General features: G+C 49.1%; 1 protein-coding gene across 2 annotated transcripts; it reads right to left on the bottom strand.

The window, feature by feature from the left end:
* Window positions 1-20,804: 20,804 nt before the first annotated feature.
* On the bottom strand, window positions 20,805-55,467 carry EPHA2 (EPH receptor A2). Of its 2 annotated transcripts, XM_081923125.1 has the most exons (17): window positions 55,281-55,467; window positions 43,717-43,784; window positions 42,029-42,689; window positions 31,615-31,770; window positions 30,838-31,170; window positions 29,671-29,795; window positions 29,382-29,541; window positions 29,078-29,180; window positions 28,034-28,089; window positions 27,003-27,128; window positions 26,649-26,831; window positions 26,413-26,474; window positions 25,308-25,517; window positions 24,570-24,719; window positions 23,082-23,275; window positions 22,696-22,851; window positions 20,805-21,975 (listed from the first exon to the last, which is right to left on the bottom strand). In XM_081923125.1, exons 1-17 carry the CDS (start codon window positions 55,369-55,371, stop codon window positions 21,870-21,872), a joined length of 2,940 nt encoding a protein of 979 aa, XP_081779251.1. In that variant the 5' UTR covers window positions 55,372-55,467; the 3' UTR covers window positions 20,805-21,869. The 2 variants fall into 2 exon arrangements, with proteins under 2 accessions (XP_081779251.1, XP_081779252.1); XM_081923126.1 differs by lacking the exon at window positions 22,696-22,851.
* Window positions 55,468-60,948: the final 5,481 nt, after the last annotated feature.

Below are 60,948 nucleotides of genomic sequence, written 5' to 3'. Positions count from 1 at the left end.
TGTATTTTCTTTCCCCCTTTTTCCATTTGCAGAAATATGAAATCTGTGAATTTCAGTAGCACAACCAGTTTGGTGATCCCCATGATTTCATCCCCAGACATGCAGCAGCCTCTACTCATCCACATCAGATTGTTAACTTCCCCTAAAAATGCACCTTGAGTGGTGCAGACACAAGGCTGTTCTGCAGTCAACTTGAGTTAATGGCTCTTCTGGACACATTGGCAAACAGACCATGTTGTAGCTTCAGACAGACTTCTTGTAGGAAAAACCTCTGGATCTGGGCACAAAATAACTTGGATGCAAGACAGACCAGCTCAGCTTATTGTAGGGTTGTGCACCATGGAATCTGCAAATCTTAAAATCCATAGCAATGTGGGCAAAAACAGGACATAATTAACAGCTAGCATAATGCCAAAAGGGCCCTGCTTGCATTCCTTGTGTTTTCAGTTGGACAGTCTTCTTCCTGTCCTAGGTTGTACTGCAAAAAAACAAAACACACAAAACCCTCCTAATCCTTCCTACCATGTTCATCATTAACTAGAAATTAGTTTGGCCAACAATGTCAAGATCAGCATGTTCTGAAACCTCTTGAGTTGCTAGAAGCTGGGAGAGACAAACAATGACGCCCCACTTCCCAGATCATTCTGAGGTTTTATTTAAAGCACTTCTGAATGAGCTGCTCTATCATGCAGCTGAGAGGGGCCTTGTCATCCAGGCTCCTTCTCATAAGAACTACATGGCTGTTGCTGGGACTCACTGGTGGGGAGAACACTGCTGTTGCACCCCAGTACTGCTTGCGGGTTTCCCACAGGTATGAGGTAGGTCATTGTAAAGACAGGATGCTGAACTAGGTAGGCCACTGGCCAGCAGGCCCTTACCTGAACCAATTCCTATTTGTCAGCAACCTTCTTGAGTGTGTGGTCCCGTCTGTCCCCCAGTACCGGGCTCGGCACTCCAGATGAGCCTGACTACTGCAGAACAAAGTAATTTATTGTGACTTGGAAACTATTAATGCAGTCTAAAAATCATATTAGCCTTTTTTGCTGCCACATTACGCAGCTAACTCATGTTCAGCTTATGATCAGCCGGGATCCTTCTCACATGTTCTATTGCCAAACCAGGTTTCCCTCATCCTGTACCCATGTATTTGGGTTTTTGTGTGTACCTAAGATGCAGAAGTTTATATTTGTTTCTGCTGAATTTCATTTTGTTTGTTTCTAACCAGTTTTCCATTAGGAACCTAAGAAGCTGCCTTATACTGAGCTAGCTGAATTCACTGAATGGCAGCAGCTTGCACGTGTGTTTTTATGTTGTAAACCGCCCTGTGATCCTTGGATGAAAGCTGGCTTAGAAATTTAATAAATAATAAAAATAGTAATAAGGACATGAAAAAGGCCCTGCCAGCATCCTGTTCCCACAGTGGCTCACTAGATGTGCATAGGAAGCTGTCAAGCAGGGTATGAATCCAACAACCCACCCTCCTTCCCACTTGTGTTTCTTGTAGCCTTTGGCTAGCAGCTCTGTGTTTGAGCTCGGGGCCCTTGCCACTTGCTGTGAACTTAAGGTTAGCAGGCATGGCCCTTTGAGCATTTTTGGGTTGTCAGAATTGGTTTCTATGATCCATTTTAGGCGATGGTAGTGTTGGGATACTGCCGGGGAGATGGAGGCATCAAGCAGGCCCCCAGCTTGCTCCAGCCACCGGCCGGCAACTGGGCAATCTCCTGTTCCCGGAGCAGCATCAATCAGCGACACGAGCCTCCGAAACCTTTAGAAGCTGTGCATGCTCTTATCAGCAGAGTGAATAAATCCTCACAACGGAAGTGGCGGACAGAGACATGTGTAAGTGTTATTTACAGCAATTTATTCAGCATAGTTCAGGAACAAAGGAAAAACATGTCTGCTTCCCTTTGTCTCCAGCAAAACAGCAAAAGCAATATACAAAGGGAAGTTCCCAGCAGACTTGTGCTGGAAGTAAACAGGCATGTGACACACAAAAGTCATGCCTATTCCTTTTAAGGTGGAATGGAACTATATCCTAACAAGTAGTACATGGGTGTGCATTAAGTGTTTATAATGTATGTTTATAGGGCATTTTGAAAAGGGGCAGATAGCATGAAGGTCCTGGGAGTAGAAAGCAAAAAAAAAAAAATTCCAATTCAGGCCTAGACGAGTTCCCTCTGTTGTTTTCTGGCAATGAAAACAAAAGAAGAGGTCTGCTGGATCTGACCCATTGCTCTGTTTCTCCACAATGACGATCCAGCTCCCGCTAGGAAGCTCACAAGCAGGGCTTGAACACAGTAGTCTTTGCTCATGCTCTTGCAACTGGTTTTCAGTGTAACACAACTTCTTAAGATGGAGTCTCCATTTCACCATCATTCCTTATAACCACTTAATAGCTATGTTGACTATATGGGGGTGTGGGGGGAGCTGAGAGGGGAAAGGGAAAGGCCAACCACTGTCAAGGTAGGAACATAAATCAGGAAAGGCCAAAAATTACTGCTAAGAGAAGAAAACAGAAAAGCAAAGGGAGGGAACAATGGGAGGCCCATGTCTATAGCTGGTTGAAGAACAGCCTGAAACTCTGGTTATAGAAACCCTGTGTCATCACCTACAGGAACCTGATGTCTCACTAAGGGATTATTTCAAAATCTCCTGAACAAACTTTAGAGATAGCAATGTCCGACTGTGGCAGATTTACAGCATGGATTTTTATAGCTGCTGACCACAGGCTCTCAGTGTAGATTATGGCTGTCTGCTAGCCTGGGAGAAGTGTGTTTCAGCTGAAGAGGTGAATAATACTGGGGAGCTTGGGGAGGTGTTTCACAGCTGCCTGGTTTCTGTAGTGTGTTTTTTTTTAGAGAAGACTGTGAGAATCAAGGCAGAGGGGAAAAAATGATACAAGAGTTTGCAGGAGTCTATGGCTGTGAATCTACACTAATCCTTAACATGGGATCTAGCATGCCCTCTTTGTCTCCCTCAGGTCTCTTCAAGTTACCCCCTTGTTCACATGTCACATGAGGGGTTTTTTTTGTTTCACTTTTTGGTTGCCCTCAGTGAATTAAAATTCTGCTCTCTACCCACCTCTTGAGCAGCCTAACAATTGTGCATTAAATGATGATGAATTCAGTTGCTCACGGTGCTTACATATTTTTTATTTATTTAAGCACCTTTATCATCACAGTGCTGTGCTCTGTATTTAGGTAATCTGGACAAAGCACAAAGCTCCGATCACTGGGCACAATCTCTAATGTAGTTTGGAATCCACATAAGCATGTTTTGTGATGGTGGATAAAGCCCCACACACAGCTGAAGCAGGTGCCCCTGGGGTTTTAGTACCTCCAACAGTTGCCTAGTTTGCAACCTTGCCTCTTCGTTTGAGCCAGCCTTAGCTATATCTCCTTTGCTGGGTTTACAGGACTGCCTCAAAGACCCATCAGAAACTCAGGCCCTCAACCCCAACAGTGCAAAAAGGAGAACTGGGGCACTTGGACCCCAAAGAGAACATGCATGTGTGGACAAGCTTTGAAGAAGACCCACCCAAGGGTGGACAGAGAGACAGAAAGGCGAAAGCCAGGACCCCACCTCCGCAATCTCAAGACTGCAGAAAAGAGGAGAATGGGGTGGAGCACCCCAGAGAGACCCCACATGACAAGAGAAGCTCCAAATTGACCTGAGAGGTGCTGCGTGGACAACAGCTGACCACAAGGTTTTTGCGCCCTCACCAGCTTTGTGCCAGTGCTTTCCTGTGTGCTGCACCAACAACATCCATGAGGGAGAGAATGCGGCAAATGTTGGCATCCCTTGCTGGTCCAACTCATATTTGGACAAAGACTCTTTCTTCCCTCCTCCTCCTGCTTTGTTCCCCTTTTGGGTAGAGCCAGGAAGAAGGGAATGTGCCTTCGCGGTGTTATTAGGTGTCATTTGGCTGGATGGGTTTCCAAACCAGCAAGCGGTCACCAGAGAAGACAGTAGCTCCTATTCCCTGAGTTTAATGGTTTGAAATGAAGCACAGCTGTTGAGATGGAGTGGCTTTGAGTAACTCGGCCACACCTAGGGGCCGCAGTGCAGAATGGTTTCTGTGCCTTTTAATGAAAGAGGCAGATCACATAGTTTTCCTGCTCTAAAGCCACAGCACAGCTGGAGGACAACAGTGCCGGATGAGTTGTTCTGGCAGATTAGGGTAAACAGAGAAGAACCTTTTAATGCTTCCCTGGGTGTGTGGGTTGCAGCTTCAGCTTGGCTTCACTACATCCCATTCTGTTTATTTATCTACCTGTATAATGTGTGTACATTTATCTCTCACGCAGTATACCTGTGACTCTGGGTGAATCACAATGACTTCTATTATTTTTTGCTTTAAAGAGAGGGGCGGGGGAGGAAGGAAGTGTTCCAGAGTCTACATCTGTATACAAATATTTAAAATGTACAAACTTAAAGAAGCTCCCACGTCACTTCGAGAACAGCGCCACCCCAAATGCCATATTTTAACTGTATAAAATATGCATAACTCTAGATAGATTAACATTCATAATTGGTGTAGCAGCTGAAGATGGGGAGCACCTATTTCCTATTCCAAAACACTAGCGACAATCGGTAGCTGTGCTGGGAGTCATCAAGAGGCAACCTTGGGCACTTGTCTCCTGACTGTTTGGGGGTGGGGAGTGGCGCTGGTCTAATAGCTGCTTATTCTGTTGGTCATATGCCAGTTGCTTTGATCTTTCTAGCTATCACAATTGCTCTGCCCTCAGCTAATCTCACTGAGGCCTTTTTATTATAGTAATGCCTCTTATCAGATCTGGAACCTCTTGGGCCTCCTGCCAACTGGAAGGGGCATCCCCTCACCTACTGGAGGAGATGGGTGTGTATGAGGAAACCTACGGTGCCACCTCAGACTTCCTTCCGTTCTCTTTCTACCTTATCAAAGAACTCCCTGGAATTGGCGGGGCGGTGGCCGGACAAGAATGCAGTCAAAAGCTCCCCACCCACCTCTGTGCAAATACGCTTCAACCTGATACGGCCAACAAGGTGACTCACCTGGGGCTGAAACGAACCTCCTGTCCTTGTGCTGTGGTCAGATGGAGCTGCACTATTATCTTTCTGTTTCATTTTGTAGGGCTGGCACCATCTTAATGGGTTCGTAATTGAGAGCAATATGCCGTGACCCAGACCAGGCAGTGCAACTTTCTTCCCTGCCCTATTACAGGGCAGGTCACAATCAAACCCTATCTTGATTTTCACAAGTGCTTTGTGGGAGCAGGATAGAGTGTCCAAGGCCAACCTTACAAATTGAATGATATTGAGCTGAAAGCCAAATTAATTGTGATGCCATCTGACACCTTTCCCCCTAGCATTAGATCTTCAAAGTCACCAGCCTGGTGTCATAAATACCCTCCTCTAAACCACCCTGCACCCGTTCTTGCAGTTGTGCGAGTTTGCCAGATTAAACAGACCATAGCTATCCAGCAGCCAAGATGCAAGGAAGCTGCTTGCTTTTGTTTGAAAATAAGCTGAAGGGCTTTGAGAGGAGGTGAACTGCATTCTTGAAAGTGTCTTGCTATAGTTTCTCTCAAGCCATACAGGAGGTGCCCGGATGAGAATTTACTAACAGGGTGGAATAAATTAGTTTATACATTTAACCTCTTTATTTAGAACAGCTGAATTATTATTATTATTTTAAAAAAATAATAATCTTGATTTTTGAAATAAATCACTTGGTGGGCAAAGTAGGGGGACGGGTTACGGTCTTTCAAAAGTTGGCAGGCAGGTGTTAGTGAGCACCTTGAAGGAACTCCTTCACGCAGACACAAATGTGTCCCTGCTTCCCCCGCAGTGCGGTTGGCATTCTCAGATGACACCCATCACTCGAACACCCATCACTCCCCCTGACAAGCCAGGCGCCTGGCTGCCTCCTCCTTTGTGGGCACAAGCTCTGGCGTGTGTGGCTGCTCCTCAGAAACAGGGTGAGGGTTGGTAGGGGAAGGGCAGGGCAGGGCAGGGAGCCAGCGGGGGAGCTGGTGGGTGGCAAGGTACCGCAAAACAACAAGGAACAATTTTGGCACCGGCTCCATCCTGGGCGGAGAATGTGGCTGCATGAGTAAATGATTGGCAAGTATAGAGAACTATTAAAAAGAAGGGGGAAGTTCATGCAATGTTTTTGGAAGATCAGACTGGATAAGATGAATATAAATTGATCTGACCCCTTCTTCCTGCCAAGTCAGAGAGTGAGATGTATGTATACCTGGAGCTGCAACAGGGTTAACTTGAGCCAGGGCCAAGGACGGCTCCTCCTTGGGACTAGGCTAGAATTCCAGAACACATCCCTGGAAAACCTGAATTGTTAATGGTGCAAGCTTGTAAACAGCCACCCTCCTGATCCCATCCGGCGGCCGCACAGCGCCTCTTAGCAACCACATAAGGTAAAGGTAAAGGTACCCCTGCCCGTACGGGCCAGTCTTGACAGACTCTAGGGTTGTGCGCTCATCTCACTCTAGAGGCCGGGAGCCAGCGCTGTCCGCAGACACTTCCGGGTCACGTGGCCAGCGTGACAAGCTGCATCTGCCAAACCAGAGCAGCGCACGGAAACGCCGTTTACCTTCCCGCTAGTAAGCGGTCCCTATTTATCTACTTGCACCCGAGGGTGCTTTCGAACTGCTAGGTTGGCAGGCGCTGGGACCGAGCGACTGGAGCTCACCCCGCCGCAGGGATTCGAACCGCCGACCTTTTGATCAGCAAGTCCTAAGCGCTGAGGCTTTAACCCACAGCGCCACCCGCGTCCCATAGCAACCACATAGAAATGCATTATTAAATGGGATGGGAGCTGGCTCTTCTTTTTCTTGCAATCTGCCTTGCCTCACAAATAGGGAACAGGGGCCAGGTGTCGGAGTCCAGTTGTGGAACTGTGAAGGATTTATGTACAAGGCTGTATGCCTCTGAGCATGTGTAGAATGCCTTGTAGCAGAGTTTGTGAAAGTTTGCACCTCTTAGATATTAGATGCAATCTAAGGGCATTTCCAGCAGCACTGGGTTGTGAGCAGGGATCCATTGTTCATCCCATAATATTCTGCAAGTGACAGCAGAATGTGACAAATACTCCTGACCTCCAGATATGCTGTGACTTGCTGACATCAGATTACTCTATCAACTGCACAGAGCCTTCGTAGTTAGGCTGGTGTTGGATGGTAAAACTAGACCGTCTAGCATTCAAAACAGGAAAATAGTTACGTTCTGTGTCAAGTAAAACTGGGTATATTGATATTGTAGATGAGTAATCTAGATTACTAACAACTGAGGAAACATGTTTTGATTATGGTTGACTAGACCAGCCTATTTCTTCCCCAGATTCCACATAGGATCAAGTTGTTGGCCTGAAAACAGCCACCAACAAGTTGAAATCTTGATGCCCAGATGAGTGAAAATGGGACTTGAGCAAAAGGGGCACTTGAGATCCTGCTGTTCAGCTGCAGAGCTGCTGCAATGGCGGCCACTGAGAGGGAGTTCACTACCAGAGAAACATAGAACAGGTTCAGTAGGGCTGGGGCAGTCAAGACTACCCTTTCCAAGGCAAATCCCAGAGTGAACAGGAAGCCTCAGTAGCTCTTCTTCCTGGGCTGAGCCACTACAGTGCCCTGGGAGTATGTCTGTGCCCTGGAGAGATGTGCCAACCTGCTTCCCCAATTGCTGCCTCATAACACTTGACAGCCAGAGAGCCTCAGGCTTGGCAAATGGAAAGAGAAGTGCCTGTCTTGGTTTTGGTTCTCTATCTATCCCATGTATTCTTCCTTATCTCCCTCTCTTTTCTCTTTCTCTGCATTTAAGGAATTTCTTGTAGTAGTTCTGTTCTGAAGGCAGCTGAACTGCCTCACCATCTCTCGGTAACATCTGCTCGGTAACATCTGGGACACTGCACTCGGACACATCTGCTGGGGCTTCAGGTAGCAAAAAATGACAGGCTTTGCACTGTAGCTTCTCCTGTTGTTTTCTCTGGGTCTCCGTTGCATAGCCTTCGCCTTGTGAGCTCTCCAGATTCAGCTTTGGCTCATCAGCTCCCGTTGAGATGCCCAGTGGCTGACACACAAAATGAGGCCCTGCAATCCTGCCTATAAAATCAGTGGCGTAGCATGGGGGGTGCAGGGGGGGCTGGGCGCAACATATGGGGGTTAGGGGGCGCAAATCCACGGGTTAGGGGGCGCAAATTACTTGCCTTGCCCCGGGTGCTGACAACCCACGCTACGCCACTGTATAAAATGGAATGTCTGGATATAGAGGCATCTGAAAGAGACAACCCAGCACCATGGCAGCTTTTGGGGTGTGTGGTGGGAAAAAGCCTGTTGGCCAAACTAGACACATGAGCCTCTGCACTGGCCCTTTGCCCACCTTCTTGACTTAAAGACAGGAAACATGCTACTGCTGTAATTAATGAGGCAACCTGGGAATCGTTCTGTCTCCCACTGCAATCAGCTTGAAGCCTGGTGCTCCCCCTGCCCGAGAGAAACATAAAACATCTGAACCACTTCCTCCCTCCCCCCGCCCCCCAGTTTCCAGTACTTTGAAAGAGTTGTGTTGTGCATTTAGAGACACTTTGTTCAACAGGCAGGGTTGACCAGAGCTAGTCCAAGTTACCGAGCCCTAGAATAGCAGATCTCATGCTAAATCTCCAGAGCCCTCTTCTAAAGATGGCATATTGGGCTTTGCGCAGGGAGACCTCGACTGCAGACTGCTGATGGTGCAGGAAGGTACATTTTTGCTAACTATGAAGAACCACTTTGCCATGGGTAGGCAAACTAAGGCCCAGGGGCCGGATCTGGCCCAATCGCCTTCTAAATCCGACCCACAGACGGACCAGGAATCAGCATGTTTTTACATGAGTAGAAGGTGTGCTTTTATTTAAAATGCATCTCTGGGTTATTTGTGGGGCATAGGAATTCGTTCATTTTTTTTCTTTTCAAAATATAGTCCAGCCCCCCACAGGGTCCGAGGGACAGTGGACCGGCCCCCTGCTGAAAAAGTTTGCTGACCCCAGCACTTGACTAACAGAGCAACCCACCTGGGAGACTACTGGATCTCCTTACAGGGAGAACTTTAAGGAAAGGATGTTCAGGTCTACATGCCAGAGATGGAGTTAGGTGGTATAGTAATTGGTCATGGGGACATAGGGAGGGTCTCTTGTGAAGGGAGGGGAAGCAGCCCAGTTGGAAGAAACAGAGTTTGTTGTGAGCAGGACAGCAGTGGCATCATACCCTATTGTAAGGAGGAAACAGGGGCCCTCTCTGTGGGGATGTCTGGGAGGGGGAAGGCGCTTTTGTGTGCCTCTTGTCTCCATTTTCCCCAAAGACTGCGGCCCTCTGTGAATCCTCAGCAGGAAGAGGCCCCCTTGTAAATCTCTCTTGTAAATGGAATTCTGCTGACACATTCCTGAAGGCCAGGCAGCTGCCAGGGCCATAAGCCCTGTGGCTAGCAGAGCAGGGCTGAGTCAGGCAAAGGTCAAAGGATGGAAGCAGCGATGGGGGAGCAGTGGGATGCTCTGTTCTAGATGCAGGAGACAAATGGACAAGGCCCGTGCTTGGAAGAAACAAGGAGGCAGCCTGAGCCATTGGTGTCCAAGTGTAGTCCCAAGTCAGGTGCTGCTGCAGTAAAGGCCAGGATTTGCTGGCTGCTTTGGTGTCAAGATACTTTGCTTGTGCCGTTTTGTGGCTTTGTGGGTGTGGAGGTCTGTGTGGCAGAGATACCTGCCCTTGAATAGAGCAAATATGCATGTGATAAGGATGGGGAACTCTATAGAGAGCGTGCACACCTTGAGGAACTGGAGCATGTGCTTTGCATACAGAAAACCCCTGGTTCAGCCAACAACAGCCTCCCTGTGACGGGGCCTTCTCAGTGGCAGTTCCCTCCTTGTGAAATGCCCTCCTTAGTGAGGTGTGTCTGTCTCATCACTGAGTTTCAGGGAAATTTTTTAAAAACTCCCAGGCAATTTGATGAATTTTTAAAACATTCCCAGGCATGTTCCTGGTGACCTGGAGATCACTGGTTGAGAATGTTTTTTGAAATGTATTTAAACAATATTTAGTTGTTGTTTTTAAAAATTATTTTATTGTTGTATCTGCCACAAGTAACAACAACAACAACAGAGACAAAAGCAGCTTCAAATCCACATTAAACTGCAGTGTGGATGAGCCAGCTGTGTTTGCCTTTGTGTGAATGCAGTTTCAGTGTGAAAAGAGAAAACCAGTCCTTGCTTCAGAACTCTGACTGGTCCCATGAGCTGGTTGTGGTTTTCTCCCCACCAGTACACCCGTTTTCAAGGTATTTAGGATTGCTAATGTGAACATAGTATGGAATACGCATGGCTTCTTTATCCACCCACTCTCAAAAAAGAAAGCACGTTTCCTTCACAGGCTCACACTTTTGCAAAACCTTTTCAGGGAGCATCTCCTCTTTCTGAGGACAGTTTTATGACGGCTTTATTCCATGGGATGTGCCCTCACACCAGGCCCACTCAGTGGGCAAACAAGGTGCCACAATCCCCAAGGCTCTCTCCAACCCCCAGAAGAATGGAAAGCCAGGGAAATAAAAAGGGACAAATTGCACCAGCAAGGCGCCAGCCTCCAGGGAGCACGAGCCATGGGGATGAGTCACAGGAACATGGATAGGTGCCAAGCTGGGAAGGTGAATGAACAAAAGGAGGTTGCGGCAGTGTGCATTGTTCAAGGCTTGAACCCTCTACGTGCCAGCTAGCGTTGTCCATTTATAGGTGCTCAACCTTGACTTTGCAGCTCCGCGAGAGATTGTTTCACTGTCCTTTGTGCTTTGATTCCCGGGACAACGGTTTCCCCCTGGTGATCAAGCTGGCCTTTGCTATAACCTCCCTCCTCCCCACACTGGGAAATGACCCAAATCAAACAGTTCCTTTGCCATAGTCACTTGCACAGATCCCCCCTCCACCCAGTCTGCCCATTCCCAGGGGGACGGCTGCTCTGCTTCCTTTTTCTCCCTTCTTCAAGAAAAGGAAGCTTTCCTTCATGCTTCAATCCCTGCAGAAACTCCCAATTACAGAGAGCAGCGTGCTTCAATTTAAATTAGATTTGGAGAAAGCAATTTACTGCTAATCTGCATTTGCTCCCGGGGGGCATCATGGGACTAATCGATTAATGAGACTGATTACAGTAGGTTATCTGGGTCACTGTCATGAAGCAAGTGATCACTCAAGATGCATTTGGCTCCAGTAATAACATTCCCCACCCCTGAAAGAAACCTGTTATACAAACGACAGGTGAGGCCTGTGGAAGAAGATGTTTCTGTCTTAGCTGTGCAATGCTGGAAGCTGAGGCTTGGGAGAAGTGTGTACAGTGGTTCTTAGCCCCACCCAACAAGAGTGAACCTGAGACCTTTGAGATGCAAAGCACATCCGTTCTGCTACTGAACTATGGCACCTCCTCATATGTTCAGATACTGATGGTGACCTGACAAGCTGCAGAACTGAGTCTTTGCCCCAGAACTTGATTAAAGAGTACTATGCCCTCGCTCAAGTTATCTCTGGCACCCACTGCAATCTTCAAAGAAAGACTAGGGCTGCATATGCACCATACATCTAAAGCACATGGCTTTACCCAACAAATCCAGGGAGTTGTGGTTTACCCCTTCCAGGGTTATAATTCTCAGCACCCTTAACAAACTACAATTCTCAGGAGTCTTTTGGAGAAGTCCAGCAGTTTCTAAATAAACTGTTCCATGGATACCTTTTCTACTGTGTTGGGGGAGAAGAACAATCTCATAACCACGGTCTAATGAAGGAATTTCCCCCTTCGTAGCCTAGAGCTGAAGAGATTGCAAAGCTGGAAGAGGGTTTTCTCAGCCTGGACCTCAGAGGGCTATTACTTCTCAGAATGGACAAGGCTGGGGTAAATGGGCCAATAATATAAGGCAGGTCTTTGTGTTCATAACAATGATGTCAGATAGGGTGATACGTGAGATTGAATTTTATGGTTTGAATCCCCTCTCCCTGGACCTGCTCTGTGCAACACCAGCCATTTTGCATCCCTGCCCGTCTCTTGTGCCACCGCCTTCTTGATGTTCTAAGCTCTGGAATTCCAATTGTGGTGCCCTTGCCAGCACAGTTAATTGCGAATGATGGAAACATATATCTGTGCAAAGTTTTTAATCCCAGTTACTGGAGGCACTTTACAGACAGTTTAGAAAGGAGATGGTGCGGTTGGATTAGACCCATTTTACCCAAGGGTATACATGACTCAGCCAGAAGGGAAGCGAGCATGACTCCCAACAAGGTCAGTGGCAAAGCTGAGAGAGAGAGAAAAAGGAATGGAATCCATGAAGACTCGCAGGCCCTGGGGAGACTCATAAAAGCTGCTGCTTCCAGCGTGTCATTTGCTGACCGCGGAAACGAAGAACCACATCTGATCTGCGTGGCACCCATCTTTGCAGCTGGTGCAACTGCAGAAAGCTGCTCCCATGCCTTTGCATCATGGTTCACATGTCTGTAGCAATCACAGATCTATAAAGGCTGCAGGACAAATGGAGAAAGGGCCTGCTAATGGGGCCTCCTGCTGCTGCCGCGCCACCAGAGCACGATTTCAGTTCTCATCCTGAAGCAATGTTCTTAACCCGAGGTAATATTTCTGGATAACCTGAAGTGTATGTAGCCCGAAGTACCACTGTATATCCTGCCTTTTTTCGATGATGGAATGCAAGGCAGTGTGTATGTTGCCCGGGTAGTCTCCCACCCAGACAATGACCACTCCCAGACCTGCTTGGCTTTCGCAAATGTGGCTGCATCTTTCGCCTTAAATAAAATCCCTTGAGACTCAGCTGGCTGCTCCCGATGTAAACTTCATGGTACGTACAGTACTGTCAGCAACTGTGGCCTGACTTACCTTAAAATAAGAATGATTCATTCACTTTTACCTAGAGAGGAAGGTATGGGGAAAAGTACAGCTTAAAAGGAGATGGAGATGCAGACCAGGACAGGACATGATGCCGGTCCTACAGTTTGTTAGCCGAATTTGCTAGGTGATATAGTGTGCAGAATCATTGGTTGCAAGTGACAATTTTCAATCTCATTGGCCTTAGTGCCGCCACATGCACATTCAAGTGTGTACTTCCTATGTTGTTTTGCCAGTCCGATTCGTCACAATAACCACACAGATATCACAACTGCTTGATGCAGGATCAGACCATTAATTGCTCCCACTCTCAGCTAAAACAAGGCCCTTTTGCCAATCTATGGCATCTAGAAGCTCAGTGGCTGAGCACCCAGAGCCTGCTGTGCCACATGCCAAGGGAATGGCGGCGTATTGTTTGGCCTCCTTTTCAGCCAAGCTGAACGTGCTCTCATGCTGCTTTTTCTCAGCTTGAAAGGGTCACTGCGCTTCCAAGCTGCTTTTTTTGTGCCAAGTGACCCGTGCAGGTCTCTGGGTCTCTTCCCTTTCCCTTTTGGAGAGGATGGGAAGGGAAATGAAGCGAGTTCTGGAAGTTTTGCCGTGTCCCAACTCGGTACATCAAAAATAGCAACAATAACGAAGGACTGAGAGTTGACCAATTGTGACAGGCAATTTAAACAAAAAAAACCAAAACATTTTACTGTAGAAACCCAGAGCTCTAGAAGTGCCCAAAGCCACACAATGGAATCTGAGGCATTCTGTGTGTATGGCTGCCAAAGGACTTTAGAAGACTCTTGCACCAAGGCAAGTTTTCAGGAAGAAGCAGACAGAACACAGAAAGCTGCCTAACATCACGTTAGACCATTGGTTTCTTAGTATTGTCTGCACTGACTGCCAGCAGCTCTCCAGGGTTTCAAGCAGGATTCTTCCCCAGCCTTGCCTGGAGACCCTACCAGGGACTGAACCTGGGACCTTTGGAATGCAAAAATGCCCATTTCCACAGCCACCCTTTCCCGTATAGAGCAGGACTTGTCTAGGATTTGAACTTGGGACTTGTCACATCATAAGCAGCCTACAGAACATTGGTCTATCTCGCTCAGTATTGTTTACACTGGCTGGCAGCAACTCCCCAGGGTTTCAGATTGGGGACATTCACAGCCTTACCTGTCAGTAATGGAACCTGGAGCTTTCTGCTTGCAAAGCATGTGCTCTTGTCACAGAGCCACAGCCTCCCCACCCGCTGTTCCATAATACTAGACATTGGGCTTACCCAGTTAAATTGGTAATAGAGTCAAGGCAGACAAAGGAACATACTTCTTCATCCAACATATAATTTATTGAATTCAGTGCCACAGGATGTGGTGATGGCCTGTGACTGCCTTATTCATTATGGTACAAATAATGAATTAATGGAGGAGGCCGAAGTGGAATCTCTAGTTTCAGAGACAATACGCCACTGAGTACTATTTGTGATGGGCAGTAGTGTGTGTGTGTGTGTGTGTATAGGGGGCAAGAAGACTGTCGCCTCCATGTGTTGCCTGTGGGCTTCCTGGAAACACTGTGGGACATGGGTGGCGCTGTGGGTTAAACCACAGAGCCTAGGACTTGCCAATCAGAAGGTTGGCGGTTCGAATCCCCGCGATGGGTGAGCTCCTGTTGCTCAGTCCCTGCTCCTGCCAACCTAGCAGTTCGAAAGCACGTCAAAGTGCAAGTAGATAAATAGGTACTGCTCCGGCGGGAAGGTAAACAGTGTTTCCGTGCACTGCTCTGGTTTGCCAGAAGCGGCTTAGTCATGCTGGCCACATGACCCAGAAACTGTATGCTGGCTCCCTCGGCCAATAAAGCGAGATGAGCGCCTCAACTGCAGAGTCGGTCACGACTGGACCTAATGGTCAGGGGTCCCTTTACCTTTATCCGGAATACTGCAGTCAGCAGCACTGCTCAATAACTTATTTTTTTTGTTTTGTTTAGCAATTTTGCCCAAAAACAACTTTGGGCAAAACTTTGCCAAAAAAAGCTCTGGATTCTCACAGTTTGAAATATGGCAACCCTACATTCTGGAGTGGTAGTACAAGTTGGATGGCACCTAGCTGGGTGGCAACTGCGTCCCACTGTCCTTTGTACAGAAAGGAGAAGCCTTTTTCCTGGCAACATTGCAGGTATTTCAGGTTGTGCCCTCCGTGGTGCCAAAGGCATGTGGGAGGGAGCGTAGCCAGGTGCACTGCTGGATGCGACTCCGAAAGCCATAACATGATGCTTAGTAAGAAAGGTGAGCTCCAATCATCAAAACAAGCTGATTACATGGATGTCCTCCTGGATCAGGTCTAGGGGCTCATCCAACCTCCTCCCCCTGCACTCAAGTAAACTTGGACCCTAAAAGTAGGGTGCCTTTCTCCATGACCACGGTGGGGAGCACCAAGGACTGGTCATGTTGTGCAGATGCCTGATTATCATCTTCCAAAGCAACTACTCTATTCCGAACTTAAGAATGGAAAGCGTAATGCTGGTGGTCAACAAAAGAGGTTTAAAGACTGTCTCAAGGCAAATCTAAAAAAATGTAGGATAAACACTGACAACTGGGAAACACTGGCTCGAGAGTGCTCCAGTTGGAGAACAGCCTTTACCAAAGGTGTCATGGGCTTGGAAGACACTCGAACTCAGGACACAAGGGAGAAACGTGCTAGGAGGAAGGCATGCTTGGCAAATCCACACCGTGATTAACTCCTGCCTGGGAACCTATGTCCCCACTGTGGAAGGACGTGTGGGTCCAGAATTGGCCTCCACAGTCACTTACGGACTCATTGTTAAAACTGTGTTTGTGGAAGACAATCTTACTCAGCTACGAGTGGTTGCCAAAGAAGAAGAAGAAGAGGAGGAGGAAGAGGAGATGGTTCTATTGATATTCCTACCCTGGTCTTTGTTGGGTTCAATATATTCTGAAGCACCTTGTACATTCCCGCAAATGGGACTGCAAATGTTGATTTTGATTCCCATAAGTAAAGGTTTGTGGTCAAGCCCATCTTTTTATGATGAGGCTACATCCAGGTCTACCTCAACGGCAAGAAGAAACCAGCCACGCAGTGATGGAATCAGCACTGAAAGACAATTAAGACTGGGGTGGCTGTTCCATCTTTCATGGGACACGGCATGTTTAAATGTTGGGCAGAATAAAACACACTCCTGCCTGCTCACCAATACAAATTGATTTGTTTTCAGCCTGCCAGTCGATTATTTTTCATTGGGAGCCTTGCCTGTGTTTCCTTCCCTGTGTTTCAAAATAACCCTCCTCCCTCTGTCTCTTAGATCTTTGTTACCAGGATCTGTAATTGCTAGTGGCTGCATGCTCCCTTGGAAGCAGGCATTAAAATGCAAAGGAGCTGGTTGCCTAGAGGAAGGGGGACAAAGGAGGGTCTGGAGAAAATGGGCTGCTGGATCTTGAGAGAGAGGGGGGGGAGCAAGAGCAGCGCGGCATCCTTTTTGCTGGGATCACAAGACAGTTTAGGAGAACAATGAAAAGGGGGTGGGAGAGGGGAAGGGGCATTGGGTTGCTGACCGGTAGGGGGTAGGGAGAAGATTAAGGGAGCAGAGGGGAGGGGGCGCTTTGAATTAAGACATTAACCCCTATGGTCAGAGAGGAACCCACAAACCTATAAAGGAAAAAGGTCATGGGATGCCTTCACGCAATTGTGTGTAGCTGTTCTAGCAGGCCTCACTCAAGGCCTCGGAGTCAAAAATGCATATAAAACTAGTTCTTTGTAGGCAATCGCTGAGCCTGTCCAGCAGCAACCCACACTAGCCTGCTAGGTCTCTGCTGCTTCTTTCTGTGTACCCATTGCTGTGGGTTAAACCAGAGCCTAGGACTTGCCGATCAGAAGGTCGGCGGTTCGATTCCCTGCGACGGGGTGAGTTCCCATTGCTCGGTCCCTGCTCCTGCCAACCTAGCAGTTCGAAAGCATGTCAAAGTGCAAGTAGATAAATAGGTACCACTCCGGCGGGAAGGTAAACGGCGTTTCCGTGCGCTGCTCTGGTTCGCCAGAAGCGGCTTAGTCATGCTGGCCACATGACCCGGAAGCTGTATGCCGGCTCCCTCGGCCAGTAAAGCGAGATGAGTGCTGCAACCCAAGTCAGCCATGACTGGACCTAATGGTCAGGGGTCCCTTTACCTTTACCCACTTTCTTAGGGGCCTAAATGATGGGAAGCGTACAGGGAGTGTGTGTGTGTGTGTGTGTGTGTGTGTGTGTGTACACACACACACACACACACACACGGATTCAGGTTCAATCCCCCTGGCATCTCTAGTTAAAAGGAGCAGGTGACAAGTGATGGCAAATACCATTCCCTGCTTGAGACTCTTAAGAGCCACTGCAGGAAAGAGTGTAAGTAGACAGTTTTAATTTAGAAAGGCAAACAACCTGACCTGCTTGCTCTAGGGCAGGGGTGGCCAACTCCCAAGAGACTGAGATCTACTCGCAAAGACTGGCAGTGATCTACCCCCTTGTCAAAGTTGTTTTTTTTGTGAGGAGGAAAGCCCTGTTTTTTAGGGGTTCAGGTCCAAGTTGTTTAGCTTTTTTTAGGGAAGAGGAAGGCCTGGTTTTTGGGGGGCAAAAATTTTGAGCTTTGGGGGGAGCCAGTGATCTACCACAGACATCCAGTGATCTACTGGTAGATCATGATCTACCTGTTGGACCTTGCTGTTTTGTTTGTGTTTAGATTTCTTACCCAAACCTAGGATGGGTTACAAAAAAGCAAAATGCAACATTAAGAACAATTTTAAAACAAGTCACGATCACAACTAGAGTGGGCCCTGAAATTTTCCCCTCATGTGTCAAAAGGCCAGTGTGGAGATCTTTAGCATATGGAAAAGCTGGATGGTGAAGGTACCAGACACCTCTGCAGGCAGTTTCACAACTTAGGGACTGCAACAGAGAACACCCTCTCTCAGGCCACCTCACAACTTCTGAGGGTGGTGGAACAACAAACAGAGGCCCCTCTGCTGATGTTCACACCTGAGACGGTCTGCAGGGAAGATGGCGGCCTTTCAGATATTTGGGACCAAAGTCGCTAAGCACGAGCACCTTTAATTGAGCCTGGAGATAAATTGGCAACCAATGCAGCTGTTTTAGGACAGGGGTTCTAGGAGACACAAATGGAACCCCAGTCAGTAATCTGGCCAATGCATTTTGGACCAGTTGGAAGTTTCTGAGTTGTCTCCCGCAGGGTTATGACACTCCAGTCTTGGCTGCCTGCATTTCCTTGTGCCAAGTGGCCTTACTTGCCCCAACCAAGCCCAGAGGCTTGAGCAAGTTGTAAACAGGAGCTTTCGTTTCCTAGCATTTTGCAATCCCCAAAAATGTGATGCGCCACCATCCTGGTTGGATCAACCACCTCTTGGAAATTCCAGTGAACAAGGCAAGAACCAGTTTGGCAGCCTTGGCTAAGCATAGGCTTGATTGCACTTGGCAGCCAAGTCAAGGGACACAGCTTGACAGAGTTTTCAGGGCTGCTATGTACCTCTCACTAGAAAGATTTGGAACTAATTTGTAGCTTGGCATCCTGAGAGGTCTCCTGTCTCTCTCATGCTTGCCATCTTTTCCCTTCTGGGGTTGGCATCCACCATGGAATTAAAACATTACAGTTGTTTTGCAACCCTTTGCAGACAGGTATTGTCATGAAATGAAGGGTTACAATTGTAGCATGACTAACAGGTATTGTAGGGAGTGACACAGACTTAGCACGCAAGGCGTGCAGTCCACATTGACTTGTATACACAAGTCAGTAGGGGAATGGTGAAGAGAGGGATTGTAGCAGGGGGAGCGGAGGAGAGAAACCAGGCAGAGCTCAGCTATTCTCATGTCAAAGCCTAATATGTCAGAGAGAAGCTCCTAACCATGCCAGCTTTTGCATGCGTATGTTCTTTTTAAAACTATTTTGTTTCCCACACCCAGCTGCAGACCCAGGAGGTGCTATCCCACTCTGGGCATGGACATTTGTTCCTGGACAGCAGTAGCTCAGCAGCAGAGGATCTTATCTGCTTTGCATGCAGAAGACCACAGGCTCAGTCCCCAGCGAAGCCTAGTGGAGACTCCTGTCTGAAATGCTGGAAAACAGCTGCTGGTTAGCAGAAGGCAGATTCCAGAGTATGACTCTTGGGCAAGAGAGTTAAGAGGGCTGCTTTACTCAGAGGAAGGCTGCCTGTGAACACAAACCTTTGTTCATTGTTGCCAATAGCCATAAAGGTAAAGGTAAAAGGACCCCTGACCATTAGGTCCAGTCGTGACCAACTCTGCAGTTGAGGCGCTCATCTCGCTTTACTGGCCAAGGGAGCCGGCGTACAGCTTCCAGGTCATGTGGCCAGCATGACTAAGCCACTTCTGGCAAACCAGAGCAGCGCACGGAAACGCCGTTTACCTTCCTGCCAGAGCGGTACCTATTTATCTACTTGCACTTTGACGTGCTTTTGAACTGCTAGGTTGGCAGGAGCAGAGACCGAGCAACGGAAGCTCACCCAGTCACGGGGATTTGAACCGCTGACCTTCTGATCGGCAAGTCCTAGGCTCTGTGGTTTAACCCACAGTGCCACCCGTGTCCCTCGCTAATAGCCATAGGCAGACCCTTTTCTTTCTCCTCCCTGCGTTTTTCCTAAGGGAGTGACTGCAGCCACCTCTTATGACAGCAAATTCCAATAAAGTTAATTTTGCATCATTGGAAGAAGTCCTTTTTTTGGCTTTGCGTGGCTCTACTGCCACTCATTTTCACTGGATGGTCATCAATGCAGGGCGTGCGAGAGAGAGAGAGACGCCTCTTCCTACCCGCTTTCCACAGCAAGAGGGAAATTATTACCATGATGACTCTACTCCCAACCCCTTGCCAACCCCTCACCCCCAAAAACCTGTCTGCTCTTGCAGTTTGACATATAGGGTGACCCAGTGTTAGAAACAGATAGGGAAGCCAGGAGCTAAATGGTACCTTAAGCCTAGATTATGGGCGCAACAACAGAATGTCTAGGCACTCTTTTTGAATAACAAGAATACAAAGCTGAAAATGAGTGAACTGCAGCTAAAATCTTTAGTCCATTTTCCACATGGTCTGGTCCTCATCAGAAGTCTGCAAAAAACAAAAGCCGTGCTTCCCCTGCCCACCCCCCTAATACAGTGGTACCTCGGGTTAAGTACTTAATTCGTTCCGGAGGTCTGTACTTAACCTGATACTGTTCTTAACCTGAAGCACCACTTTAGCTAATGGGGCCTCCTGCTGCCACTGCGCCAACGGAACACAATTTCTGTTCTCATCCTGAAGCAAAGTTCTTAACCCAAGGTACTATTTCTGCGTTAGCGGAGTCTGTAACCTGAAGTGTATGTAACCCGAGGTACCACTGTATTCTTAAGAGGGTCTCTTCTCCAGTCTTCAGAGAGTAGCTGGAAGTGGGGAGGCAGAAAAAGATCCTCCTTTCCTTCTACTCTGCTGTTTTAATCTGAAATCCTAGGTGCAACACTGTGCCCAGAGCTCAGAAACTGCTCGCGCTAATGAAATTCCCTGTCGCAAAATGCGCCTTGAACAATGGGAGTTTCAAACGCTGGGGAGACCAGCTGGTGGCAGATTATGGGGTTAACCATGTGTGACCATCATCTTCGGCAAGAAAGGTTTATTAAATTTCCACATCACTTAAATGGACTTGAGAAAGAACCTCAACCCAAGAGGTGGACCTATAACATTCTAGAAGCTGATCGTGAGCCCTAACAGTGAAACTGGCTCTTACATCAGGCCGAAATCCCATCTAGTCAAGCATCTCATTCTCACAATGGCCAACTAGATGCCTTTGGGAAGCCTGTTAGTAACGGTGGCCAACAGCCAGCTCCTTCAAGGTAGTTATGTGCTCACATTTCATTCCATACAGTGCAGTATACACAACAAAACAAGAATAAAAACATTTTATTAAAGCTAGAAATATTCCTGCACACAAGGTAAACATTTTTGTTCAAGTTGTGCATGATTACCCTTAACAGCAAAGTCTTGCTTTTTAAAAAAAAAAATCAATAAATATATAAAAATAAATTAAAAATTGAAGTAATATGGAAGGAGAACAATTGTCAATAAGTCAAGAGTGCATTATAGGAATGGGGAGAAGGGGCAGCAGTTGGAAAAGATGAATAAATAGAGAGCAGGAAACACTGAGATGACTCTGTGGAGAGTCATTTTCGGTCATCGTTGGCACAACCACTTCAAAGCTGAAACTCGCAAATGCCAGGGGGGACTCTGCACAAGCATTACTCTTGATCCAACCACGTTTGGCTTCTTAAAAAGGAAGAACAAAGGAACAGCCCATCTGTGACTGAACAGAGCAACTGTTCAGCGTCCAAAAACGTTCAACAATGTTGCTGTGGCATGAGAAAACTCTCCCACTTCCACAAAGTCTTAACCAGTTGAGGTTTGGCTTCCAAACAGGTAAATAAATACGGCATTGGGCCTGCAGGTTTCTCGGAGGCAAGATGGCAGAACTGGCAATGGGGTGGACGGCCCTAGGGATGCTTTGGTCTTCTGTGTTGCAGGGCTGCAAAAAGAAGGGAGCCAGATGGCAGGAAGGATGGAACCAGGCATCCAGTAGTCCCAGGATCTGTCCAAGCCAGGAAAGGAATGAAATGTGGCTTTTGGCAGATCTGCTTGGCGACACACAGTCAGCGTGCGGCACAGCCCAATGCCTCGTCTGAAAACTTCCAGCACCGCAGCGTTACTATTTCCAGCAGACAAGAGCAGTCACAAGGCCAGGCAATAAAACGCAGAGCTATGCTGAGGAAGCACAGTGGAAAAGCAGGCACCCGACTCCTTCTTTGGCAGCCGGCATCCTTGGTGAGAGAGGTCTCCTGAATTCTCCACTTCAAGTATGTATCAGGAAGTACAACGGCCCATTGGTTCTTGGCCCGGCCACTGGGTAGCTGAAGTTAGGCAAGGAAGCTACCAATAGAGAGCAAGATCCGTCCCCCTTAGATCGGAATGCCAATGGTGCTGACCTGTTCCTTCAGGCCCATGAGGCTGTAGGCAATGCGCTTTTGGTGTCCTGGCAGACGTACCCCAATTCTCTTGATATCCCTGGGAACGGGAAGAAAACAGATGTGACCCGGTTAGTGGGAAATATTGTGAAATCTGGAGTGTATTCCTTTAACTCCCACCAGCATAACTTGACACTCAGTATCTCCATCTTTCTTGCAGAGGTATCATTAAAAAAGAAACCGAGGTTGATATTGAAGCCACAGCTTCAATATCACACAAAGGTTCCCTGCAATCCCCGTGCTGAGAAGGTGTGGACTCCCTTTGCCATGATCCAAGGAGGCTGGGCACCCGTCTGCTTTTAACGAGCCACTCCTCGTTTTCCTGGCCTCATAAAGTGGCTTAATTATAGGGTGCAGGCTTGAATCAGCCTCTCCCAAGAGAGAGGGGAGAACAACAAGAGGCAGCAACAACAAGATGTGTAAGCCCCCGCCCCGACACAGTGGAAAGGTGAATTTACGAATCCTACAGGATTCTAACAGTGAAGTCATGTGACAAAAGAAGGGAGATCTCTCCTCTCTGGAAGTCAAAGCAGAAAACAGCCTCATTCTCCGCTGTGAACTGGGAAGGGGTCAAACGGGCCATGATATTCACAGCCAGCTGAGTTGGCTTTTCACAGAGGACCCTGAACTCCAGCTACCTCCTCTCTCAGGAGGGGAACAAAGGCTTCAGAAGAAAGACCATGAGGAAAAAACAGGAGAAGCATTCTCAGCAGGCATGGGGGTGAAAAAATGGAGGAAGAGTGTAAGTTGCCACACTCACTCATTGGTCATCTGAACCACCTTCTCAATGACATTGTACCCAGCAGCCACGAAGTGCTCTGTATATTGGTGCATTTTGATGGATTCCAGCCACTCGGCCACAGTTCGGAAAGGGATCCCTTCTGAGCCACTGGTGCTGGGTAGGCGAATGGAGATCCTTCAAAGACAAAAAAAGGGGCTCTTTAAAGTTCGGTCTAAGGGAGCCCAGGTGGATGGGGAGAATTCTTGGGAGGCTTATGGGCTGGGAATTTCCCCCCCTTCCTGGCACTGTTCTTACATGCTTCCGTCTCAGAGGACTGGAGAGGGGAAGGGGATGTTCGGAGACAACAGTTCCCAAACCGTATCTAGGGATTCTGAGAGCAGGAGGCCCAGAAGAGAGGCACGTACCGAGGGTCAAACTCAGCCAAAGTCTTGAGTGACTCAGGAGCACGGATGAGCTTGTCCAAGATGCTAACGATATCATTGAATTTGGGTCTGTGGCTCCTCTCCTGTTGCCAGCACCTCATCATTAGCTGGTAGATGGCAGAAGGACAGTCCATGGGTGCTGGGAGCCGAAAGCCTTCATTAATTGCTTTCATCACCTGTTTGGGAAGGGAAAATGAACAACAGTGAAGGGGATTCAGCTTGGAAAGACCGCCCCTTTGGTCTTACCATCCTAGCATAAAAACCAGCATCCAAGTCAGGCAGGATTGCAAGTCCACCCCTAGCCTTGCAGACATAAACTTTGAGGAACCCAAGCAATAAGCACCTTTTTATGTAACTTCAGTCAGAACGGATGGATAGATTCACAGGTGACTGGGCAAAACATATGATGCAATTTACATCATAAGACTGAGCTCATGCTGGGGACAAAGACATTTCCACGCACAGCTAGGGTGGGCTGGGGGAGGCGTGTGCCTCATAACATTGCTTCCTTAAAAAAAATGGACCTCAAGACAAAACTCCAATTGCATTCTGGAACTGGGGCTGTATCTCCTAGATTCAGGTAGGTAGCCATGTTGGTCTGATGCAGTCAAAATATATAAGAAAATAAAAATATTGTCCAGTAGCACCTTAGAGACCAACTGGACACTGGTACCAGAGCCTGCAATAAACCCAGATGCCAACTTTGCTACCACATACACCCAGACAACACCACAACTGGACCCAACAACATCAAACATAGCACCTCAGGCCTATTTAATTACTCATCTTCTAACATTGTGTATGCCATCAAATGCCAGCAGTGACCTTCGGCTCTCTATGTTGGACAAACAGGCCAAACCCTACGCCAAAGGATAAATGGACATAAATCTGACATCAGGAATCACAAGACAGAGAAGCCAGTAGGAGAACTCTTCAGTCTCCCAGGACATTCAATACAGGATCTCAAAGCAGCTGCCTTATTACAAAAGAATTTCAGAAACAGACTTGAAAGAGAAGTTGCTGAATTACAACTTATCACTAAACTGAAAACTATGGACAGACCTGGTCTTAATAGAGATATTGGATTCCTGTCTCATTACATATGCTAATCACCTGAATACTATCCCTTGCTTTTTCCTGTGGGACTAATTGTAGTCATTAACAGTAGTCAACAAAAAACCCCACCCTCCCACTATATATAAGGGCCTGGTGACTTCTGTTTCAGTGTATCTGAAGAAGTGTGCATGCATACAAAAACTTATACCAAGAACAAACTTAAGTTGGTCTCCAAGGTGCTACTGGACAATTTTTAAATTTTTATATATATTTCGACTGTATCTCCTAGAATTAGCTTTCTTCTCCATTAGCCAGAAAACTCCAAACACAAGGGATCCAACAGCAATCTGGTCACCAGCAGGGGCATCACTTGCCCCATAGTTCACACTCACACAAGGACATCCAGTCGCTTACCTCGTGGTTGGAGAGCTCCCAGTAAGGCCGTTCACCATAGGACATCACCTCCCACATCACTATTCCGTAGCTCCAGACATCACTAGCCGAGGTGAACTTGCGATGAGAGATAGCCTCCGGTGCCGTCCACCGGATCGGGATTTTCCCACCCTGCAAGGGACAAGCACACCAAAACCCTCAGAACCTCCGTCTCCCAAGGCACTCACTGATTTGGGGGAGAAAACACTTTCTAATTCCCAGGCTCTCTAAATATGTGCTTTCCTCCGTTCAGGCAACTTCTGAAGTTCCTGATAGAAAAGAAAGGTCTCATGTTTTAGCCAAGTGGCAGATGTTGATGACTAGAAGTCAAATCCTTCCGGAACAAGGGCAGAGACCTTAGCCAGCAGCCATCTTAAGAGTCATGGGAAACAAGCCTTCCTTCCTTCCTTCCTCTTCTTTCTTCAGGTGTTCCTAGATCCTGGATTAATTCCCACTGGCTCCCTATTTTACTGAGCACTAAAGCAGACTTCCTGCTACTGGTCACACACATTCCATTGATCATCCGCTGCCAGCAAGTTAGAAGTTCCTTCCTCCCATTTGGACCCCCTTTCTGGCTTCTCTATTTCTTCCTCCTATACCATGGGCAGCTCCTCCAGATGCCAGCCCTGGCTCTCATATTGCACCCCCTTTCCCATCCATTGCAGCTTCCTTGGCAAAACCGTAACTTAACATGACAGGACAGTAGCCATTATCACTCACACTTGTAGTGTAGGTGGCGTCAGGGTCATCCTCCAGGACGCGGGAGAGACCAAAGTCGGAGACTTTGCAGACGAGCTGGCTGTCGACAAGGATGTTGCGGGCAGCCAAATCCCGGTGGACATAATTCATGCTGGCCAAGTACTTCATACCAGAGGCAATACCCCTCAACATGCCCACCAGCTGAATAACACAGAATTCCCCATCTTTTTCCTGTTGAGACAAAAAGGGAAGGATTTAGGACCTGCTATGCAAGCTAAGACGCCTGCTTCTTGGGAGAAAAACAATGACAAACCTAGACAGCATCTTAAAAAGCAGAGACATCACCTTGCCAACAAAGGTCCATATAGTTAAAGCTATGGTTTTCCCAGTAGTGATGTATGGAAGTGAGAGCTGGACCATAAAGAAGGCTGATTGCCAAAGAATTGATGCTTTTGAAATATGGTGCTGGAGGACTCTTGAGAGTCCCATGGACTGCAAGAAGATCAAACTGATCCATTCTGAAGGAAATCAGCCCTGAGTGCTCACTGGAAGGACAGATCCTGAAGCTGAGGCTCTAATACTTTGGCCACCTCATGAGTAGAGAAGACTCCCTGATGTTGGGAAAGATTGAGGGCACAAGGAGAAGGGGATGACAGAGGAAGAGATGGTTGGATGGTCTTCTCGAAGCTACCAGCATGAGTTTGACCAAACTGCGGGAGGCAGTGGAAGACAGGAGTGCCTGGCGTGCTCTGGTCCATGGGGGCATGAAGAGATGGACACGACTAAACAACAACAACAATGCAAGCTAAATGCTAGCTTCTTAAACAAAAGCTTTATTCCTATTGACTTAAAATATGTACATGCTGCCTTTAAGAATAAAGGCTCTTTCAGTCCATAAAAACCCATTATGTTGGAGGCAGCATGCTTCAGAGCGTCAGACAGTGCAGGAGGGGCGAGCGCTATTGCTCTCAGGCTCTGCTTTAGTGCTTCCAATGATGGCCATAATATGGCTGGCCACACTGCAAACAGGATGCTGACTAGATGGACCACTGGCCTGATCCAACAGGCTCTTCTCACTCACAGTATACATGAGAAGGAGGCCAGCGATGAACAGAATACTACTTACCCGCAGGAATTTATCAAGGGCGCCATTCTCCATGTATTCTGTGATGATCATGAACGGCTTATCTGGAAAGAGAAACAGAGAGAGGATTGGCCTATGAGATCCAAGTAGATTCCAAACTCTGATGCAGTTGCCCAGGAGTTTGGTATCTTGGAACTGGCCCAGCAGAAAGAGGTAGCTTGGAACAGGAAACCAGTAACAGCCACCAAGGTCCTTAAATCCTATCTAGGGGTTCTTACATTTGGAGACAACTCCCTCTAGGCGGATGATGTTGTGGTGGTTAAACTGGCCCATGATGCTGGCCTCGCTCAGGAAGTCGATGCGTTGCTTTTCCGTGTAGCCAGATTTCAACGTCTTGATGGCCACCGGGATCTCCTTCTTGCTGTTCTTCAGCGTTCCCTTGTAGACTTCCCCAAACTCACCTGGCAAAAAAGAAACAAGTAGAAGTGTTTAATACTATTTTCAAATAAAGTCAGCATTACTATTTTCCTTTCCGAAAGCTCCTTCTGAAACCAGCTTTGACTACATGGGAGAAGAGACATGCTCTCCACCTCCTACTGCATTGTGCAAGGGTAGATTGGAAGGCACCCTACCTGCCCCTATGACTTTCTGCCGGGAGATGCAGGAAGGATGAATCTCAGTTGTGAACTTCAGGACTGCCTGATTGGGGTCTTCATAGGTGTGTGGATCCACATACGTCTTCAGGGGCTTGAGCTGGTCTGTGGGACGAAGAGTAACAACACAGTTAAGGGGAGCTCTTGGCAGAGGCTGTTATAAAGCAGTTCCATGCCTAAACTCTCTGCTTTTCAAACATCGCCCACTGCCAAGTTAGTCTATGATCTGGCAATGGAGTAGAAAAAGACGGCCAGTTCAGTCACAGCCTGCTAGGATGATTTTCAGTTGAACACTTAATTTGCAAGATGGGCGAGGTGAGAAGCAGGCAGGAAATTATGGGTTAAATTCAAAAGCACAATGAAACTAGCTACTCATCTCAAACCCCACCACCAATAGTCTTCTTCCCGCTCCCTCCATTTCTTAACTTACTATCAGTTTGAGTCCGCTTTTGCAAATAGGCAGGGATTCTTCCACTCTTTAGATTAAGGTGTATGGTAGGATTTGCTCCCTACTTAAATATTTAAATTTTTCTGCCTAAAACAGAAAAACTTTATTACACTGTGTGTAATAAAGTAAGCCGCGTTTGCTGATGTGCCTCTCAAGAATCTTAATGTAAAAAATCGTTTATTTGCCTCTAAAAATTACTGGGTTGCCTGTCTGGCATTTAAGAGGTCTTTTAGGATTGCCAGCCAAGAATAAAATTCAGTATCGGGTGCCAGGAGTTTTCTTTAGGCAGGAATAGAGGCAAACGTGTATTCCTAAATGTACGCATGTTATAACTCTAGCAAAAGACCTCAAACCTCTTGTTGGTTTGTGTGTGTGCGAATACATGTGAGTACTGGACATGCATGTGGGTTCAGACACAGTAAATGCACCCCTTTAACAATAAATGCTCACTCTCAAGGTCTAAACAGCTTGCAATTTTTTTTGCCCTTTTCTCTTCTGTATGATGTTTCAGATCCAGCAAATCCCACCTCACGCACTGATGTGGCCAGTGACCATTACTCACCAGACTTGGAGAAATAAACATCCTCTGGTGTCTGTCGGGCCCTTGAGTTCTTTTTCCTAAACGACAACAATAAGGGTTTTCTTGAGTGATCCTGTGAGGCAATCCTATCTGCACCTTCTCCCACAGAATACCTTATCCACTAGACACAAACCTCCTTGCATCAAACTCTGTAACCTCTGCCCCATTCCTTCTCAAAGGCCTTTTAACTTATTAAAAGTATTTTTGTGTCAAGACACCAATGCACCTTTGCCAGTCCTTTCCAATGATTTCTGGGAAATATGCTTTCTCAAGTCAGGTTCTCACCCCCTAAGGTTCTGCCCTCCCAAATTTTGGCACGTTGCACCAATGTAATGGACGTGCAAGCAGGCCTGCAAATGCAAAAGTGCAAATTCATGGCTTAAAAATTCAAATCCCAGAGGAGAGAGCACATGGGGCTGGTGTAAGAACACCATGACTCAGCAGCATGTTTCACTCCCTCTTTCACTTTTGATGGTTTATCTTAAAGAGTTTAAAAACGCAAACAGAAATAAACCAGGAGGGGAATCTCCAAAGCCTAGCATGTTCAGCCTGGGTTGACTGTGACATCAGATGGATGCTGATGTTGCTAGACATGGAGTGCTGTATTTGCATGTACTAATGGAAGAGCCATTGGACCCCCCTGCAACAGGTTTTTTTAACTGCTTCTGAAAAAGGAGACCCCCAAAAAAGGAAAAGGCCAGACAGTTTGCCATCTGGCAAAAATGCTCACTTGCTGCAAACCATTTCTCTGAAAACTGAAGGCACTTGGGAGAAGTGTACACTCATTCCACTTTTTGCCTCTGGAAAAATAGATTATGGCATCATTTAAAAAAACAACAACAAAACCAACCCTGCAAAGCCTGCTAGACTGGAGGTAACAGGTTGCCGTAAGTTGCCTGTTTGCGCGCTGTGGGAAACAAAGGAACAGCCGGCATCCAGTTCTCCTAAATGCCATTGTTGCCCCGCTGCCTTAAACAAACAGAATAATAATAATAATAATAATAATAATAATAATAAAGCACATGCCTTCGGCGAATGAGCACGACAATCAGCGCCACCACCGCGACCGTGACAACAAAGCCAGCAATAGAACCCCCAATAACTGCAGCGGTGTTTGTGCCGTCAGAGCCTGTGGGGTGCAGAGAAGAAAAAGGTGGAGGTTAGGAAAACATTGCTATCCGAAAACAGATTGCCTGTGTGTGTGTGTGTGTGTGTGTGTGTGTGTGTTCGTTCTCTTCTGGTGACTTTGCTCCAGTCCCCCCCCCCGCCCCCGAATTTACTTTCCCTGCTTCGGCATTAACTAGAGGAGCTTTGCCTCCCCAAAACTCACGTTCATCAAGCGTCTCGAACTCGTGCTCCATGCTGTTGGTTCCCTGACCCTCCTGGGTCAGCGCTTGGACGCTCACCAAGTACTTGGTCCCAGGGGTGAGCTTCGGGAGGGTCACAGAGCTCCCTTCGCAGCGCAGTACAGAGTAGCTGTTCTCATCCTTCTGCAAGGAAAGGAACACACAAAAACTCGCATGGCTCAGTTTCTCCCCGTGAAATGGGCTGGGGAATTGGGGGAAGGGGGAGCATTGCTCAAGGTTAAGAGCAGAGAAGTGCCAAGGAGAGACAGATACCTTCTTCTTGTAGGTGACCTGGTACTTCCAGACATGGCTTTGCTGCCGGGGTGGGACAGTCCAGGATAGACTTAGGCTGGTTGTGGTGCGGCCATCCATGGTCACTGAGGTCACTCGGGGAGGTTCTGAGCATGGAGAAGGAGGAGAGTGAGTCTGGCATGCTGCAGTGGATTGCACCCTCACCAGCCAAAACCATTTGCCCCAGTCACCAGCCAGCCAGTAGCTCCAGATCCATACAGAATTTGCAAACTCTTAAAGCCTCATCTGGAATGAGGCATCTTGCGACTTCAGAGTTTGTTCAAATTGCATTCGCAGAACTGATGAATGCCCAGGTCCAAAATAAAGTCCAACAGACAAACCACAAGATCCCACTCTGCACAGCTGCCTTCATAACAAGGGTGTGGCCAAGTACTTAAGGCAAATGACACAAATTAGCATGAGATTAGCATATGCTAATCTATACAGTTTCAAATTTAGACAGGCTGTTGTGTGTGTGTTTAGCTTTTACTAACAGGGCTTAAGCTCTGAGCTAAAACTATTTTCTGGATCCAGTAGACTCTATGGACTGGGCCCTCTGCCCTGCTTGCAACCTCTGGGCTGCTTTATGCACATATTAAAACTAAAACTAAACTTGCTCAACAACTGAACACTGCTACCTTTATCTAAAACACACACAGCTGTCTCCTCCTCTTTTCCCATCCAGCTATCCGAAGAGTCTCTGGGCAAATTTGGGATGGTGCATTGGGCTCTGCAGGATCCTGTAAGGAGGTGTGGGGTTTTGTTTTTTGTTTTTTGTAAAAAAAAAGCTTTAAAAGGCAGTGGTGGTTGGCAAACCTAACACAAAACACCCAGGGCTCAGCTCTTCCGGGCAATCCCTAGTCCCATCCTTAGCAGCCAAGAAGTTTTTTTGCTGTGGCTGCTGTATGAGAAAAAGGCCAACACGTTCAAGAACCAGGGAATGCCCCTTGCGCAGTGGCATGGATCGCAAGAGCGGCCATCTTGGATCAGACCACATTTTGCCCCAACAGCACCTGCCCTACGCTTCTGGAAAGCAGGGTCGGAAGGCAATAGCTCTCAGGATGATACTTGTGCGGGCCAATGGCACCTCACACCATAGAGTGCACATTTGCATCGTTTTCACTTGGTTGTGACGTTGCGCCCTCTTACCTGTCTGGTTGACGCTGATGCTGGTGACGCCATAGCTGCGCCGTGGGCTGAAGGAGGACACTCCATTCTGGGCCTCTACTGTGAAGGTGTAGTTAACGTGTGGCTCCAAATCGCTGACGGTCAGGGAAGTGCCGGCCACGTTGTGAGGGTTTTCCGAATACCGGAGTGTAGCGTCGCAGGGCCGGCACTCTCCCGACTCCGGCCAGCACTGCTCACATGACACGCTGTAGGTGATGTCCTTGCGGCCACCCGTGTCCCGGGGTGAGGACCAGCGCAGTTGAACCTTGGCGCCCAAGCCTATGGCTGTGACAGCATGGGGAGCAGAAGGGGGTCCTGTGAATGGAGAAAAAAAGGGCCTAATGAAAAAAATGAACAGGTCTCTTTGATGCAAGGCAGCAGACCACTCCCCAGTTAGCCCAGCAACTCAGGAATCCTAAGCCTTCACTTCCAACTTTTGACTCTTTCTCTGGAACTATCCTCCACCCCTCTCTCCTCGCTCTGGCCTTCTCTCCATCTCAGCTATCTATCCCACCCCTCACCAAATATTGTCCACAAGGACTCTCGCATTGCTGCTTTTGTCGCTTCCTGCCTTCCCTCCTGTGACTGACACAAACTGAATAAAACAGCAGTAGCTTATCCGAGGTTGCTTGGTTTCATTAAAGACTTGCAAACTGCCTCTGGACATTGATGCATCTCCAAGCGGATAGCCATCAACATAGCAAGCCTTTATCATTTCCTGGACACGGGGCAATCGTACCGCTTAGATTTCCCACTTACTTGTGCATGGCAGGGAAACAGGATCAGTCAAAGCCCGAAAATAGCCTTCCTCGCAAGGGCACGAGGTGGAACCTTCGGAAGACGGCAGAGTGTGCAAGGGACATTTTGAGCAGGCGTTGTTGGAGATGTCCTCTTTGAAGAACCCAGGTGAGCAAGCTGCAAAGAAAAGAAGGGTTGGGTTAGTTCTCCTGGGGATCCTAACCATGGCCGACAACACAGACCGGTGTATGGAGAGATGACTTTTATCGGAAAGACCCGAGTTCAAATCAAACCACAAAGTCATTGTTCGATCTTAGTTCCCCATGTGTTCAATGGGAATGATAGTTCCACAAGAACTTAAGAAAAAGGTAAATGCAAAGATCATTAAGCACTTTAGTTTTCAAAGAATACTTGGCAAGGGAGGAGAGGCACACTCAGGTCCTTTTAATCTGTTCACTGGAAATGAAAACACACTCCAAGCTGATGTGAGCATCAATTGGGGCACCTCTACTGCTGCTGCTGCTTCTTCAGGTTTCCAGTGTGCCTCGTGACTGTGCATGCATCATGGTGAATACACATTACAGGCGAGGGTGGAAGGACGTGCAAAGGAAAGCCCCAGCCTACCTATGCCACTGCCTGAGACGAGCAACTCTTACTTATTTCCTGCATGAGTAAACTCTTCCATAGGAACTCAGTTTGCTCCTCAAAATCCCCCTGGAATCGCATCACTTCCTTGAGGGACCTACAAAGGAAGAGCTCTTTGGAAGCCTCCGGTTCCCGTTTGGAAAGCATTCAATGCAGCCCGACTTACAGCTTTGCCTTAAGTCAGTAACTGGCATGAGGACTCCTTTCTTGCAACAGCCCCCTATGGGCACTGCTACCAGGATCACACCAATCCAGTGGCCCCCAGGCAGAGACTCCATTCCATTCAATGCAGAGAAACTATTTTTCAAAACACCGCCTACTCAAAAACCTTCCTGTGAACTAGACAGTGGTAGAAGCATCTTTGTGCCTGGAGAAAATGCCATGGTCTTCCCCATGGAACTCTGTGCCATCCTGTCTGGTCACAGCAGCCCCTGATGCCAAAAGGTAATGTCCCAGGCTGGGCTGGAGTGGGGAATATCCTTTCCCGAATCTGATGGGCCATAACTGAGGCTGCAGAATAGAAGCCACAAAAAACCATTTTCTTAACAGTCCCCCTGAACATAGCAAATCTTAGCTATTTGAAAAGCTTTCCCGCATTTTCAAACTTCTGCCCCAGATGGAAATTTACTTACACTCAAGAGATTGCTGTGTGTTTTTTTTAAAAAAAGAAACACACACGGACGTACACCCCCCCCAGGTTGTTAAATGGAAAAGAGGGTCTGGTTCTTGAAAGCTGCCTCTCCAGAAACAGCATCCCCAGTCTTAACCTCTTTCAATATCTTGTGTGTGTGGTCTGCGATCTCTCAGTTTGCTTAGAAACAAAAGTGCTGGCTGTAAAACTGTCATGCTACCAAAGGGAGGTGGTGGGGTGTGTGTGTGTGTGTGTGTGTGTGTGTGTGTGTGTGTGTGTGTAGAAAAGGGTGCTTAGGCGATTATGGTGGGGAATTCTGCTCCCTCCAGAAAAAGGATCTCTTTCGGCTTCTGCCTTCTGGCAGAAGGTAAAGGTACCCCTGCCCGTACGGGCCAGTCTTGCCAGACTCTAGGGTTGTGCACTCATCTCACTCTAGAGGCCGGGAGCCAGCGCTGTCCGCAGACACTTCCGGGTCACGTGGCCAGTGTGACAAGCTGCATCTGGCGAGCCAGCGCAGCACACGGAACGCTGTTTACCTTCCCGCTGGTAAGCGGTCCCTATTTATCTACTTGCACCCAAAGGTGCTTTCGAACTGCTAGGTTGGCAGGCGCTGGGACCGAACGACGGGAGCGCACCCTGCTGCAGGGATTCGAACCGCCGACCATGCGATTGGCAAGTCCTAGGCGCTGAGGTTTTACCCACAGCGCCACCCGCGTCCCTTCTGGAAGAAGGTACAGGGTTATAAAGACTAGGACTAGCTGTCTGAGAAACCATTTCTATCCAAATGCGATTTTGGTTTTAAACACAGTGTAAGGAGTCTCCAGGGGAGTGTATTGTATTTTAAAAATGGGGTATCAGAGTTTTTAGGGGGCTAACCACGCTGGGATAGCTGGCTTGTTGGTTTTGAATGTTATGTAGATTTTTTTCCTTTTTCAATTTCGTTGTTCTGTATGGTACGGCAATAAAGATTATCGTATCGTATCGATTTCCAATAAGACAGTGTCAAACACCATAGATCTGCATACGGCCTCTTCTTTCCTCATAGAGGAGCTGTTCAGCCCTCTTATAATTTTGGCTGATCTTTCCTAAGCCTTTCCCAGCTCTACAATATTCTTTTTCAGGTATGATTATCAGAACTGCAAGTGCTATCACACCACCGATTTGAATAACGGTATTATGTTGGCACTTTTATTTTTGATCGTTTTCCTAATGAATCCCAACATGAAAGTCACTTTTTTCACTACCTCTTTCCTGACCATTCACTCCTAGTTGAGACCCTATTAGTGTGTGTGTGAAATGGGGATCTCTTTTGCCTCAATGCTTACATTGAATTGTATTTCATAGAATCATAGAACTGCAGTTGGAAGGGACCCTAAGGGTCATCTAGTCCAACCCCCTGCAATGCAGGAATCTCAACCAAAGCAGCCATGGCAGATGGCCATCCAACCTCTGCTTAAGAGTCTCCAAGGTAGGAGAGGCCACCACCTCTTGTGGGAGTCTGTTCCACTACCAAACAGCTCTTAACTGCCAGAAGCACTTCCTGGTGTTTAGTCAGAATCTCTGTTCTTGTAACTTGAAGCCCTGGGTTCGAGTCCTACCCTCCAGAGCAGAAGAAAACAAGCTTGCTCCATCTTCCATGTGACAGCCCCTTAGATATTTGAAGATGGCTCTCCTATCTCTTCCCAGTCTCCTCTTTTACAGGAGAAAAAGCTCCTTCAGCCGTTCCTCATAAGGCTTGGTTTCCAGACCCTTGATCATCCTTGCTTGGCCTCCTCTGCGCACCTTCCAGCTTGTCAATTATGATCCGTAAATTGTGGGGCTCAAAACTGGACACAAAACTCCAGGTGTGGCCTGACCAATGCATAGAACTCTAACCCAATGGTTGCCATCCATTTGATTTTGAATTGATTTTAGAATGAATTGATTTTAGAATGCATTTCAATTAACTGATTGTGATTTTATGTAAACTGTGTTACTTTTATTGTTGTTAGCCGCTCTGAGCCCGGCTTCAGCTGGGGAGGGCGGGATATAAATAACATTTTATTTTAATAATAATAATAATAATAATAATTTATTATTTATACCCCGCCCATCTGGCTGGGTTTCCTGAGCCACTCTGGGCAGCTTCCAACTGAATATTGAAAACAATACAGCATCAGACATTAAAAACTTCCCTGCTTTCAGTTGCCTTTCAAAAGTAAAATAATTGTTTATTGCCTTGACAGAATAGAGCGGGATTATGACTTCCCTTGATCAAAACAGTAGCTTTATTTTGGGGGGGGGGAGTCAAACTGTAAGAGGCATATTTCCTATAAGACCCACCAGGGTCCAAGATGACCCACAGACAGGATGCCCTGACACAGCCTCCCACACTCCTCTTTGCACACCAGGGTGCAATTGGGGGTGCAGAGAGAGGGGGGGGAGGGAGGCAAGTTGTTCCTTCCCCTCCATTTTGAATATGGCAGCTGGCACCATTTTAAACCTGAATGCTGGGGGTTTTGGTCCTCTCGCAGAGGAGAAAGAGAGAAGATTTACTTAAGCGATATTTAAAAGGTGTGCAGTTAAGCTGGCTTGGACTTGCAGAGTGTGCTAGGAGGCAGTAAATGTCCCCCTCCCCCACCGCCACCCCACAGGTGCCATCTGAAGGAGTCTAGAACACATTTCTAGTTTGAGCGGTTAAATGCCCACAAAAGATAAACGCAGCCACCCTTGGCCAAGACTCGCTTCCGTGTGCAATTATTGGGCAAGTCGAGGCTCTCCCTGGGACTTCCACAGGCAGGTGTGCCGGCAGCTGCTTCCCCAGTACGAAGTATTAACAGGGAGTGGTGGCTGTGAGGGGGGTGGAAGAGGATGTTGCCCACCAGGTGTCTGCTGCTGTCCCCCCACCTGGTCTGTTGATACCTCACAGCAGTTCAGAATCCACAGAAGCCCAAAACCAACTCCCCGCAGAAGATGACTGTTTAATAAACTTGGATAAGATGGCAACACCTTCTTGATCAGTTTGGAGTTCCCTAAACTATAGCGCGGGTGGCGCTGTGGGTTAAACCAGAGCCTAGGACTTGCCAATCAGAAGGTCGGCAGTTCGAATCTCCGCGATGGGGTGAGCTCCTGTTGCTTGGTCCCTGCTCCTGCCAACCTAGCAGTTCGAAAGCACGTCAAAGTGCAAGTAGATAAGTAGGTACCGCTCCAGCGGGAAGGTAAACGGCGTTTCCGTGCGCTGCTCTGGTTCGCCAGAAGCGGCTTAGTCATGCTGGCCACATGACCTGGAAGCCATACGCCGGCTCCCTCAGCCAAAAGCGAGATGAGCCCCGCAACCCCAGAGTTGGCCACGACTGGACCTAATGGGCATGGGTCCCTTTACCTTTAAACTATAGCCCAGAGGGGGCCTTAATGGGACAGCGGCCAGCTCAGCATGACTCGTGATCATTTGCACCATGATTTCACATTACAGTTTTAAAATCTTAGATAGATTATGGATAGCTCAGTTGGTCAGAGCGTGGTGTTGCAGGTTCTATCCCTGAATGGGACAGCTGCATCTTCTTGCATTGAAAGGGGTTGGACTAGACAATTCTCAGGGTCCCCTTCCAACTCTATAAAAAATACAGTGGTACCTCAGGTTACATACGCTTCAGGTTACATACGCTTCAGGTTACAGACTCCGCTAACCCAGAAACAGTACCTCGGGTTAAGAACTTTGCTTCAGGATGAGAACAGAAATCATGCTCCGGCAGCGCAGCGGCAGGCCCCATTAGCTAAAGTGGTGCTTCAGGTTAAGAACAGTTTCAGGTTAAGAACGGACCTCCAGAACGAATGAAGTACTTAACCCGAGGTACCACTGTACAACGTTCCTGCAAAAACTAGGCTTGCAACCCATTTAAAAGAGCATGCCAATCAATGGCAGGAATTAGGCTGTTAAAAGTTTGCATATGGGTAAAACACAATTGTCCTGGAGTAAAAAGCATGCACTGTTGGGGAACTGAATGCACCGTCTCAGAAGAGGTATCCCCTCCTGCAGGCGAGAGGACGACTCTGAAGAGGGCTCTTGCCATGGGCGGTTTTAAATAAACACTTGTATTAAGGCACCCATTTTTTTAAAAAAACAAGTAATCAAGCCCTACTGCCAGACCAATCAGGGGGACACCTTTTAAACCCATTCAACGTTGCAGCCTGACTAATACCATCAATACAAAAGGTACGTCCTGAGAGCTGGACCATTGCATACAAACATAAGAAGCGGAATGTTTGCTGGCAGGTGCCCTGGTGCTTTTTCAATAATTCACCTTCTGAACATGACGCCACACGGCTGGCCCCGTGCCGTAGGCAAGAGCGCAGTAGGACACATGCCAAGGCTCTGGCGGGTGGGCAGTTGGCCTTTTGAGATATTGTCAGCCGGCCCCCCGAGTTGCCAAGCGAATAGAACCCTCCTTGGCAATCTCTCTTACTTGAAGGCCAGAGCAGGGAGAGAGGCAAAACACACACAGAGATGGTGATGGCTGGTGGCAGCACAGAACCTGCCAGCAGGAGCTAAAAAGGAGTGATGGGCGGGGGGGCTGGAGGGGGGGCGGGAATGTGTGCAGGAAGCCAAGAATATCTGTGTTTATTCCTGAAGATAAACTGCCTTTGTTTCCTGCCCATGGGCCTCCCTTTTCACAGAGGCCAGAGGGATGGGAGGTCAGAGTATCTTTACACAAAAGGGCAAATTCCTTTTTCCAATCCCGCCCCCTCCCGCTGGAGGAAGCGGCGGCTGCAGAATGCGACTGGCCTTGGGAGGGAGACAGCTACAGCCCAATGGTGGAACGTGTGGGCAGGGTGCAGGTGGGGGGTGGCCAGGCCAGCAGAAGTCAATGCCCCCCACACACACCCAGTGCAGTTTGCTGCAACCCCCAGGGTCTCCGCCAAGCAGAGACTCTGAAGTCTCCTCCTTGCCCAATACCCGTTGGTGCCAGAAAACTCAAATGCAGCAACACCCTTACTCTGTACTCTTTGCAACACCTAGCACGCTGGAGCTATTTCCTCCCAGAAATTCCATGTTTAAAAAGCCAGGGCGAGAAAAATAAACACCACTATTGGAGGAGAGGGACGCGGGTGGCGCTGTGGGTTAAACCACAGAGCCGAGGACTTGCTGATCAGAAGGTCGGCAGTTCAATTCCCTGCGACGGGGTGAGCTCCCGTTGCTCGGTCCCTGCTCCTGCCCACCTAGCAGTTCGAAAGCACATCAAAGTGCAAGTAGATAAATAGGTACCGCTCTTGCGGGAAGGTAAACGGTGTTTCCGTGCGCTGCTCTGGTTTGCCAGAAGCGGCTTAGTCATGCTGGCCACATGACCCAGAAGCTGAACGCCGGCTCCCTCGGCTAGTAAAGCGAGATGAACGCCGCAACCCCAGAGCCACCCACGACTGGACCTAATGGTCAGGGGTCCTTTTACCCTTTACCTTTATTGGAGGAGAAGGGAAGCTCGCCACCCAATCACTAATTCATTTGTGTGACTTGACCCAGTTAAGAAGGAATGCCAAGCAGGCCAGGCCTTCCCATGGCACTAATGTTTTTTTGGGGGGGGTTACACAGGATTCCTTAGCAGGTGAAATCTGAGAGTCGCGTGTGGGTGTCGCCTGAAATCGTGCAGACTCTGATGCCAAGAGATAGCCAGATAAATCTGGAGAGCGCGGCAAGCCATTTAAGCAGCCATGAATCAAGGCTGGAGGAGCAAGGAGACAGCCAGGAGAGCGAGGCGGAGTGGGACAAAGGGACATGTCAGCCCTTGCCATTCACAGCACCAACAGCCAGTCTGGTTTAATGAGGGCGAGTTTATAAGCCAGCGGGGTCCCTACCCAAGCCTCATATACAGATGCACACATACTCTCTCTCTCTCTCAGGGGAAAACAATGCCCCCATTCACATAGGACAGAGGACCAGTGTCTTTGGAGACACCCCTGCTAAGGGTCCAAGGCTTGGGGCTTAGTTGGGGGTGGGAGATGGCTGGGTGCTTGGTCTGCTTATGATTGCCACATCTCCCCAGATGGATGGGAGAGAAGATGGGAAGCTGCTTCTACTTCTGCTGCTGTTGTTAAGGATGCTTTGAGCCAGGCTGGAGGCTCACTGGAGGTGGAGATGCCATTGGAGAAGGGAATGGGGGGGGGGGAGGTGGGAAGGTGCTCCCCCTTTCAGAAAGGAGGCCCAGATTAGGAGATCTGGAGGGGGGCTGTGCCATGGCTGGGGGAGGGCAGCCTGGAAAAGAGGGAGAGGGGCCCACAGAGGAGCAGCTTATCCCATCATGAGAGAGAGCTGGGGTCAGGCAGGTAGGCTTCTGCAAAACGCTCAAGGAATAAATGGCTTAGAAGAAGAGGAGTCTGGATTTGATATCCCACTTTATCGCTACCCGGAGGAGTCTCAAAGCGGCTAACAATCTCTTTTCCCTTCCTCCCCCACAACAAAACACTCTGTGAGGTGAGTGGGGCTGAGAGACTTCAGAGAAGTGTGACTAGCCCAAGGCTACCCAGCAGCTGCATGCGGAGGAGCGGGGAAGCGAACCCAGTTCACCAGATTACGAGTCCACCGTTCTTAACCACTACACCACACTGGCTCTCGAAGGAGGGAAATGGCTCTACGTTCCTCCCCCCCCCCCCCCGCCAAGAGACAACTGATGGAGGGGACTTCTCCTAGGTGTGCGGCTGAGAGGCAGGGAAGTAACAAGGAAGATCAAGGCAGAAAGGAGTTAGGGGGGAAAAACAACAGCAGTTATTCCTCTCCACCCACCGCCATCACTCTTGGAGCCAAGGCCACCCTTTCTTCTTTTTGATTCCCAGATGCAGCCCCCCCCCCACGGCATCTCCCCTAGCACCAGACAAATGCAGAGGGTGGGACAAAGGCATTGGCTGTCACTGTGGAAACCAGGCGGGGTCTGCAAACCAGCACTGTTGGCGGTGTGGGGGGTGCGGGGCAGGTGCTGGGTGCCGTTGTAGAATGGCAGGGAGGAAAGGAGAAAAATCCTCTATTCTGCTCCAAATCCAAACCAACACATCCTACTCCCCGCCCTGCCAGACTAGATGGGAAATCAAACAAGCGTTTCTAGGCAACACTCTCACCTTTCTTTAAAAGAAAGAAAGAAAAAGAAGGAACTTGGCTTTTGATGAAATCCCGCACATGGTTGCAGGGCGAGCGGCAGCAAGATAAATGTGTTCTGCATAAGCTCAGAGGCACTGAAACTCCGGCAAGAGGTGGTTCTCAACCACAGAGGGAGTGGACACAATGTCCAGTCGTCCACCCCAGCTCCTCCGTCCAGTCCCCTGCAGCAAGAAAACTATCTCTGGATCTCCAGAGGCCAAGCAGCATCATTCTCAATGGAGATTAGTTGTTCCTTAGCACCTCTCTTGAGCCCCACTGCACCCCATGTGTGGCTAAAAATGAGTAAGAAGGTAAAATCGCACCCCCTTTAAATGCAGGCTTGTTCAGCCATGTCTCCCCCGAGGGGTACATTGCTCTCTCCAGTCATGGAGTCTGTCCACTCCATCGAAAAATTGAATTCCTTCTCGTTGACGTTGGAGAGAGGCCATCTGAAGAAACTGAGCAGCCAGCAGCTCCCTTCCCCATGTTTTGGCTCCCCCTTTGGCCTCCGATATCATGCAGGAGGGAAGTGAGATAACAGCCTCTATCAGGTGAGCCTGATAGTGTATATGGGGGAGAGAGAATGCTTGCTCAAGATGCCTGTATTACTCCATAACCTTCAAGGTTCCTTATCTCCTCCTCCCTCTCTCTTTGCAAAACCCAGGCACATTCCTGAAGCAAAGCCTCTTGGCGGCTGCCGCCTCCTGCCACCCCCCACAACTCCCCACCTTCCAAGAAGGGGGCTCACTCAGTTGGATTTGTGGGGAACAGAAGAGCAAGACAGGTGTGAGTGGAGGGGACTTGGCAGCTGCTCTCACTTCCTCTATATGGCAGTATAAAAAAGGGAGTTTGGTAAAATGGAATCAACCCTGGAAACTTCTATATACAAGATGTACATGAGCTTTGACATGAGCTGACTTGCGAGGCCACTTGATTCTCTACTGATCCACTCTCCCCTGTTAACCGATTCTCTCCACGTTTTGAATCCCCCGAAACAGAAGGGCAGTGCAGGGGCTACAGCAGTACTGAGAGAAATGGATGGTCCAAGGATCTGACTTGCCATTAGGTAGCTTCCTAGGTTCTTTGTCTAACAGAGAAAGTCCTGATGCACAAAGGCCACTATTCCAGAACTTGGAATTGAGAGATCTTTTAGGATCAGGGGCTGAGGGGGTGGGGAAGGGGGGTCTCTTTCTCTCTCACACACACACACGGCAAGAAATGCTGAATGCATAACATTTCTGGCCAGACTGGAGACTGGAGAAGTGTAGAATACTTATCTTCAGCCTTTGTCAATATCAAACTTCACCAAACAAATGGACCAAGGGGTAGCAGCAGTGAAATACTTAACAAGCAACATTAACGCTTTGGCTGAGAAATAGTAATAATCTGCTGGGACCATGCAGCAGGACAAGACAGAACTGCAGAGAAAAAGGAACATTATGGTTTGGCTTCCTGTTAGTCGTCTCCCCACTCCTGTGGCTTGCTAAGGCAGATTTGAAGTGGGGGCATGAAAAAAGAGGAGAACAGCCAGCCCATCCTATAAGAAACTTGAAGACACATTTCCTGGGGCTCTCATGTGAGTTGACAAAGGATTAGATGTCTGACATTTCCATGGGCCCCAGTAGAGAGAAACTGCTGGTACCTGACAGATCCAGCACTTCTCAGAGTGGAACCTGCCTGTTTGCACCTGACCAGAGTCAGATAGCTGGAAAGACCGGGAGCGTAAGGGGCAGAGTCCTTGTGGGTGCTATGCTGACTATACTCCCCCAGAAGTCAAGTTCTCAACTTAAGGGCAAAGAGAAACAGCAACTTGAGGGCAACGAGGAACAGCAGCAACAGCTGCCTCACATCTGTAGAAGACATAGAGCCTGCCCTGGACACTTTATGGAAGCGCCATTTTTGTTCAGGTGGGCTTTGGGTGACTAGGATGAAGTAGGGGCATTGTGACATCAATTGCACCCTCCGTTCCCTTCACTGGGCTCTTACTTACGGCATTTGTCCTAATGCCGACTGGGAAGTTCAGCGACGCAGGAGTAAAACAAGAAGCAAAGCCTAGTTACCTCTGCAGCTGTCCCCGTCCTTTTCGTAGCCCTCGCGACAGCGGCATTCGCCAATGGGCACTAGCCACTCCCCGTCCGAGTTGCAATGCATGAACAGGTCCTCGTTGGCCAAGGCATCCTTGACGCACTCGCCCGACACCTTCGCCAAGGCCTGCGAGTCAGCGCCAGCAATGGTCTCGGGGAAGCTCGCCATGTTACGGAAGACTTTGGGGCATTTCTTGTAATAGATCCGGACAGACAGGAGGGCCACGCAAGCCCCAATGTCCTGGAAGGCCAAGTAGAAGCCCTTTCGGGTGAGGGGGCCCACCGAGCGCACTTCCATGTTGATCTTGACGTTGCGCGTCTCAAAGTCCTCCCGCACCGTGATCTCGTCCGGGGCAATGGTGTCGATCTTGCGGAACTGGCGCTTCTGGAAGTTGATGCCGTAATCCACGTCTGACTCTGCGTAGAAGAGGTTGAAGGTCTCCTTGCACGTGCCGGTGGCGCTGGGGAAGCTGTTGCAGTCTCGGACGGTGAACTTGAGCTCAATGAAGATGCGCTGAGCTTCGCCGCGGTAGATCCAGTTGGTCCTCAGCCAGTTGTCCTGCTCCCCTTCCATCACGTTGCAGACCGAGTAGATGTAGATGAGGGACTCGTTCATGACGTTCTGGAGAAGATCCCACTGGGGGTGGGAAGAGAAAATGGCTGCCGTTAGAGGAAATGTTTCTTCTTGCACAAGTAATAATCTGTGGAAGTGACAGCCACTGGAAACAGCAGCACACCACAAAAAAACGATTTTGAAACAATAGGTTCAAGCAGAGACTACTTGTGGTTCAAGTGCCATGCAAATGTAACGCCTTCATTTTCAACTATGGCTAATCTGCTGTCCTGGGAAGTCAGACACGAAGGCCACAGATTTCCCCTACTGACTGTTCCAAGCATCAGATACTCAGAGATGGTCTTTGCCCACCATCAAGGAGCCTTTACAGGGCCTTCTTGGTAGCAGCTCCTCATTTATGAAAGGCCCTCTCTAGTGAGGTGACATCACTAACATCAAGATAGGCATTTGAAATGTTTTGATTCACCCAAGTGTTCGATGGCTCAAATATATACTGTTTCTGGCAACCTTGAAATTGTTTAGCTATGAGGATATTAGATGGCTTTTATTCATTCATTCATTTATTTATTTTTAAAATCCTGTTTGCTGTCCTGGGCTCCTATGGGAAGGAGGGATAGAAATTTAACGAATAACTAAATAAAAGTAAATCTTTAAAAGCCACTCATGTTAATCCCAAGTAAATATTCTTGGGTGTGTGTTTTTTTTTAACGCAAAGTTTGCTTAGGAATTCTTCTCTTCCTTCTATGCTCATATTGCCTCTGCTTTGAAAGGAGCATCTGAAGCAAATGTAAGAATTCAATCTACATTTCCCAAGTCATTATACCTGCCGTTTATTTCTCCCAAGACGCCTACCCCTGTTTCCTCCTCCTTTTATAATGTGAGGTAATCAGCAACGCCCAAGCTTCAGTTCCACTAGCAACCCACTGCCCTGTGAACAAATCCATTGGACATGGGCATGTTCTCACCATCAGGCATCTTAAGGACAGGGGTGGGTACCATTCAAAGGGCAGCGTACTCTTGCGTTTTGCAGGGAAATTGCTTGCACAAAACAGTTTCCTTAAAGCAGGAGAAACCTGACAACAAGACTTACCCCCGCGCCATAGGGATTGGTGAGCCAGCCCAGATCCCCTTGTGCCTTGGCAAAGTCCAGTACGACAACTAAGGAGAAAAGGGATAGGAAGAAAAAGACGGTTATCGCATGGAGGACTCTCAACCTCACAGAGAGCTTCATGCTCTGCAAAGGACACATGACCAACTCCCCCCCCCCCAATTTTTTGTTGTTGGATCCTATAAAATTAGAGTTTGGGAGGGGTATAAACATCCCTGGTTGTGGCATCCCAAACTACGCAATGAACAGCTGGAGCTTGTGAGGTTTATGAAGTCCCTGCCACATTAAGCTATGAAGAAGTAGAAGGAAGAGAGATGGAAGGAGAGGGGCAGGTAGATTTCCCCCTCCAGGGCTCAGAGAACCAAGCTGCTCCCAACTTACACTGGTGAAACACTTTCAGACCAGAAAACCCTGCCTCCAAATCCTAGCTGTGGCTGTTCAGTGGTGACAGGAGCAACTCTGCCCATGCTCAGGGACACTGTTATTTAATACCACTGGCCATATCTTTAAAGTCTAAGCCCACAAAAAAAAAACCCTTTCCCAATACAGTGGTACCTCAGGTTATATATGCTTCAGGTTACAGACTCCGCTAACCCAGAAATATTACCTCGGGTTAAGAACTTTGCTTTAGGATGAGAACAGAAATCGTGCTCCGGCGGTGCGGCGGTAGCAGGAGGCCCCATTAGCTAAAGTGGTGCTTCAGGTTAAGAACGGACCTCCAGAACGAATTAAGTTCTTAACCCGACGTACCACTTCAATGCTTAGGAGACCATGGTGTGGAACCCCAGGCACTTGGTGAATCTGGAGCAGCAAAAAGAGCTCCTTTCTCGCAGCCAGCTTGGGAGTCCCTGCCCTTCTTTGCGGGGGGGGGGGTTGATATTAACATCCCCACAAAGTGGGTGTCAGGCTGCAGGAGGAGCAATTTTGCCCTGCCTCGTTACCCAGAGCAGGCCCAGGTGCACATAACTCTCTGCAGTGTCAGCAGGCCAGCTTTGCCGCAGGGCGCTTAAGGAGCCTGAGTCAAGTTGAGTAACACAAAGGGGTTTCTTAATCTCCTGGTTGTGGCTGTGGTGTCCCAACTTGAACAGCTAAGCCACCCACCCAACAGGGCTCCTAGCCTGAGTTTAAGCGGGCTGGGAAGTGGGCAGGAGATGGTCCAGCACGGATGGGTGCTGAAAGCGTGCCTTTGGACAACATTGAGCTGTTGGATGCACCTACTGCTCTTCTGGGAAGGGCCCTGCAGCTTCACTCTCCCAGCTCCCAAAATAAGATCAGTGGCGTAGTTCACACAGCCTTTTCGCCACTCGTGCTACACAGGGCCGGATTTAGGTTCGATGAGGCCCTAAGCTACTGAAGGTAATGGGGCCCTTTCTATGTCCAGCTGTCCTTTGTCAACAACAAATTGTCACTGTTTTTTGTGGTCATTTACAGACCTAATAGGTATCTAAAGCCATTTGCACATGTTGCCATGCAACCAGTCCTTGCAGAACATAGGCACCCTATATACAGAAATGAGCAAACCAGTGATGTTTTAGGGAGCAGGCTAGCAGGCGGCGCCCATTACTTACATCATAGGAGCCTACACAACACAAAACACTGTTGATGTAGGTAGGTTTTATTTTGTTTTTTATCTTATATTTTGGAAATGTACATCCAGGGTTTTTTCTGTTTAAATTTTTTTGGGCCCCCAAGAAAGTGGGGCCCTATACATTCCTAAATGTATAGGAAAAAAGAAAAAAAATGTTGGAAAAGTAAAAAGGCAGATGGGGACTATTTCCATATGTGGTGGACCTGCGATAAGGTAAAAAAAAAATTGGGAATCAATTTATAATGAACTCAAAAAAATATTTAGATATACTTTCCTCAAAAGACCGGAAGCGTGTCTATTAGGCTTAATAGGAACAGAAATTAAAATAGAAGATCAAAATTTGTTCATGTATGCTACAGCTGCCGCGAGGACCCTTCTGGCCCAAAGATGGAAAGTACAAGATATACCAACTATTCAGGAGTGGCAGGCGAAGTTGACAGAATATGCAGAACTTGCCAAACTGTCAGGGAGGATCCGGGACCAAGGAGATCAAAGATACCAAAATAACGGGAGTAAATTTATTGAATATTTAAAGAAGAATTGTAAAGAGGTCAAGACACTAGCAGGATTGACATAATACCTCCAATGTATAATAGTACTAATATGAGAATGATGTGCGTGATGGAAAGAGGATAAATATACCAGTTGTGGGGAGGGAGGGGGGTCGCGACTCGGCAGAGTCAAAGGGAATGTATGGTGCTATTACAATTTGTTGGAAAAGAATATGTAAGGAAAACAATAAAAATTCACTTGGGGGAAAAAAATTGGGGGAAAAAAATTGGGGGGCCCCCAAGAAAGTGGGGCCCTAAGCTATAGCTTGTTTAGCTTATATGTAAATCCGGCACTGGGGCTACATCTGAAGTGCTCGTGCAGCCCCGTTGGCCAGAAAACAGCACCTTGTCCCTGACTAAGGGGAAGGAGGGAAGGGGGTTTCGCTGCCCTGCCCTGTGGCTGCAAGGAGAGAGTCAACCTCTTCCTTTTGGGAGCTGATTGAGAAGATACGTCATGCGTCCATCTGGTACAAGGCAGGTGCTTTCCTTCATTTTCAGTTCAGAAAACTACACACATTGCAGAGGCAGATTCACGTGGGTCCTCCTCCAGCTGGTCTCTCTGCCGTGCTCAGTTTGGTGGGCTTACATCCACTTAGTTTTAAAGCATGTTTTTATTGCAGCCATGCTTGTTACACTAATCAAATTATTGGGCCTGTGAGAAAACAGGCCATAAATGCCACTTAATTCTCCTCTACCTGCAGCAAACACATAATATATTTATTATTTCTCTTTCCTTTGGTTTTGGGTTGCAAAACAGCTCCCCGCTCCCCCGGTTTAATTGTCTTTAATGCTAGCATGTTTTTCACGGCATTCAGATAAATGCTTTTGTGTCCAGTCTAAATCCACCATTGTGCAATGCTTATAAAAAAAATAAAATCCTGCCATCTCCCTAGATCAACAGAAGCCGGCCCTCCCAAGCAGTATCACCTTAACTCTTTGATTAGAGAAAGATATGAGATTTGTAATTCTCCAACTGAGTGCTTTGGAGAGCACTGGGCAGGGGGAAGTAATCCCAAAGTCTCCTGCAAGTCCTCCTGCTCAGAGGAAGGTGCCTGTTATCTCCCTGCATGCTTCACGACTCTGCCTTCTCCGTGGATGGGAAATCTTGTTGACTTCTCTGCTTCAGCTGCCTGCCTGTGTCCCTGCCCAAGGCTCTGCCTCTGCTCCTGCCTCCTTTGCAGGGCAGAAAGATGGAGACGGTTGCCACGCGCTGCTCTCTTAAACCCTGATAGCCACCGGTCGTGCCTCCTTGGGCAAGAGTTTTGCGAGCCAAGTCTGCTGGCAGGGAGCTGCCCTCGGCCATCCGGAAGCCCTATAATCTCACTCTTATCTCGTAGTCAAGCTCCTTCCTTGGTTTGCTTCTATATTTCCCCCGTTGACGGGGAGAAAGGTGCTGAGTAACCTGCTCAGGCTGTAAAGCAGAGGCTGGTTGTTTGGGAACAGGGTGGGGGCCCTGTGACAGAAGGGCAAAGAGCTCCCAAGAGAAAGGGAGGGAGGTGGGTGGCCCCCAGGGATTGGAAGGCCAGTCTGGCCAAGGCCAGGCGGAAAAGGCATCTCCGGAGAGCAGTCCCTGGGCACAGTCGAGAAACCGTATTTCACCTGCAACTGAACAAAAGCCCCAAGTCTTCACAAATATGTTCAGCTGGAGGAAGGGGCCTGCAGAAGCCAAAATAGGGCCTGGTGGGTTTTTTTTTTGGGGGGGGGGATTCTGCTGAAGCAACAAACATGCACTCAGGAAGCTTTTGCAATCGCAAGTCAGATTGCCGCTGTACATAGCTCAGGATGATCTGCTCTGACTGGCAGCAGCTATCCTGGCTCCTGTTTTCCAAAACCCTTTCACAGGGACTGGACCAAGGAACCTTCTGCAAGCAAAGCAAATGTGCCCCGTCCTTCCAAAGTTGCCTTTTTCACGAACTCTGGCCCAGTGCTGTCTACTCGGGCTGGCAGCAGCTCTCTAGGGTCCTTTCCAGCCTGCAATCCTTCTAACTAGGACTCAGCCTGGGAATTTCCACATACAAAGCAGGTGCTGTACCTACTGAATTATGCCCCCCCCCAAATCGGCTCTACCTGGCCCTCCTCTCTGCAAGGGCCCTTCGCTTGTCTCTCCGCAGACAGAAACCCTGCCAGCCTTTCGGGGTTTCTTGCGCCTGCCGCTCTCCAGAGATTCTTTCCCCCCACAAATCTCTTCCAGATGCAGTCTTTGGATGGGCTGCTTAGGTTTGGTTGCCAGAGCTCTAAACCTCTCATTAATGTCATATCCCAGCATGGAAAACTAGCCTGGTGCATCTCAGAGAGGGAGAGACGGGTGGAGCTGCCTGCCTCTTTTTGCCCTGGACTCTTGCCCTTCCCTTCTCTCACGCAGTGGCGTAGCGTGGGTTGTCAGCACCCGGGGCAAGGCAAGTAATTTGCGCCCCCTAACCCTAACCCCCAGATGTTGCGCCCAGTGCGGCCGGCCCCCCCTGCACCCCCCACGCTACGCCACTGCTCTCACGGACACTCAGTTTGATTCTCGGACTTTGGACCAGCAGTAAAGGGAGGAGCAACCAGTCTAAGCCTCTATCCCCAGGAATCTGCGGCAGCAAAGAGCTGGAGCTGAGTCTCCCAGGAAGCACCCAAAACTGCAGTTCCCGGCTTTCCCTGACTTGAGCAACCACAGCATAGAAGGGACCTTAAGGACCATCTAGTCCAACCCCCTGCAATGCAGGAATAAGCAGAGGGATCAAACCTGCAACCTTGGCGTTAGCAGCACCATGCTCTAACCAACCGAGCTATCCAGGACTGGCACCGCTGCACTGACTGCAGGGCTGATTTGGTGGGGATTTGCCTACTTGCGCTGCCCTCAAGCCAAGGAGCTGGGCTGTGGGTTGCAGGGTATCCCTCGCATTGCATGGCAGGCTAAAGGGTTTTTTTTTTTGGCTCCTGAAGATCCTTCGGCCACTCCACCAGAATGCAACCCTCCAGGGTCAAAAGCCCCGTCCTGCCCCTGCACCCAGCAAACACTGAGCACCACAGCCCTCCCTTGCCTTAGGCACCAGGTCATAGAACCACAGAGTTGGAAGGGACCACCAGGGTCATCTAGTCCAACCCCCTGCAATGCAGGAAACTTCAGCCCAACTTGAACTCATGACCCTGAGATTGAGTCTCATGTTTTTCCAAGCTATCGCAGGCCTTTGGAAAATGGAGGCTTCTAATACTTGTCTACCCACAGCCAGCTTTGCTGGACTCATTTAGTCCGCCATCCTGTGGCCAAAGAGATGCTTCTGGGAAACTCACAACCGAGGCATGAAAGCGACTCTCCCTTCCCTCTTTGTCCCCCAGGAACTGGCATTCAGTGTACGCTGCCTTCAAATCAGACTGAAACTTACTTACTTTATTTATTTAAAAGCCCCAAGGACTAATAACCACATACAACGTATTTATTTAGGACATTTATAGCTATCCCTTCCTCCAACCAGTTCAAAGCGATGTACACAGACCCACCACCCAATTTATCCTCACAACCACCTTGCAGGGTAACTTGGGGTCCCAGCCCTGATCCAGCCCTCCAACCGCTATACCGCACTGCCTCTCCTTTCCCAGCCCCCTTAAAGCAGGAAAAAATAGCGACCCTTCCCTTCCCTAATCGGAACCTATTCAGCTATTTTGATTTATTGCTAAAGAAAGGGGCAAGCAATGCTCTCTTCCCTCCCCCCACAAGCAACCCCCACCCCAACTGCCCTGCCTGTCATCCTGCCTGGTTTCCCGGGACTCTTCACTTAAAATAAAAATAAATAAATAGGCAGGCAGCATCTGGAACAGCTTTTCTTTCCCACCAACTTCCAGAGTTAATTTTAAACTTTGCTCTCCCCTCCCTTCCCAGTATGTGGATTTGATTTTTTTTTTTTTTTGACTGCCTGTATTTTAGCCACATGGAAATGGGGAAGAAGGGAGGGAGAGAAAAACCGCCCCACAATTCTATACATGACAGAGGATCCATGACCAAGTGGTACACAGGAATCTGCTAGTCAGGAGCGCAACAGGATCCTCACAGAGCCCAAAGCCAAAGATTACAACGTGATCTGCAAGAACAGCGTTGCCCAAGCTGGTGCCCTCCTGCTGTTTTTGTCCATGGCTCCCATTGGCACTGACCGCCAGTCAGACTGGCCTTAACACAGCAAGCACAGAAAGCACTGAAAACTCTTACACCTCAATTGCCTCCCATCCTTTAAAAACCCAGCGCCAACTACATGGTACCACTAAGACTGCAGGGGGGGAACTCTGGGGCTGCCAGGATTCAAGTCGCGAAGATGCCAACGTTTCTCTGGGCATGCACAAAGTGCGTTTGCCCGACTCCCCAGAGCCACAAACCGCACCTGCACATTGGGGCTCTGCAAGGAAGGTTTAAGGGCAAAAGATGCCCCAGGTGGACGTCACCTCCAGCACCTCTTGCTTTTGAGAAAGTGCTGATGGAGCAGAGAGGAGGTACTGAATTTCCTACAGTAACAGTAAGTCAGGGGGTTGCTGCAGGCCAGAACCAATTGTTTTGGAAAGGACAGAGCTTAGTGGCAGAGGGAAGGCTACCCTACTGAGTCCCAGGAAGGAAGGAAACCTCTGCCAGCCAGTGCAGACAATACCAAGCGAGACGGATCAAGGGTCTGACTCTGTCTAAAGCAGCTTCCCGTGGTTCTAGTGCAGTAATGAGAGCGCGCAGTCCGGTGGCTCCGAAGAAAATGTTCTGGATAAGGGTGAAATTTTGCTGTTTCAGTTTAGCAGCACAAAAAAGAGAAGCGGAAATTTACACATCCCCTCCCCATCAGTTCCAAGCTGGGAGCTGCAACCAGATTTAATTAACCCTTTGCATTCAAGGCCAATTACTTTTAGGCATCTTGGGAGGAAAAGAACACAGCAGAGAGTGTGTCTCAGGCCGCTGCTTTGGAAGCCTGAACTTACAAGGGTTGGCTGCCCCCCCTCCCAGCTCCAGAGACTGACAAGAGACGGCTACACAGCAGCCCAGGGCTGGAGAGGAACTGTTTACTGGACATATCCCTGCTAGGCTCCCTCCCTGGCGTAATTAGAGAGCCCAGGCGGCCATCCAGCCTCTTCATTAACATTCCTGTCTTCTCCTGCAAGCCAGTGGGCTCCTCAGGTTTGGAAGAGGCAGGACCACCACCACCCCCTTCCCATGCGGAACCTGACTCACTCCAGCACCACTAGCGCCTCTCCGCGCCACCAGACGCCCCCCCCCTCCAGTGGCTTTTTCAAAAGAAGCTGATGAATGTGCGAAAAAAAGAAAGAAAAAGAGTGCAAAGCCAGCGCTACTGCCGCCTTTGAGGCTAAAGGCTTGGAGCGGCTGTGTCTCAAAACCCATAATCCACATTTCTCTGGTCAGCAATGCTTCCGTCTCAAAGTGGCTGGATAGGGGCTGCTGGCTGCTTAAGCCAACTCTGGCTTCTCCTCTTCTTCCTCGTCAGCGGCTGAGTTTGGGAGTGGACACAGCAGGCCTTCTTTTCTGGGGACACTTCGAGTGAGTCTCCCAAGCTGTTTTTGCAAGTACAGTCAAACAGTTGGCTCCCAAACGCCTCTGTTTTGGAACGCTTCGGCTCCCGAACGTCAAAACCCCTGACGTAACCGTTCCGATTTTTGAATGATTTTTGGAAGCCAAATGGCTTCTGAGCTGTGTTTTTCATTTCCCCCCATTGACTCTGCAGCCAGCCCACGGATCCTCAGTTTTTCAACTTTTTGGAAGCCAAACGGTCTTCTGGAACAGATTACTGGTAAGTTCAAAAACCAAGGTTCCACTGTACCAACCAGCAGGGCCCGAATGGGGAAAATGTGGCTCCAAGTAGTTGAGCAAACATGCTGCTGGGTTTTGAAGCCATATGCCATTCAATTTCCCCCCTCCCCTGTACACACACCCATCAACCCCATGCCATGTTATGCTGTACTTCCTTTTTAGATGTCCCAGCTGGGTGGGGGGCTTCTTACCACTTGCTAAAGAGCAGGTCCACCAGGGAGCATGGAAAATACCTTGTGGAGGAGCTCCAAAGTGCTCCCTGCCCAAGCCAAAAGGAACTGCTTCCCCTTCTTCATCTCCCCAGGGATTCTGCCTGGGTTCCCCATTGATGGCCAGCTGGGCTCTAATAACTCCAGGGAGGGAGCCTAGGAGGGATCTGTCCAGTAAACAGGGAGTGCTCCATGACATGAGCCACTTTGAGACTCCTTAAAGGTAAAGGGACCCCTGACCATTAGGTCCAGTCGCGGACAACTCTGGGGTTGCTGCGCTCATCTCTCTTTATTGGCCAAGGGAGCCAGTGTACATCTTCCGGGTCATGTGGCCAGCATGACTAAGCTGCTTCTGGCGAACCAGAGCAGCGTACAGAAACACCATTTACCTTCCCACCGGAGGTACCTATTGATCTACTTGCACTTTGATGTGCTTTTGAACTGCTAGGTTGGCAGGAGCAGGGACCGAGCAACGGGAGCTCAATCGAACCGCCGACCTTCTGATCGGCAAGCCCTAGGCTCAGAGGTTTAACCCACAGCGCCACCTGCGTCCCTATTGAGACTCCTTAGGGTAGTGATAAAGCAGGATATCAAATCCAAACTCTTCTTCTTCACAGCTCCCACCCACTCTGGTTCTGAACTTTGCATTTGGGGGACTTAAAGTACCCTGTGCTACATTCTCCAGAGTTCTGCTCTAATTATCACTGTTGCTGCTTCCTCCCACTTCGCTCTGCCCAGGTGTGAAGAAAGGTAGCGCAGGCTGCCAGGTCTTTCAAAAGGGGAGCAGGTGATAAACACAAGAGTTTGTAGAAAACACAGGAAGCTACCTTAAAGGAGACTGTAATTCTGGTCCATCTCGCTCAGTGTTGTCTACACGGACAATGGCCCCCTAGGGTTTCAGGCCGGGACTCTTGCTCAGCCCCAGCTGGAGATGCTGCCAGGAACCCAGGGCCTTCTGCAAGCCACTGAGCTATGACCCTTCCCTGGGAAGAACAGTTTAGGAAGGAGAGCAAAAATTGTGTGGTCCCTTCATGAAAAGGGGTGACATATATCCAAAGACCAGGACCGGAATGGTTGGTCATATAAGCCAAGGCTGGGGATCCTGCTGTGCCCTGCCACATGTACCTGGACTACAACTCCCACAATCCCTCACCACTGGCCACCAGTATCCAGACAGCCACAGGTTCATCCCCAGCCCTGCCCCAGAAGCCCTTCTTGCTTCTCAGGGCAGCCTTCCCTCATCTGGTGCCCTCCAGATGTTTTGGACTACGGCTCCCATCAGCTCTGCTGGGAGTTGTAGCGCATGCCAGCAGGAGAGCACCAGATTAGGGGCAGTTAACCCCATGGCTTCCCCGTAGCTCAACCCCACAATACCAGATCAGGTTGTAGTGACTAGAGAGATTAGCAAAAGCCTTCTGCACATGTTCCAAGGACCAACAGGGCTCCACACATTCCAGAGACAAGACGTACCACTGAAAATATGCTCTGGGGTGATCCCCTGGGGCCAAATATTTAAATCCTGGCTTTCAGGCAGAAAAAGTACACACCTGGGGGCAAGTCTGGGCTTGTTCCACGGAAGGGCTTAACCTGGAAGGAATTTTGCTGCTGACTTGCCCCCCACTGTGGTGCTGGGTCAAGTGCAGGATAGGCCCAAAGACTGGTCCAACACAATTCAAGGACCTTCAGGAACACACCAGCACCAGGTTCCAGATTAGCCCCTTGAAACTTCAGGTTTTAAGGGGATAATCTGGAAAGGATTAGCCCCTTGAAACCTGAAGTTCCAAATATCAAAAATGTATAGTCCCAGGCTCAAATATTCCTGAATTCCCAGATTCTGCTCAAAAGGGTGCCGAGTTCAGAGTTACCGACTGCATAACAGAGTTGGAGCAATGACTCCAGCTGCTGAGATCCTGTTCACGGAGACCGTGAAGACACCAAGCTCTCGCCTAATTTCCAGTACGGCAGAAATCAGAGTAAAGGAAATGGAAATGGCCTCCCATAGACACAACCCCAAATCTCTCTCTAAGAGGAAATCTGCCCCTGCTTCCCACACCACCCTGAAAAAAAAAAGGAGATTGTGGGTGATCAATCTCCTGGTGTTGATTCAGCGCCCCTCCCTGACCCACCCTTCTCTTGTGGCAACCAGAATATTTGCCTCCCTTGCCCAACCTGGCATGAACCATCCCTGCCAGAGCAGCGGAGGTTCAGTTGTGTAAGCAAGGCGTGTGAATCACCCCATTTCCCAGAATGTTACCAGCAGGGCCCAGGATCAGAACCTTGCTCTCCTGCCTTCTAGCCAGTGGGCAGTACTATTTCCTATTTGGGGGAAATCGAGTGCTTAGTCCCAAAGGCCTGGAGCAGAGGTGTATGCAAACTTCTGCATTCCACAGAACTCTTCTTCAGACACAAGCCTCTTCCCTGTCCATCCATGTGCACTTACTTGATCTCCCAAGTCAGAAATAAGCACCTGCCCAAAGCCAATACCTAACACGCCAAGGAATAAGTCGGAATTCTTTTTTAAAAAGATCCAACTCAGGAATTTTAAAAAATGCAACAATTTGCGCCTGTTTAAGGAGCTATTCAAGACTCCAAAGGCCGCATTCTGCTTAAGGCGCTCGAACCCGTGGAGGAAAGAGGTTGCCAGCGCCCCATTCCTCAAACGCGGGGCGCATCCCAGGAGGCCGAACAACGGACCACAGGATAAAGACCGATCCAAGGATCACCTCACCCAGTTTCCTGTTCCCGAGCAGGACAGCCAGGTAGACAACCCCCAAACAGGACATAAAGACACAACAGACCCTTTCCCACTGCTAGTTTCCCAGCACGGAGAACTTGCAGGTAGACTGCCTTCGAAGCGGGAGGTTCTGCTTTGCTAGACCTACGCTCCTCCATTACCACAAGGTGCCGGGTCCACACAGCCCCTTTGCTAAGGAAATCCATCCATTAGCTTTGTGCGGCGCGAAACGTTTCTTTTCCCCGCGCCGCTCTGAAACCCAGCGGCGGCCTCGCCGCCTCTCCAAACGCCCCCTCGCTTCGCTCCCCCCCCAAACGGAGGCGCCCCTCTTCTTCTTGCCCGTCCCTCGCTGGAGATTTAAATCCGCACCTGGAGTTTAAAATACGCGCACAGAAAGACCCGCGCCGTCTACGCACCGACTTTGGGAAGGGCAGGGGGCACCGGAGTTCGCCAAAGCGAGAAAAAAACTTTTCCTTTTTTTGCCATGCCGGTGAGCAGAAGCGACCCCCAGCCCGCCAGCCCCCAAGCCGGCCAAGAGGCAGTCTGTCCCGCTCCGTCTCGGGGTCCGGGAAGGGCAGGCAGCCGTGCGCGTTTCCCCTTCCCCGGCGCGGCTCTCAAGGCGGCTGGTGGGAGCGCGGCGTCGGGGGAGCGAGAGAAGGAGAGTCCCGGGCCGGGAGGGGGAGCTTCTCACCTTCGCGGGTCTGGGCGCCCTGGAGCGCCGCCTGGAGCAGGAGGAAGAAGGGGACGAGGAGAGGGGCGCCGGCCCCACGGAGGCTGCCCATGCTGTGCCCGGAGCAGCGCCTTCCTGCCTGGCTGGCTGGCTGCTCGCTTCGCTGCCGCCGTCGAGGAAGCGCCTGGGCAGGAGCCGTGTCGCCTCCGCAGCTCCGGAAAGCTCAATGGGAGCCGGTGGGAAAGTTCTCGCCCTGTTCATTCATGCCCATGCTGACGTCACGCGAGCCACGCCCCCCAGCCGGCTGCGCGCCTCTCGCCTCGCTCCCGCGCTGCCCTCCGGCCCGGGACAGAGGGATGCAAGGAGGCGCAGGCCTGATCCCGTTTCCTGCCCGACGGGGCGCGGCGCAAAGGGTCCCTGGGGCCCCTTGCGCCCCACTCGGCTCTGATCGCATTCCCTGGCGGCCTGGCGAGCGCACTCCATGGCTCCTGCGCACCCCGGCCCGGGACTCACCCTCGACCCGGGGGTCCCCTGGAAAGTTAGCTCCCCCCTCCATGCCAGGCTCCTCTGCTCCCAGGAGGTAATAAGCAAAGGCAGAACTTCCTTATGGATGGCGATGCTCAGGTGCTTCCTGGATACACACTGAACAGCCACATCAAAATCCATATGATATATTTGTTTAAAGAATCCTGCATGCTGTAGGATAAAGGTAAAGGGACCCCTGACCATTAGGTCCAGTCGTGGCCGACTCTGGGGTTGCAACGCTCATCTTGCTTTACTGGCTGAGGGAGCCGGCGTACAGCTTCCGGGTCATGTGGCCAGCATGACTAAGCCGCTTCTGGCGAAGCAGAGCAGCGCACGGAAACGCCGTTTACCTTCCCGCCGGAGCGGTACCTATTGATCTACTTGCACTGGCGTGCTTTCGAACTGCTAGGTTGGCAGGAGCAGGGACCGAGCAACGGGAGTTCACCCCGTCGTGGGGATTCGAACTGCCGACCTTCTGATCGGCAAGTCCTAGGCTCTGTGGTTTAACCCACAGCACCACCCGCGTCCCATGCTGTATGATAACTGGGACCTAATTTACAGGATCGTGCCACAAGGATGGCCAAAATAATGTAGCAAATCGTTCTGAGGCATGCGGTATTGCTAGCCCCAGTGGCGTAGCGTGGGGAGTGCAGGGGGGGCCGGCTGCACCGGGCGCAACATCTGGGGGGGGGCGCACTCGCATTCGCAGCTCTCTGCCCCTACTAAAATCCATGGGTTAGGGGGCACAAATTACTTGCCTTGTCCCGGGTGCAGACAACCCACGCCACGCCACTGGCTAGCCCTGTAAAGATCAGCATGCAAGCATTTGCCTGGTTACTGCAAAGCGGTATGTGGACTCTAGGGGTCCCTCCCCAATTTTTGTAGCCCCTCTGACCCAGATTCCAAAGTTTCCTGGCCAGTTGAGGACCTTTTTCAGAATGACACACAGGCCCTTCTGTTCCTCAGCCTATGAGGTTTCCCCCAATTATATTGATTCTTCAGTTCCCACCATTCAGCCTGAATGGTTGGAATATTTGTTGATGTTCCGTGACAGCGCAGCACCTCAGCCCATTGTTTGCGGCCATCAGCATTGAGTTTGAGCCTTGCAAGGCCTCCTTAAAGATATTGTTTCTTTATTTACGCATCTGCATCGAGAAGTGCACTTTTTTCTATTGGGAGCTTAAGGTGGCATTCCTGCTTCTCCCCACCCCCAACCCCCGCGATAGCAACCTTGTGAGGTAGCTTAGGCAGACAGGTGCTGACTGGCCCAAGGTCAATCTCAGTATTTGAAATATGCTGTATTACTAGCACAGTAAACAGATACAGCAGCCTTTCCTTTTCTGTTCTGCATTGAAAAAGTGTGCATTTAACGAAAGCAACGTGGAGGGCAGCCAGATCTCCTCAAAGAGGCAGTTCCATAACTGGGGTGCGGCCACCAAGAAGGCCCTGCTATGTGCGGTTGATCTGCAGACCACGCTCACCAAGGGCACCTCAAGAAGAACTTAAAACCAAGGAAGGTAGGAAGGCGGCCCTTGAGATGATCGCCAGCTGCTCCCAGAGACACAACACTGGAACTCCCTGCCTAGGGAACCCAGACTGGTTTCCTCCCTGCTGTTCTGCCAGCAGGTGAAGACCTTATTCCAACAGGCTTTGGGGAACTGACTGCTTTTAATGAGAAGGCTGATGATGTGCTGTAATTATCTGTATGGTTTTAATAGATCTTTTATATGTGTATAAAATCAGTGGGGGCATTGCTTACGTTTGTTACGGTGTTTTTATATTGTAAACCGCCCTGTGATTCTTGGATGAAAGGAGCTATAGAAACTCTCTCTCTCTATTTATATATATGACTTTTTTTGAGCTGGAACTCGCCAGAGCTTAGGTCCAGCGGTTCTCAGGGTCCATGGTGAGTTCTGGCACCGCTTTTTCCAGAAAAATAGCATAGATGATAGATAGATAGATAGATAGATAGATAGATAGATAGATAGATGATAGATTAGATAGATAGATAGATAGATAGATAGATGATAGATAGATAGATAGATAGATAGATAGATAGATAGATAGATAGATAGCTATAGATCTCTGTGTGTGTGTTCTATTTTTTATGTTTGTTTTTCTATGTTTTTAGCAATTTTTGTTTTTATCTGTAAGGCACCTTGAGTGCCATCAGGGTAAAAGGAAGGGTATAAATAAATATAAAAACAACAACAAATGCTTTGATAATCAGGCGCACTAATACTAATACCTTGAATTGAGCCTGGGTACAATGTATTTGAACTTATTTTGTAGCTAATCTTTCGATTTTCTTGCTGTCAGGATTTGGGAACTTCCAGCCTGGGGGCCAAATGTGCCCTCCAGAACTCTCTGCCTGGCCCTCAGGACATCTCTGAGACCACACCCCTCCCAGAGCCTGCTCTGTGCCCTCCTCATTGGCATAGCCAAGGGGGGCAGCTGCCCCCCCTTAAATCAGTCAAAATCAATACAGTGGTACCTCGGGTTACAGACGCTTCAGGTTACAGACTCCGCTAACCCAGAAATATTACCTCGGGTTAAGAACTTTGCTTCAGGATGAGAACAGAAATCATGCGGCGGCAGTGGGAGGCAGTGGCGTAGCGTGGGTTGTCAGCACCCGGGGCAAGGCAAGTAATTTGCGCCCCCTAACCTGCCGCCGCTGCCAGCTTCTTCTTGCTACTGCCTGGTCTGGTCTGGTGTGGTTCTCTCCCGCGCTCAGCGCTGTGCTGGGCGGCTGCTGCACTGACCCTCCCCCAGATAGTCCCTCGCTCTATCTCCGCACCGCACGCCTGGCGCCCTCCACAGTGGGCGGCGACCCAGCGGCTCGGCTCGGATTCGCACAGCCAGCACTGCAGTGAGAGAGAGTGAGTGAGCCAGGTAGGGTCAGAGAGCTGCGAGTGCAAGCGCCCCCCCCCCGATGTTGCGCCCGGTGCGGCCGCCCCCCCCTGCACCCCCCACGCTACGCCACTGGCGGCAGGCCCCATTAGCTAAAGTGGTACCTCAGGTTAAGAACAGTTTCAGGTTAAGAACGGACCTCTGGAATGAATTAAGTTCTTAACCCAAGGTAAAGGTAAATGGACCCCTGACCATTAGGTCCAGTCGTGGCCGACTCTGGGGTTGCGGCGTTCATCTCGCTCTATAGGCCACAGCCCCACCTGCGTCCTTAACCCGAGGTAACACTATTCAAATCAATAGAAATCTGAGGTTCTGGCTCCCTCACAAAAAGCCTGCCCCTCCTAACAAGAATCCTGGCTATGTCCATGGCCCCCCTCAAGTGCTTTTGCCTGGCTGCGATGGGACCTTGAACTGAGACGATGCCCCTTCGCTTTGCCTGGAAAGAGGATAGAGAAAAACACTTGCCTTGTGCTGTGATGGTGGAAGCCTCTGCTTTAGCGTTGCTCCCCTGACTCTTACCTGTACAAAGGTAAGAGTCATGTCCGTTGCTCTGCCCCACCCATCAGAGGAATGCAGACCCCCAAGGTGGGCCTTGTACTATTGATTGGATAGAGCTTAGGGTTGGTTCAAAATCATCTTTCTTACAAAACCCTCTCGAAGAGTCAGTGAGCGTGATCTTAGCATCACTTCTGAAAAAGCCACCAAAAGGACAGGTGCTTGGGCCCTGAGTTGGGCGTGTTGCCAGCTTTCCATAGCCATGGGACAGGTTCCCTCCATGCCTCTGGTATCCAGACTCGGCACTCAGGAGGCAAGAATCGAAAGAGGCCTCTTTGCTGGATCTCAGACAGGCATTCCCAACCTGGTGCTCTCTGGATGTTTTGAAAGACATACTTGCTGCTACCTGAGGGGCGTTGCAGGCTGAAATTTATGGAGCACACGAGGCAAGTAATGGCTGTTTTAAGAGATTGGGATTAGTCTCTCCACGCAAGTGGATTCTGCCGAAATAGCTTTTCTCCCTGTCTCTCTCATTCACGAACAGGCACACGTGGGGAGGATGACATCAGTCAATTCACCTCTAAAAGAACCTCTTTTGTTCACCTTCCTTTTGGGTGACCTAATGCAGAAATCATTTCCCCAGAGAATTTTGCCAAAGGGAGGTATGGGAAGAATTTTTCACAATTTTCGTCTGAAGTTTGGCATCCCAACTCTACACTTTTATCAAGGTAAAAAGTGAGCTCACTTCTGGAGGACAGACTTTTTTGAGCACTGCCAACAGGGAGCGAGGTGGGAAAGCTGGTGGTTTGATCAAATGCTAGGGTGCCTGCTCAGATCGCCTACTGCGACCTTCTGTTTTAAAGAGCCTCATCATTTAATCCTTGGCTCTCATTCCAAGAGCTCTGTAGGGCAGACCACTGTTCATAATAATAACAACAACAATATCATTATAATTTATTATTTATACCCCGTCCATCTGGCTGGGTTTCTCCAGCCAGTCTGTGCGGCTAAAATACGGCTAAAATACAATAACCTATTAAACATTAAAAGCTTTTCTAAACAGGGCTGCCTTCAGATGTCTTCTAAAAGTCTGGTAGTTGTTTTTCTCTTTGACATCTGGTGGGAGGGCGTTCCACAGGGCAGGTGCCACTACTGAGAAGGCCCTCTGCCTGGTTCCCTGTAACTTGGCTTCTTGCGGCGAGGGAACCGCCAGAAGGCCCTCGACGCTGGACCTCAGTGTCCGGGCAGAACGATGGAGGTGGAGGCGCTCCTTCAGTTATACTGGACCAAGGCCATTTAGGGCTTTAAAGGTCAGCACCGACACTTTGAATTGTGCTCGGAAACATACTGGGAGTCTTTCAGGACCGGTGTTATATGGTCTCGGTGGCCGCTCCTAGTCACCAGTCTAGCTGCCGCATTCTGGATTAGTTGTAGCTTCCAGGTCACCTTCAAAGGTAGCCCCACATAGAGTGCATTGCAGTAGTTCAAGTGAGAGATAACTCTTGACATTGCAGATATGAGGCTTGCAGCCCCTCAGTTCATGGCCAAACTTAAAATATATACTGGTTATATTCCCAAGTTTGTACTACACCTGCTTTCACTAAATAAACTCTGCACATGCTCAGAGGCGGCCATGGACCTCTGGCATTCAAAACACTTTTCAAAAAAATTCAACGAGCTCAAATGAAGACCTGTTTTGCTTCCCCCTTTCTGAGGTAGAACGTATATTGTGGAAGTGCATGGGCTGATTTAAAAACAC

The sequence above is a fragment of the Podarcis melisellensis genome (assembly GCF_964234715.1).
Source record: "Podarcis melisellensis genome assembly, chromosome: 8".
NCBI lineage: Eukaryota > Metazoa > Chordata > Lepidosauria > Squamata > Lacertidae > Podarcis > Podarcis melisellensis.
This window is presented reverse-complemented; position numbering and strand designations above follow the sequence as displayed.

Bases quoted from the DNA above. Each gene is read 5' to 3' on its own strand.
- EPHA2 (XM_081923125.1), bottom strand. From the start codon at position 55,371: ATGGGCAGCCTCCGTGGGGCCGGCGCCCCTCTCCTCGTCCCCTTCTTC. The intron at 31,771-42,028 runs GTAACTAGGCTT...TTTTCTTTGCAG, and splicing joins GGACGGGGACAGCTGCAGAG to CTTGCTCACCTGGGTTCTTC. The intron at 29,796-30,837 runs GTAAGAGGGCGC...CTCCATGCTCAG, and splicing joins CATCAGCGTCAACCAGACAG to AACCTCCCCGAGTGACCTCA.